The sequence below is a fragment of the Rhinoderma darwinii genome (genome assembly GCF_050947455.1).
Source record: "Rhinoderma darwinii isolate aRhiDar2 chromosome 4 unlocalized genomic scaffold, aRhiDar2.hap1 SUPER_4_unloc_3, whole genome shotgun sequence".
NCBI classification, from domain to species: Eukaryota; Metazoa; Chordata; class Amphibia; order Anura; family Rhinodermatidae; genus Rhinoderma; species Rhinoderma darwinii.
The window spans coordinates 713,708-779,590 of NW_027461758.1; the positions used below are offsets into that span (position 1 = coordinate 713,708).

At 42.7% G+C, this 65,883-nt stretch overlaps 1 protein-coding gene across 1 annotated transcript; it reads left to right on the forward strand.

Moving 5' to 3' along the window:
* The first annotated feature begins 16,743 nt into the window (after positions 1–16,743).
* LOC142684064 (uncharacterized) lies at positions 16,744–50,783 on the forward strand. Its single transcript, XM_075847453.1, is given in 7 exon segments — positions 16,744–16,847; positions 40,210–40,301; positions 40,388–40,466; positions 40,573–40,643; positions 40,788–40,896; positions 47,350–48,242; positions 48,245–50,783. Coding segments are annotated over 7 exon segments (1,416 nt in total). The 5' UTR covers positions 16,744–16,762; the 3' UTR covers positions 48,332–50,783.
* The last annotated feature ends 15,100 nt before the right edge of the window (positions 50,784–65,883 follow it).

Consider the following 65,883-nt stretch of genomic DNA (forward strand, 5'->3'; position numbering starts at 1 on the left):
GAGAACTACAACTCCCAGCATGTCCAGACTGTTATTATGTGATATCAGAGGACATTACAGGAGGAGATATAAGAGGAGAGGACTACAACTCCCAGCATGTCCAGACTGTTATTATGTGATATCAGAGGAGATTACAGGAGGAGATATAAGAGGAGAGGACTACAACTCCCAGCATGCCCAGGCTGTTATTATGTGATATTAGAGGACATTACAGGGAGGAGGTATAAGAGGAGAGAACTAAAACTCCCAGCATGTCCAGACTGTTATTATGTGATATCAGAGGACATTACAGGGGGAGGTATAAGAGGAGAGAACTACAACTCCCAGCATGTCCAGGCTGTTATTATGGGATATCAGAGGACATTACAGGAGATATAAGAGGAGAGGACTACAACTACCAGCATATCCAGACTGTTATTATGTGATATCAGAGGACATTACAGGGGGAGATATAAGAGGAGAGAACTACAACTCCCAGCATGTCCAGACTGTTATTATGTGATATCAGAGGACATTACAGGAGGAGATAAAAGAGGAGAGAACTACAACTCCCAGCATGTCCAGACTGTTATTATGTGATATCAGAGGACATTACAGGAGGAGATATAAGAGGAGAGAACTACAACTCCCAGCATGTCCAGACTGTTATTATGTGATATCAGAGGACATTACAGGAGGAGATATAAGAGGAGAGGACTACAACTCCCAGCATGCCCAGACTGTTATTATGTGATATTAGAGGACATTACAGGGAGGAGGTATAAGAGGAGAGAACTACAACTCCCAGCATGTCCAGACTGTTATTATGTGATATCAGAGGACATTACAGGAGGAGATATAAGAGGAGGACTACAACTCCCAGCATGTCCAGACTGTTATTATGTGATATCAGAGGACATTACAGGAGGAGATATAAGAGGAGAACTACAACTCCCAGCATGTCCAGACTGTTATTATGTGATATCAGAGGACATTACAGGAGGAGATATAAGAGGAGAGGACTACAACTCCCAGCATGTCCAGACTGTTATTATGTGATATCAGAGGAGATTACAGGAGGAGATATAAGAGGAGAGGACTACAACTCCCAGCATGCCCAGACTGTTATTATGTGATATTAGAGGACATTACAGGGAGGAGGTATAAGAGGAGAGAACTACAACTCCCAGCATGTCCAGACTGTTATTATGTGATATCAGAGGACATTACAGGGGGAGGTATAAGAGGAGAGAACTACAACTCCCAGCATGTCCAGGCTGTTATTATGGGATATCAGAGGACATTACAGGAGATATAAGAGGAGAGGACTACAACTACCAGCATATCCAGACTGTTATTATGTGATATCAGAGGACATTACAGGGGGAGATATAAGAGGAGAGAACTACAACTCCCAGCATGTCCAGACTGTTATTATGTGATATCAGAGGACATTACAGGAGGAGATATAAGAGGAGAGGACTACAACTCCCAGCATGTCCAGACTGTTATTATGTGATATCAGAGGAGATTACAGGAGGAGATATAAGAGGAGAGGACTACAACTCCCAGCATGCCCAGGCTGTTATTATGTGATATTAGAGGACATTACAGGGAGGAGGTATAAGAGGAGAGAACTAAAACTCCCAGCATGTCCAGACTGTTATTATGTGATATCAGAGGACATTACAGGGGGAGGTATAAGAGGAGAGAACTACAACTCCCAGCATGTCCAGGCTGTTATTATGGGATATCAGAGGACATTACAGGAGATATAAGAGGAGAGGACTACAACTACCAGCATATCCAGACTGTTATTATGTGATATCAGAGGACATTACAGGGGGAGATATAAGAGGAGAGAACTACAACTCCCAGCATGTCCAGACTGTTATTATGTGATATCAGAGGACATTACAGGAGGAGATAAAAGAGGAGAGAACTACAACTCCCAGCATGTCCAGACTGTTATTATGTGATATCAGAGGACATTACAGGAGGAGATATAAGAGGAGAGAACTACAACTCCCAGCATGTCCAGACTGTTATTATGTGATATCAGAGGACATTACAGGAGGAGATATAAGAGGAGAGGACTACAACTCCCAGCATGCCCAGACTGTTATTATGTGATATTAGAGGACATTACAGGGAGGAGGTATAAGAGGAGAGAACTACAACTCCCAGCATGTCCAGACTGTTATTATGTGATATCAGAGGACATTACAGGAGGAGATATAAGAGGAGGACTACAACTCCCAGCATGTCCAGACTGTTATTATGTGATATCAGAGGACATTACAGGAGGAGATATAAGAGGAGAACTACAACTCCCAGCATGTCCAGACTGTTATTATGTGATATCAGAGGACATTACAGGAGGAGATATAAGAGGAGAGGACTACAACTCCCAGCATGTCCAGACTGTTATTATGTGATATCAGAGGAGATTACAGGAGGAGATATAAGAGGAGAGGACTACAACTCCCAGCATGCCCAGACTGTTATTATGTGATATTAGAGGACATTACAGGGAGGAGGTATAAGAGGAGAGAACTACAACTCCCAGCATGTCCAGACTGTTATTATGTGATATCAGAGGACATTACAGGGGGAGGTATAAGAGGAGAGAACTACAACTCCCAGCATGTCCAGGCTGTTATTATGGGATATCAGAGGACATTACAGGAGATATAAGAGGAGAGGACTACAACTACCAGCATATCCAGACTGTTATTATGTGATATCAGAGGACATTACAGGGGGAGATATAAGAGGAGAGAACTACAACTCCCAGCATGTCCAGACTGTTATTATGTGATATCAGAGGACATTACAGGAGGAGATATAAGAGGAGAGGACTACAACTCCCAGCATGTCCAGACTGTTATTATGTGATATCAGAGGAGATTACAGGAGGAGATATAAGAGGAGAGGACTACAACTCCCAGCATGCCCAGGCTGTTATTATGTGATATTAGAGGACATTACAGGGGGAGGTATAAGAGGAGAGAACTACAACTCCCAGCATGTCCAGGCTGTTATTATGGGATATCAGAGGACATTACAGGAGATATAAGAGGAGAGGACTACAACTACCAGCATATCCAGACTGTTATTATGTGATATCAGAGGACATTACAGGGGGAGATATAAGAGGAGAGAACTACAACTCCCAGCATGTCCAGACTGTTATTATGTGATATCAGAGGACATTACAGGAGGAGATAAAAGAGGAGAGAACTACAACTCCCAGCATGTCCAGACTGTTATTATGTGATATCAGAGGACATTACAGGAGGAGATATAAGAGGAGAACTACAACTCCCAGCATGTCCAGACTGTTATTATGTGATATCAGAGGACATTACAGGAGGAGATATAAGAGGAGAGGACTACAACTCCCAGCATGTCCAGGCTGTTATTATGTGATATCAGAGGACATTACAGGAGGAGATATAAGAGGAGAGAACTACAACTCCCAGCATGTCCAGACTGTTATTATGTGATATCAGAGGACATTACAGGAGGAGATATAAGAGAGAGGACTACAACTCCCAGCATGTCCAGACTGTTATTATGTGATATCAGAGGACATTACAGGAGGAGATATAAGAGGAGGACTACAACTCCCAGCATGTCCAGACTGTTATTATGTGATATCAGAGGACATTACAGGAGGAGATATAAGAGGAGAACTACAACTCCCAGCATGTCCAGACTGTTATTATGTGATATCAGAGGACATTACAGGAGGAGATATAAGAGGAGAGGACTACAACTCCCAGCATGTCCAGACTGTTATTATGTGATATCAGAGGAGATTACAGGAGGAGATATAAGAGGAGAGGACTACAACTCCCAGCATGCCCAGACTGTTATTATGTGATATTAGAGGACATTACAGGGAGGAGGTATAAGAGGAGAGAACTACAACTCCCAGCATGTCCAGACTGTTATTATGTGATATCAGAGGACATTACAGGGGGAGGTATAAGAGGAGAGAACTACAACTCCCAGCATGTCCAGACTGTTATTATGTGATATCAGAGGACATTACAGGAGGAGATAAAAGAGGAGAGAACTACAACTCCCAGCATGTCCAGACTGTTATTATGTGATATCAGAGGACATTACAGGAGGAGATATAAGAGAACTACAACTCCCAGCATGTCCAGGCTGTTATTATGTGATATCAGAGGACATTACAGGAGGAGATATAAGAGGAGAGAACTACAACTCCCAGCATGTCCAGACTGTTATTATGTGATATCAGAGGACATTGCAGGAGAAGGTATAAGAAGAGAGGACTACAACTCCAAGCATGTCCAGACTGTTATTATGTGATATCAGAGGACATTACAGGAGGAGGTATAAGAGGAGAGAACTACAACTCCCAGCATGTCCAGACTGTTATTATGTGATATCAGAGGACATTACAGGAGGAGATATAAGAGGAGAGAACTACAACTCCCAGCATGTCCAGACTGTTATTATGTGATATCAGAGGACATTACAGGAGGAGATATAAGAGGAGAACTACAACTCCCAGCATGTCCAGACTGTTATTATGTGATATCAGAGGACATTACAGGAGGAGATATAAGAGGAGAGGACTACAACTCCCAGCATGTCCAGACTGTTATTATGTGATATCAGAGGAGATTACAGGAGGAGATATAAGAGGAGAGGACTACAACTCCCAGCATGCCCAGACTGTTATTATGTGATATTAGAGGACATTACAGGGAGGAGGTATAAGAGGAGAGAACTACAACTCCCAGCATGTCCAGACTGTTATTATGTGATATCAGAGGACATTACAGGAGGAGATATAAGAGGAGGACTACAACTCCCAGCATGTCCAGACTGTTATTATGTGATATCAGAGGACATTACAGGAGGAGATATAAGAGGAGAACTACAACTCCCAGCATGTCCAGACTGTTATTATGTGATATCAGAGGACATTACAGGAGGAGATATAAGAGGAGAGGACTACAACTCCCAGCATGTCCAGACTGTTATTATGTGATATCAGAGGAGATTACAGGAGGAGATATAAGAGGAGAGGACTACAACTCCCAGCATGCCCAGACTGTTATTATGTGATATTAGAGGACATTACAGGGAGGAGGTATAAGAGGAGAGAACTACAACTCCCAGCATGTCCAGACTGTTATTATGTGATATCAGAGGACATTACAGGGGGAGATATAAGAGGAGAGAACAATAACTCCCAGCATGTCCAGACTGTTATTATGTGATATCAGAGGACATTACAGGAGGAGATATAAGAGGAGAGGACTACAACTCCCAGCATGTCCAGACTGTTATTATGTGATATCAGAGGATATTACAGGAGGAGATATAAGAGGAGAGGACTACAACTCCCAGCATGCCCAGGCTGTTATTATGTGATATTAGAGGACATTACAGGGAGGAGGTATAAGAGGAGAGAACTAAAACTCCCAGCATGTCCAGACTGTTATTATGTGATATCAGAGGACATTACAGGAGATATAAGAGGAGAGGACTACAACTACCAGCATGTCCAGACTGTTATTATGTGATATCAGAGGACATTACAGGGAGGAGATATAAGAGGAGAGAACTACAACTCCCAGCATGTCCAGACTGTTATTATGTGATATCAGAGGACATTACAGGAGATATAAGAGGAGAGGACTACAACTACCAGCATATCCAGACTGTTATTATGTGATATCAGAGGACATTACAGGGAGGAGATATAAGAGGAGAGAACTACAACTCCCAGCATGTCCAGGCTGTTATTATGTGATATCAGAGGACATTACAGGAGAAGATATAAGAGGAGAGGACTACAACTCCCAGCATGTCCAGACTGTTATTATGTGATATCAGAGGACATTACAGGGGGAGATATAAGAGGAGAGAACTACAACTCCCAGCATGTCCAGACTGTTATTATGTGATATCAGAGGACATTACAGGGGGAGATATAAGAGGAGAGAACTACAACTCCCAGCATGTCCAGACTGTTATTATGTGATATCAGAGGACATTACAGGAGGAGGTATAAGAGGAGAGAACTACAACTCCCAGCATGTCCAGGCTGTTATGTGATATCAGAGGACATTACAGGAGGAGATATAAGAGGAGAGGACTACAACTCCCAGCATGTCCAGGCTGTTATGTGATATCAGAGGACATTACAGGAGGAGATATAAGAGGAGAGAACTACAACTCCCAGCATGTCCAGACTGTTATGTGATATCAGAGGACATTACAGGAGGAGATATAAGAGGAGAGAACTACAACTCCCAGCATGTCCAGACTGTTATTATGTGATATCAGAGGACATTACAGGAGGAGATATAAGAGGAGAGGACTACAACTCCCAGCATGTCCAGACTGTTATGTGATATCAGAGGACATTACAGGAGGAGATATAAGAGGAGAGAACTACAACTCCCAGCATGTCCAGACTGTTATTATGTGATATCAGAGGACATTACAGGAGGAGATAAAAGAGGAGAGAACTACAACTCCCAGCATGTCAAGACTGTTATTATGTGATATCAGAGGACATTACAGGGAGGAGGTATAAGAGGAGAGAACTACAACTCCCAGCATGTCCAGACTGTTATTATGTGATATCAGAGGACATTACAGGAGATATAAGAGGAGAGAACTACAACTCCCAGCATGTCCAGGCTGTTATTATGTGATATCAGAGGACATTACAGGAGGAGATATAAGAGGAGAGAACTACAACTCCCAGCATGTCCAGACTGTTATTATGTGATATCAGAGGACATTACAGGAGATATAAGAGGAGAGGACTACAACTACCAGCATGCACAGTCTGTTATTATGTGATATCAGAGAACATTACAGGAGATATAAGAGGAGAGAACTACAACTCCCAGCATGTCCAGACTGTTATTATGTGATATCAGAGGACATTACAGGAGGAGATATAAGAGGAGAGGACTACAACTCCCAGCATGTCCAGACTGTTATTATGTGATATCAGAGGACATTACAGGAGGAGGTATAAGAGGAGAGAACTACAACTCCCAGCATGTCCAGGCTGTTATTATGTGATATCAGAGGAGATTACAGGAGGAGATATAAGAGAGAACTACAACTCCCAGCATGTCCAGACTGTTATTATGTGATATCAGAGGACATTACAGGAGGAGGTATAAGAGGAGAGAACTACAACTCCCAGCATGTCCAGACTGTTATTATGTGATATCGGAGGACATTACAGGAGAAGATATAAGAGGAGAGGACTACAACTCCCAGCATGTCCAGACTGTTATTATGGGATATCAGAGGACATTACAGGAGAAGATATAAGAGGAGAGGACTACAACTACCAGCAGTTCGCGGGTTCTCAGTTTATAGAGAAGTTTTTCCTTTTCATTTCTTTTCTCCTCCCCCACAAGCTCCGTCCCTAAGGTTCAATGACGTAATCACAGGTCCTTCATCTACAACATCTTTTCTACGCTGTTGAACTCCGCCCCTCACGTGACTAATCACATGATATCACAGGTCCTGCAGGCTGTACTGATCATTTCCTGGTTGGGGTCTGTATATTACGTGTGTGTAGTGTAGAGGATGTATATTACGTGTGTGTAGTGTAGAGGATGTATATTACGTGTGTGTAGTGTAGAGGATGTATATTACGTGTGTGTAGTGTAGTGGATGTATATTACGTGTGTGTAGTGTAGTGGATGTATATTACGTGTGTGTAGTGTAGCGGATGTATATTACGTGTGTGTAGTGTAGCGGATGTATATTACGTGTGTGTAGTGTAGAGGATGTATATTACGTGTGTGTAGTGTAGAGGATGTATATTACGTGTGTGTAGTGTAGCGGATGTATATTACGTGTGTGTAGTGTAGAGGATGTATATTACGTGTGTGTAGTGTAGTGGATGTATATTACGTGTGTGTAGTGTAGAGGATGTATATTACGTGTGTGTAGTGTAGAGGATGTATATTACGTGTGTGTAGTGTAGAGGATGTATATTACGTGTGTGTAGTGTAGCGGATGTATATTACGTGTGTGTAGCGTAGAGGATGTATATTACGTGTGTGTAGTGTAGAGGATGTATATTACGTGTGTGTTGTGTAGAGGATGTATATTACGTGTGTGTAGTGTAGAGGATGTATATTACGTGTGTGTAGTGTAGCGGATGTATATTACGTGTGTGTAGTGTAGAGGATGTATATTACGTGTGTGTAGTGTAGAGGATGTATATTACGTGTGTGTAGTGTAGAGGATGTATATTACGTGTGTGTAGTGTAGAGGATGTATATTACGTGTGTGTAGTGTAGAGGATGTATATTACGTGTGTGTAGTGTAGAGGATGTATATTACGTGTGTGTAGCGTAGAGGATGTATATTACGTGTGTGTAGTGTAGAGGATGTATATTACGTGTGTGTAGTGTAGAGGATGTATATTACGTGTGTGTAGTGTAGAGGATGTATATTACGTGTGTGTAGTGTAGAGGATGTATATTACGTGTGTGTAGTGTAGAGGATGTATATTACGTGTGTGTAGTGTAGAGGATGTATATTACGTGTGTAGCGTAGAGGATGTATATTACGTGTGTGTAGCGTAGAGGATGTATATTACGTGTGTGTAGTGTAGAGGATGTATATTACGTGTGTGTAGTGTAGAGGATGTATATTACGTGTGTGTAGTGTAGTGGATGTATATTACGTGTGTGTAGTGTAGAGGATGTATATTACGCGTGTGTAGTGTAGAGGATGTATATTACGTGTGTGTAGTGTAGAGGATGTATATTACGTGTGTGTAGTGTAGAGGATGTATATTACGTGTGTGTAGTGTAGTGGATGTATATTACGTGTGTGTAGTGTAGAGGATGTATATTACGTGTGTGTAGTGTAGAGGATGTATATTACGTGTGTGTAGTGTAGAGGATGTATATTACGTGTGTGTAGCGTAGCGGATGTATATTACGTGTGTGTAGCGTAGAGGATGTATATTACGTGTGTGTAGTGTAGAGGATGTATATTACGTGTGTGTAGTGTAGCGGATGTATATTACATGTGTGTAGTGTAGAGGATGTATATTACGTGTGTGTAGTGTAGAGGATGTATATTACGTGTGTGTAGTGTAGTGGATGTATATTACGTGTGTGTAGCGTAGAGGATGTATATTACGTGTGTGTAGTGTAGAGGATGTATATTACGTGTGTGTAGTGTAGAGGATGTATATTACGTGTGTGTGGTGTAGTGGATGTATATTACGTGTGTGTGGTGTAGTGGATGTATATTACGTGTGTGTAGCGTAGAGGATGTATATTACGTGTGTGTAGTGTAGAGGATGTATATTACGTGTGTGTAGTGTAGAGGATGTATATTACGTGTGTGTAGTGTAGCGGATGTATATTACGTGTGTGTAGTGTAGAGGATGTATATTACGTGTGTGTAGTGTAGCGGATGTATATTACGTGTGTGTAGTGTAGCGGATGTATATTACGTGTGTGTGGTGTAGAGGATGTATATTACGTGTGTGTGGTGTAGAGGATGTATATTACGTGTGTGTAGTGTAGAGGATGTATATTACGTGTGTGTAGTGTAGTGGATGTATATTACGTGTGTGTAGTGTAGAGGATGTATATTACGTGTGTGTAGTGTAGAGGATGTATATTACGTGTGTGTAGTGTAGAGGATGTATATTACGTGTGTGTAGTGTAGAGGATGTATATTACGTGTGTGTAGTGTAGAGGATGTATATTACGTGTGTGTAGTGTAGAGGATGTATATTACGTGTGTGTGGTGTAGTGGATGTATATTACGTGTGTGTGGTGTAGTGGATGTATATTACGTGTGTGTAGTGTAGAGGATGTATATTACGTGTGTGTAGTGTAGAGGATGTATATTACGTGTGTGTAGTGTAGAGGATGTATATTACGTGTGTGTAGTGTAGAGAATGTATATTACGTGTGTGTAGTGTAGTGGATGTATATTACGTGTGTGTAGTGTAGAGGATGTATATTACGTGTGTGTAGTGTAGAGAATGTATATTACGTGTGTGTAGTGTAGTGGATGTATATTACGTGTGTGTAGTGTAGAGGATGTATATTACGTGTGTGTAGTGTAGAGGATGTATATTACGTGTGTGTAGTGTAGAGGATGTATATTACGTGTGTGTAGTGTAGAGGATGTATATTACGTGTGTGTAGTGTAGAGGATGTATATTACGTGTGTGTAGTGTAGAGGATGTATATTACGTGTGTGTAGTGTAGAGGATGTATATTACGTGTGTGTAGTGTAGAGGATGTATATTACGTGTGTGTAGTGTAGCGGATGTATATTACGTGTGTGTAGTGTAGAGGATGTATATTACGTGTGTGTAGTGTAGAGGATGTATATTACGTGTGTGTAGTGTAGTGGATGTATATTACGTGTGTGTAGTGTAGAGGATGTATATTACGTGTGTGTAGTGTAGAGGATGTATATTACGTGTGTGTAGTGTAGAGGATGTATATTACGTGTGTGTAGTGTAGAGGATGTATATTACGTGTGTGTAGTGTAGAGGATGTATATTACGTGTGTGTAGTGTAGTGGATGTATATTACGTGTGTGTGGTGTAGTGGATGTATATTACGTGTGTGTAGTGTAGAGGATGTATATTACGTGTGTGTAGTGTAGAGGATGTATATTACGTGTGTGTAGTGTAGAGGATGTATATTACGTGTGTGTAGTGTAGAGGATGTATATTACGTGTGTGTAGTGTAGAGGATGTATATTACGTGTGTGTAGTGTAGAGGATGTATATTACGTGTGTGTAGTGTAGAGGATGTATATTACGTGTGTGTAGTGTAGCGGATGTATATTACGTGTGTGTAGTGTAGAGGATGTATATTACGTGTGTGTAGTGTAGAGGATGTATATTACGTGTGTGTAGTGTAGAGGATGTATATTACGTGTGTGTAGTGTAGAGGATGTATATTACGTGTGTGTAGTGTAGAGGATGTATATTACGTGTGTGTAGTGTAGTGGATGTATATTACGTGTGTGTAGTGTAGAGGATGTATATTACGTGTGTGTAGTGTAGAGGATGTATATTACGTGTGTGTAGTGTAGAGGATGTATATTACGTGTGTGTGTGTAGTGTAGAGGATGTATATTACGTGTGTGTAGTGTAGAGGATGTATATTACGTGTGTGTAGAGGATGTATATTACGTGTGTGTAGTGTAGAGAATGTATATTACGTGTGTGTAGTGTAGAGGATGTATATTACGTGTGTGTAGTGTAGAGGATGTATATTACGTGTGTGTAGTGTAGCGGATGTATATTACGTGTGTGTAGTGTAGAGGATGTATATTACGTGTGTGTAGTGTAGAGGATGTATATTACGTGTGTGTAGTGTAGAGGATGTATATTACGTGTGTGTAGTGTAGAGGATGTATATTACGTGTGTGTAGTGTAGAGGATGTATATTACGTGTGTGTAGTGTAGAGGATGTATATTACGTGTGTGTAGTGTAGAGGATGTATATTACGTGTGTGTAGTGTAGAGGATGTATATTACGTGTGTGTAGTGTAGAGGATGTATATTACGTGTGTGTAGTGTAGAGGATGTATATTACGTGTGTGTAGTGTAGAGGATGTATATTACGTGTGTGTAGAGGATGTATATTACGTGTGTGTAGTGTAGAGGATGTATATTACGTGTGTGTAGTGTAGAGGATGTATATTACGTGTGTGTAGTGTAGCGGATGTATATTACGTGTGTGTAGTGTAGAGGATGTATATTACGTGTGTGTTGTGTAGAGGATGTATATTACGTGTGTGTAGTGTAGAGGATGTATATTACGTGTGTGTAGTGTAGAGGATGTATATTACGTGTGTGTAGTGTAGAGGATGTATATTACGTGTGTGTAGTGTAGAGGATGTATATTACGTGTGTGTAGTGTAGTGGATGTATATTACGTGTGTGTAGTGTAGAGGATGTATATTACGTGTGTGTAGTGTAGCGGATGTATATTACGTGTGTGTAGTGTAGAGGATGTATATTACGTGTGTGTTGTGTAGAGGATGTATATTACGTGTGTGTAGTGTAGAGGATGTATATTACGTGTGTGTAGTGTAGAGGATGTATATTACGTGTGTGTAGTGTAGAGGATGTATATTACGTGTGTGTAGTGTAGTGGATGTATATTACGTGTGTGTAGTGTAGAGGATGTATATTACGTGTGTGTAGTGTAGAGGATGTATATTACGTGTGTGTAGTGTAGCGGATGTATATTACGTGTGTGTAGTGTAGAGGATGTATATTACGTGTGTGTTGTGTAGAGGATGTATATTACGTGTGTGTAGTGTAGAGGATGTATATTACGTGTGTGTAGTGTAGAGGATGTATATTACGTGTGTGTATAGTGTAGAGGATGTATATTACGTGTGTGTAGTGTAGTGGATGTATATTACGTGTGTGTATAGTGTAGAGGATGTATATTACGTGTGTGTAGTGTAGTGGATGTATATTACGTGTGTGTAGTGTAGAGGATGTATATTACGTGTGTGTAGTGTAGAGGATGTATATTACGTGTGTGTAGTGTAGAGGATGTATATTACGTGTGTGTAGTGTAGAGGATGTATATTACGTGTGTGTAGTGTAGAGGATGTATATTACGTGTGTGTAGTGTAGAGGATGTATATTACGTGTGTGTAGTGTAGAGGATGTATATTACGTGTGTGTAGTGTAGAGGATGTATATTACGTGTGTGTAGTGTAGAGGATGTATATTACGTGTGTGTAGTGTAGAGGATGTATATTACGTGTGTGTAGTGTAGTGGATGTATATTACGTGTGTGTAGTGTAGAGGATGTATATTACGTGTGTGTAGTGTAGAGGATGTATATTACGTGTGTGTAGTGTAGTGGATGTATATTACGTGTGTGTAGTGTAGAGGATGTATATTACGTGTGTGTAGTGTAGTGGATGTATATTACGTGTGTGTAGTGTAGAGGATGTATATTACGTGTGTGTAGTGTAGTGGATGTATATTACGTGTGTGTAGTGTAGTGGATGTATATTACGTGTGTGTAGTGTAGAGGATGTATATTACGTGTGTGTAGTGTAGTGGATGTATATTACGTGTGTGTAGTGTAGAGGATGTATATTACGTGTGTGTAGTGTAGTGGATGTATATTACGTGTGTGTAGTGTAGAGGATGTATATTACGTGTGTGTAGTGTAGTGGATGTATATTACGTGTGTGTAGTGTAGTGGATGTATATTACGTGTGTGTAGTGTAGAGGATGTATATTACGTGTGTGTAGTGTAGAGGATGTATATTACGTGTGTGTAGTGTAGAGGATGTATATTACGTGTGTGTAGTGTAGAGGATGTATATTACGTGTGTGTAGTGTAGAGGATGTATATTACGTGTGTGTAGTGTAGAGGATGTATATTACGTGTGTGTAGTGTAGAGGATGTATATTACGTGTGTGTAGTGTAGAGGATGTATATTACGTGTGTGTAGTGTAGCGGATGTATATTACGTGTGTGTAGTGTAGAGGATGTATATTACGCGTGTGTAGTGTAGAGGATGTATATTACGTGTGTGTAGCGTAGCGGATGTATATTACGTGTGTGTAGCGATGGGCGGGGGCATTTACGGGTATAGCTGTAATATACAGTGCAGGAAATAAGTATTTGATCCCTTGCTGATTTTGTAAGTTTGCCCGCTGTCAAAGTCATGAACAGTCTAGAATTTTTAGGCTAGGTTAATATTACCAGTGAGAGATAGATTATATAAAAAAAATAACAGAAAATCACATTGTCAGAATGATCTCTATTTATTTGCATTGTGCACAGAGAAATAAGTATGTGACCCCCCTACCAACCATTAAGAGTTCAGCCTCCTCCAGACCAGTTACTGCTCCAAATCACCTTGGTGCCTGCATTATAGACAGCTCTTACATGGTCACCTGTATAACAGACTCCTGTCCACAGACTCAATGATCAGTCTGACTCTAACCTCTACAACATGGGCAAGTTGTTAATGATCTTAGGCAGCATTTCTCTTCCTCCAAACACGGCGAGTTGAGTTAATGCCAAAGAGCTCAATTTTAGTCTCATCTGACCACAGCACCTTCTCCCAATCACTCTCACAATCATCCAGATGTTCATTTGCAAACTTCAGACGGGCCTGTACATGTGCCTTCTTGAGCAGGGGGACCTTGCGGGCACTGCAGGATTGTAATGTGTTACCAATGGTTTTCTTTGTGACTGTGGTCCCAGCTGCCTTGAGATCATTAACAAGTTCCCCCCGTGTAGTTTTCGGCTGAGCTCTCACCTTCCTCAGGATCAAGGATACCCCACGAGGTGAGATTTTGCATGGAGCCCCAGATCGATGTCGATTGACAGTCATTTTGTATGTCTTCCATTTTCTTACTATTGCACCAACAGTTGTCTCCTTCTCACCCAGCGTCTTACTTATGGTTTTGTAGCCCATTCCAGCCTTGTGCAGGTCTATGATCTTGTCCCTGACATCCTTAGAAAGCTCTTTGGTCTTGCCCATGTTGTAGAGGTTAGAGTCAGACTGATCATTGAGTCTGTGGACAGGAGTCTCTTATACAGGTGACATGTAAGAGCTGTCTATAATGCAGGCACCAAGTGGATTTGGAGCAGTAACTGGTCTGGAGGAGGCTGAACTCTTAATGGTTGGTCGGGGGTCACATACTTATTTCTCTGTGCACAATGCAAATAAATAGAGATCATTTTGACAATGTGATTTTCTTTTTTTTTTTTTATATATATAATCTATCTCTCACTGGTAAAATTAACCTCGCCTAAAAATTCTAGACTGTTCATGACTTTGACAGCGGGCAAACTTACAAAATCAGCAAGGGATCAAATACTTATTTCCTGCACTGTATACATGCAGCGTGGCCAGGTGGGGGGATCTCCGGAGATATATTATTATTCCACTGTAGTTGCCCGTTTTCTTCTTATGACTTTGTCGCTTGTCGCATTTTCCCTCCAGTGGATCCAGTTTTCTCATGTTCTTCTCCAGAGCGCTCCTTCTCCTGAATGACCCGCCAGGGATGGACCAGGACAGCAATGAGGTGACCAGAAGGATATTAGACTCCACCCTGGAGATCCTCTTCCTGCTGAGCGGAGAGGTGAGGGATTCAGGGAATGATGCGGTGACCAGGCAGGAAATCGCAAGCCTTCATCCACATCACGTCTACAAATAACCGGCACATCTTTATTATTCTGCATCATCCTGTATATCCTAGAAACAACCCCCCCAAAAACATATGGGGCCCTTCACCCCCACACTCCACTCCTGTGCCAATCATAATCCATACCGTGTGTGTGTTCTGTCCATGAAGAAGGTGCACTCCCGACCTCTAATGAACATTCGCCATCATGTCTGGTTACTGGATGATAGCGGATCCGCGACCTTGACGCGTGTTCTGTCATTGGTCTCTTTAGGGGACAACGAGGACGACCCCATGTTAAAATACCGACTGGAGCCAATCAATCCTCAATGTTACTGGAACTCTTCACGTGTGCGTACTATGTGGCAGATGGAGCTGGTGAAAGGCCGGGAATGATTTCCTGGTCACGGCCCGCCCACGAGCAATCATGGAATCTCATTGTGTCACCCTCCATGCATCACTCCACCCTCACGCTGCCCCCATCTTGACCACCAAATGTGTTCTCCCGCCCATTCATCACTCCACCCACACACTGCCCCCATAGCGACCACCAAATGTGTTCTCCCGCCCATGCAGCTCACAATATCTCTAGTACCGTATTGTATTTTATAATCAACATTCCCAAATATGTTTCTATAAATGATGTAAGCGACGCTCAGGGCTCCCCCTCACTGGTGAGGCTCAATCACCTGATCATCTCTTTCTCACTGGTGAGGCTCAATCACCTGATCATCTCTTTCTCACTGGTGAGGCTCAATCACCTGATCATCTTTCTCACTGGTGAGGCTCAATCACCTGATCATCTCTTTCTCACTGGTGGTGTCGTAATCTCTACTTATCAGCCCAATACTTGGCCACTTCATAGTCTGGTCAGTACGTCTGTTAAGGCCCTCACATCTGAGCTTGCTATCGGTACAGCTCCCTCCTCTTATGACGGCTGAAGGGCTCCTATTCGAGTCCGTGACCAGTGTTGGGAGGGGGGGATCGGCTGCCACATTCTTTGCAGTCCGTTTTTAGGGCATTGTTGGACCACATACGTCTCTCAGGCAAGTAGTTTGGATTCTGACAGCTTTTTCATTGGTTGAATAGATTTCAGATGCAAATTTTCCCGATGGGCGTAACGTAATGCACCGGCACAGCGCACAAGACGTCGCCCTTAACTCTATTATTAAAATCGGAACACTACTGGCGAGGTCGGGGATTCTGGCAATACCGTCACCCTTGTCCCAATGAGGTCTTATTCTAGTGCATATAGTGATGTTTATCAAGGTCTCTCTCCATACACAGGATTACACAATAGTGAAGAAGACATCGGGGGACTGTGTGGCCCCCAGCAGTCATGAGTCGGGAGGACGGAGCCGGACCCCCATCACAGAGCCCCCTCCTCGCTCCCGGATACATGAGAGGAACAATAAGCAGAAGATCCTAGAACTTCTCCACAAGATGACTGAGCTGCTGACTGGAGAGGTGGGAATGCTGGGAAATTATACAGTATCGGCACTGGAGGAGTCTGGGTAATGACTGTATCATTGTGTGTGTCAGGTTCCTGTAAGGTGTCAGGACGTCACTATCTATTTCTCCATGGAGGAGTGGGAGTATCTAGAAGGACACAAGGATCTGTACAAGGAGGTCATGATGGAGGACCACCGGCCGCACACATCACAAGGTAAGAAGAGACGTGGTTATAATGGTTATTTTGGCGCGGGTCAGACATTATGACTGACTGTATTGCACCGTGGTCAGCCACGTCTCCTCACCACAACGCCGTGTCCTAGGGCTGGAGTCCTTTTAGCACGTGGCCTTCTGTCTGGACAGTGGTTACCCGGTGTTTGTCTTACTGTACTGGCGGGGACTTTTGGGGTGTTTATCGCCACTTGGACTTATTGGTGGTCGTTCTGGTGATGCCCTCGTGTCCGGGATTTCATCCGGGTCTTTTGGGGTTTATTCCTCTATATGTGGGTGATCCCCCTTTATTTTTGCCCTTTTTTAGTCTGATGGTTTGTGGACAGTGGCTCTGCTGGCATGATGTTCGTCTCCTTGGTTACCCTGCTTTGTTTGACACGGTGCAGGTCGCCATGGAGACTGCCTCCGCTCGCACCTCCACTTGCACGTTGAATGACGGCCAGCGATTTATATACCTATATCTATTGCTTTTACTGTTTGTTATAAGAGATCGGTATAATCGGTGAACGCTTTTATATACTTGAATTGTCATGTTACTGGTGGAAGCTCCCAGTTGGGGCAGTAATGGCTCAGGGGCTCTGACCCGGATGGTCGGCGCCGTGTCGTTCATGGTCCTAGCCTCCGTCATTATGGCTATCTGGCTGGGGCTCTGAAGGATAGTCGGCGCCGTGTCGTTCATGGTCCTAGCCTCTGTCATTATGGCTATCCGGCTGGGGCTCTGAAGGATAGTCGGATGGTGTGAATGCCGTCGTGGTGGAAACCCATGGGCGAAGGTCTGTCTTTCTTCTTTTTTTTATTTTTTATAAAATGTATTTTGCAATGTGGCTACAGATACCGTCATAAATAAAGGCAAGTAAATTGTACCTTGCAGGTTCCCCCTGTGTTTGGATACGCTGGGATACTATGTCTTATTGCCGTATAATGACCGGGGCTCGTGGAGCTGTAGGATAAGCAACGTTTGATTTTTGTTAATGTTTAACCTCCCAAATGAAGTCCTGTATTTTTTGGACTATAAGACGCAGTTTTTATCTATGAATCTGTGCTGTAATCTTCTGCTGCGTCTTATCTCCTGAAGGCGCTACTGTGTGAAGAAGCTGGAGACTGAGCTCCGAGCTGCGGAGGTCCTTGCAGTATAATGGTGTTATCTGCTCACTGAACAGTCACGTCTTACACACAGCGCAGTAAATCTATGCAGGTAATGATCTTCAAGGACCTTCTAGCCACGCCTCCTCCTATGTAGCGCCAATTCAACACCATTAACCCCTGCCACTCCACATCTCTGTCTGGTGAGTTCAGGGGAGGGTGAGAGCTATATAGCTGCCTATATCTTGTATTTCTGTGGCTGGCCTTGTCTTGGGGCACCGTGGCTGGCCTTGTCTTGGGGCACCGTGGCTGGCCTTGTCTTGGGGCACCGTGGCTGGCCTTGTCTTGGGGCACCGTGGCTGGCCTTGTCTTGGGGCACCGTGGCTGGCCTTGTCTTGGGGCACCGTGGCTGGCCTTGTCTTGGGGCACCGTGGCTGGCCTTGTCTTGGGGCACCGTGGCTGGCCTTGTCTTGGGGCACCGTGGCTGGCCTTGTCTTGGGGCACCGTGGCTGGCCTTGTCTTGGGGCACCGTGGCTGGCCTTGTCTTGGGGCACCGTGGCTGGCCTTGTCTTGGGGCACCGTGGCTGGCCTTGTCTTGGGGCACCGTGGCTGGCCTTGTCTTGGGGCACCGTGGCTGGCCTTGTCTTGGGGCACCGTGGCTGGCCTTGTTATAGGATACTGTGGCTGGCATGGGGCACTGAGGCTGGCATTGTATTGTGGGTACTACACTACACAATACAATGCCAGCCACATTGTCTCAATATTACCCAGAAAATGTACAGTTAAAGGCAAAATCTCTTCCTCTTCCTCGCCACAATGTCCGCTGTGAAAAACTGCACATCAAAAAAACAAACCAGCGCATACTTACCCTCTGACGTCCTGCGACCGGCCTCCAGGGATGGCGTTTCATCCCACGTGACCGCTGCAGCTGCCTGTGATTGGAGACGTCACCCCAGGAGGCCGGCCTGGACGAAGAGGCACAGAGTTCAGGGTAAGTAATTATTTATTTTTTTTTCCGGGTGGTTTTTTTTCGTTTTGAATCTCCGCTTTTTCACCACAAAAAACGCAACATCTGCAACTTGAATGTGGAAAAAAGGTAACAAAAAAACGGTGAATACACAAATACAAAAAACTGCACCGCAGCTCAATGTCTGACCGTCTTTTTTCGCTCATTGTTTACGCAGCGTGTGGATCAGATCTGGAGCTGCCAAAACAGAGGCAAGAGGGAAACTTTACTTTTCAACCCAAGCAAAACCTCCTCTCCTTCTAATCTATGACACCAGGGAAGCGGGAGGAAGACGCTCTCCTTATCAGAGACACCAGGGAAGCGGGAGGAAGACGCTCTCCTTATCAGAGACACCAGGGAAGCGGGAGGAAGACGCTCTCCTTATCAGAGACACCAGGGAAGCGGGAGGAAGACGCTCTCCTAATCAGAGACACCAGGGAAGCGGGAGGAAGACGCTCTCCTAATCAGAGACACCAGGGAAGCGGGAGGAAGACGCTCTCCTAATCAGAGACACCAGGGAAGCGGGAGGAAGACGCTCTCCTAATCAGAGACACCAGGGAAGCGGGAGGAAGACGCTCTCCTAATCAGAGACACCAGGGAAGCGGGAGGAAGCCGCTCTCCTTATCAGGGTCACCAGGGAAGAGGGAGGAAGACGCTCTCCTTATCAGTGTCACCAGGGAAGCGGGAGGAAGACGCTCTCCTAATCGGAGACGCCAGGGAAGCGGGAGGAAGACGCTCTCCTTATCAGAGACGCCAGTGAAGCGGGAGGAAGACACTCTCCTTATCGGAGACACCAGGGAAGCGGGAGGAAGACTCTCTCTCCTTATCGGAGACACCAGGGAAGCGGGAGGAAGACTCCTTATCGGAGACACCAGGGAAGCGGGAGGAAGACTCTCTCCTTATCAGAGAGACACCAGGGAAGCGGGAGGAAGACGCTCTCCTTATCAGGGTCACCAGGGAAGCGGGAGGAAGACGCTCTCCTTATCAAAGACACCAGGGAAGCGGGAGGCAGACTCTATCCTTATCAGAGAGACACCAGGGAAGCGGGAGAAAGCCGCTCTCCTTATCAGGGTCACCAGGGAAGCGGGAGGAAGCCGCTCTCCTTATCAGAGACGCCAGTGAAGCGGGAGCAAGACGCTCTCCTTATCAGAGACGCCAGGGAAGCGGGAGCAAGACGCTCTCCTTATCAGAGACGCCAGGGAAGCGGGAGCAAGACGCTCTCCTTATCAGAGACGCCAGGGAAGTGGGAGCAAGACGCTCTCTTTATCAGAGGGACACCAGATTTCTGCGACTCGCTCGAGATCCTTCACGACGGTTACAAAATCAAGTTTTCCTCTTCACCAAAAATATTTACACTGACCCATCTTCTGACTAAACTCAAGGGGTGCAGGATCCCCTTGCCCTTCACGATGTCCACCCAGTCCCAGAAGAAGAATGGGGCACAGGCCAGAAATCAAGACTTTTTCTCTTTATTTAGTTTTTTGTGTGGGGGGGGGGGGGGAATAGCACGAAATTTCGGACTATTAGACATTTTAAAATCCTTCCTGCATAGTAAATTCAAGGTGATTTTCATTAAGTCGGCGGTTTCATCTAGCGATTAATTAGTTGCATGGTAGATATCGGAGGTTAACGATCCAGTCATGTTCCTTCCCTCTGGGACATCTGCCGCCCCACTGTTATTTCTGGAGGTGATGGCAGAAGACTGAACTCCGAAATGATGGCGGTCTACTCCTGATTAAGAACAGAAGAGTCTAGACTACAAATGTCGTTCACCAACTCCCCCCACCATCTGGGATGGATATTGACCTGGGAGCTGTTCAGCATAGTAACATCGGGGCAGAGGAGGTCCTCGTCCTGGTTTCAGCGTTCACATAGTGGGACGTGAGGCGTAGCGACTTTGCACCAGTGCTCAGTCCTGCACCCAGGATCTGTACCGCAGCTATCTTACCTGCTATCCCTCCCTCTGCCCCGTTACCCAGGATCTGTACCGCAGCTAGCTTACCCGCTATACTTCTCTGAACGGTAGATGGGTGTACCTGGGTCCCACTGGCTTCTGCCAGTTCTCAGCTGATGGCATTGCTGGACATCTTCCCATTTGGAAGGGGTAGTAAGGGGTCTTTCATTTGCTGAACGGTTTCCTTGGCCGACCACTGCGTCTACGGTCCTCAACATTGTCCGTTTCATTTTGCGTAATCAAAAGAGCTTGACCAGCGCGTTCAGAGCTTGAACAATCTTTGCCTGGGGGAGATTTTTCTGATGCAGCATAACTACCTTGTGTCTTGTTGCTGTGCTCAGTCTTGCCATGGTGGACCTGTGACATGAAACGGTCTTCCACAACCTCATATTTGTAGCAGAGTTTGGCTGTTCCTCACCCAGTTTTAAGCCTCCTACACAGCCGTTTCTGTTAGTTAATGACTGTTTCAATCTACATATGAAAATTATCGTTATTACCAGGTTGGTATAATTGGTTAATCCTACAAAATGCAGGACTTTGCTTTCCAAACAGCATAAATCCTTCTAGGTACACTTGCACAAAGGGTGGTCACACCAAATATTGATTTGATTTAGATTTCTCTTTTGTTCACACACACACACACACACACACACACACACACACACACACACACACACACACACACACACACACACATATCCCTCCCTAAACGATGATTGAATATATCCATCACAAGCAGGTACTGGTCCATGCATAGCGACGGATATATCAGGCACTCTGATCTGGCGGGTACTGCCACTGTACCTGCGATATCAGAGGCAGGAGCACGGCTATTCTACACAGCCTGGCTCCTGTCCCAACTCCTGGAATCAAAGCACTCTCCGATTCCGGCAGTTTAACCCATTAGATGCTGTCAATAGCGACAGCGACATCTAATGTGTTTGACAGGGGGAGCTCCCTCCGTTACCCCATCGGCAGCCCCGATATTGGGGTGTCGTGATTGGTTTCTATGGCAGTCGGGCCTAACAAAGGCCCCTAGGCTTGTCTTCAGCAACAGTCTATTTGGCTTCAGTCTATTAGGCAATACCAGAGACGTGGCCTAATAGATTGCCTGTCTGTTTTACACTGACCGGCAATAATGCTTTGGTATACTAAGTACATCAAATCATCATATAAGTGATCAGATCGCAAAGTGAAGTCCCCTAGTGGGAAAAAATAAAAGTAAAATAAAAATATTTTTTAATAAAAAATCACAGTAAAAATAAAATCCACTTTTTTCCCAAAAAATATTATTTATTTTAGTAAAAGTGTAAACAAAAAACACACGGTATTGCCGCGATGAAAACTACTCAAAGAAGAAATAAAGTTAACACATTCAACCGCCGGGTGAACGGCGTCCAAAAAAAACCGCAAAATACAACGGCACAAGTCCTTTTCTTCTATTCCCCCCCCATAAAATAAAAGTTAACCAATAAGTCCCATGTACCCCAAAATGCAACCAATGAAATCTCCACCTTGTCCCATAAAAAACAAACGGAAAAATAAAAAAAGTTACGGCTCCTGGAATGCGGCGATGCAAAGACAAGTCGTTATTTTGGAAAAAAATGTAAAAGTGTTTTTATTTTGCAAACGTAGGAAAACCTATAAACCCTTTACATATTTGGTATCCCCGTAATCGTGCCGACGCAGAGCATAAAGGTAACGTGTTATTTATGGCGCATAGCGAACGGCGTAAATTTATAATGCGAAAATCAATGCTGGAATAGCTGCTTATTTTCAATTCTTGACTAAAATGAAGTTAATAAAAGTTAATTGATATTATTTGCACCCAAAAAAGGTGCAATTACAAAATACAACTCGTCCCGCAAAAAACAAGCCCTTATACAGCGATGTCGACGGAATAAAAAAAACAAAACGACTCTTGGAAGGCAACAATGAAAAAAAAATATATTCCTCTGTCATTAATGTGCAAAAAGGCCCGGCCATTAAAGGGTTAAACTCAAACAATGAAATCATACGTAGACGTAGGTGGAGTTCACATTGAGGCGAAAAATCTTGAGCCCGGCAGAGGACCAGGTGTCTGTTCTCACCACGCGATAGAGAAAGTCTGAGAATATTCTAGTAGTTACGGACTGATCTCCGGTAACGGTGAACGTCTTGATATTTTATGTTTTGAAGGGGTGTAATGATCCGGCTCGGCCCAATGTAGAAGGTTATAGCTTTGGAAACTGTCAAACCCAATATAGGATGAAAATGGATCCCCACAACCGGATGGATGAGGCCGTGTCCTCTATTCAGAAGAAGGGGAGCGGGAGTGAGTGTGGAGACGTATTGGGTGGGCTTGTCTATTGGTTCTTCACAAAAAAATTTAATATGAAATTCTGGTGAAGTCGATCAATACTGAACAGATCCGACCTGATTGAGGGATCGCCTGTGGGTAAATAAAAATGTAGAATGTAAATGCTCCCAATGGAGATGATAGATAATTTTTAGATGAATCACAATCCACCGTAATACAGGAGATTATTTCCCAGGTATTAACGGCTGGAAATCTGAATGCCGTCCGTAGTGATCGGGGCCAGGAAATGTGGATTCCCAAAGAAGAGCCCAAGATTTGCCCCTAATCTGCTCTACTTTACATCACTTGTCACGCATTGATATGTTTTTTCTTTGTGCAGCCGGGCGAATCGGATACAAGAGATTGAAAGCAAAGCATTGGTGATTTCTGCTGACATTCCGGTTACGATTAACCTGTAAGAACGGCGCTGATTTTTCCTGGCCGTTCCTGGCTTATATTTTTACAAAATGGAAAATTGGGGAAACTATTCCAAGATTGCTGAAAAAAATACGCACTACAAAGAATCCGAACCGGGATTATACCACAAACTGTAATCATTCAAGATAACGGGGGATAACATTGTATCCAAAAATGTATTTCCCTAAACTAAATACTGAACATGTGGACGCCGCACCTCAATCACCCCCAGCCCAGGGGGCCGCTCCACAGATTGTGATAACATTTTACCAGATGAGGTAAGTCCCATATTACTGAGGGATATCAAAACGGTAAAAATGCGGCATAAATGAAGATACTCTAGAAACGGTAGGAAAGACTCCTCCCGGCCCAGCTCCCGGCATCCAACATAAGGGAAGAGCTTCATATTAGTCTAGGATATTGGCCAAGTGGCTATTTGTAGATCTTCCCATTATTATAGGGCATCACCAGAGACGTTCGATCAGTGGGCGGACAGCGATGTCTAATGATCAGGGGGGACTCCGCTCTGTGATCGAGTCACCGGAAACCCAGGGCGGTCTGGTCAGTTTGCGGTTAGGGCAGCGCGTTTCCTAGTGACACCGTGTAATGTATTAGTGGACAGGAGTATGAAGCCACGAGTAAGGACGGAGGAACCACCGGACGCCTCGGCTCTACACCCGCCCCCTGATGTCGCCGTTTAATCGATAAGAAATGAAGATTGGACGTTTTACTCTGGAGCGCGGGATTCAACTTCTATTTTTCTGTGAATATGCGTCTGCCAGGGTGTAAATCCGAGCGCTATACAGGAGACCCGTGGCAGTAGTGGTAGAGCTGGAAAAACCTCTTTCTTTTTCATATACAGGAGTGTGCGAAATCAAGTCCTTCATGGGATTAAGAAAAAACGAAATCAACGTCTGACACTAAAAAGTGATTATTTTGTATAAAATTTTATTGCCCATAAAAAAAAAACATTAATTCTACACGTATGAGGCGTCTACACGACCGAAACACCCGGAAGAACTCATTTACCAGGTTATTTAGCATCAAACATGAACGAGTTAAAAAATAATCCAAAAAATTCACACCGCAAAAATAAATGCTAGAACTTGCACAGTACACTTCTTTCTGCCCCCTCTCCCCCCCCGGAAATACAACTTCTCCTGCATATAACGAGGCCTCGTACAGCCTTGTAAAATGGAAAAAATAATGGCTGCTGGACGGGAAATTGTATCTGGTCATTAAGGCCTTTTCAGCCCTGGTCTTGAAGGGGTTAAGACATGAGAGAAATGGACGTCGTTTGCTGAACTTCGGAGATCTCTCAGGATTTAAAATAAACGCTCCAAAAAGCCAAGTATTTTATTTCTTAGAATAGGGGATAAAAAAAGAAATTCGTAAACTGGCAGAGAGATTCCAATCCAAACTGTTCCTATGCGTGTGAGACCTTAATATCCGTTATTAACTTGTGGTATTAACTCCGTCTTCTAGCCCAAAGATGAGAGACGAGAGAGAAGCCTCTTACCAAATGATGTCATTATTGGGCAGAGGGGACGAGGGTTCATGTAAAATCACGTAGAATTATTTCTTTCTTTCACGTGTGAATTTAGATTCTGGCCGACTCGATTTTCTTTATATTTTTGGTGTTACTTAATGTGACTTAAAAAAAAAAAAGAGAGAGAGAGTGCGCACGAGAGGAAGCGAGTCTCTGAGCTTCTCCCCTGCTTATCACCCACGAGGGTGACCTAGGCCTTTGAGCAATATCTCTGGCAGAATTTGCCTATAATAATTGGTGTTTTGCATCCACCGATGCGACTCCCTTCTTCTGTATTTTCGGCTTTCGTCCCTAAGCAGCCTCCTTTAGAGGTAATTAAAACCACAGAAAAGGCCATACTCACAGATTAGGTGGTGGGTAAAATACCCGTTCCAAACAGGACGCAACCAGGTCAGAGAATGCTGTTGATGGGAAGTGCCCAGGTGTGTTAAATAATGATAGCCCCTCCCACTTACCTTGAGGGGAGGGGTGTGTTGGGCATGGAAGTAAATGTGTAATAATAATAAATAAATAATAAAGTACTGTGTACAGTGCACATGTGAGGTATAGGGGACATGACTAAGTGTAGTGTGTAGAGATCAGGGCTGTGAGTGAAACAAAACGTGAGTGTGGTGTGTAAAACATGGAGGCATAGTGTTTGGATAGTGAGGCACAGCATATATCGCCAAAACAACAACTAATACCCCATGTTTTCTCATGGTTACTTACATTGTACATACTTTTTTTCAGGACGCGCCCGGGTCTTATGATGCTGGGATAGCCTGGTGTGCGGATGTTTGGCACTGCATGCAGGGCAGCACGCTCTCTTACAATATGGGCGTTATAAATAGGCTGCTATTCGGCGATATATGCTGTGCCTCACTATCCAAACACTATGCCTCCATGTTTTACACACTACACTCACGTTTTTGTTTCACTCACAGCCCTGATCTCTACACACTACACTTAGTCATGTCCCCTATACCTCACATGTGCACTATACACAGTACTTTATTATTTATTTATTATTATTACACATTTACTTCCATGCCCAACACACCCCTCCCCTCAAGGTTAGTGGGAGTGGCTATCATTATTTAAACACACCTGGGCACTTCCCATCAACAGCATTCTCTGACCTGGTTGCGTCCTGTTTGGAACGGGTATTTTACCCACCACCTAATCTGTGAGTATGGCCTTTTCTGTGGTTTTAATTACATTCTATGTCCCATTTTTTTGTACTCCTTTAGAGGTAGCATGGGTTCTAAAGTTCCGTTGGTCAGACAGAGGGTCAGGATGCTGAAGTCAGTTTGAAATATGGTCCAAAGGGCTTGAAGTACAGATGTCCTTCGTGCCAAGTGCAAGTCTGGTCTTCACCGCAGGCCACATAAGATTACGGTTGTCCACCAAGAACGTCCGTTTGAGGCCACCATGTGGCACGCTGGGCCTCCGCTTTATCGGCCTGTTTAAGATACTAAGACCGCTTAATCCATTTTCTTTTTTGTAAGACTTTTCCTATAGCAAGAAGACATCCCAGAACCTTTCACTGCTCCCTTCTTAAACCTGTGCCTTTCTTCAGAAAGTCTATTCCTAGACCCACACCTGTCCTGGTCCATGGTCAGCGAGGGGATAGAGTTGAGACCATCCTTGACTCTAAATGGCATTGCAGACCCATCCATTATTTTGTAGAATGTCAGGGTTCAGGTCTAGAGGAGAGGTCCTGGGTATTCGCTAGGTACGGCTATGCTGACAAATTGATCAGAGCCTTTCATGTTGCTAATCCTAGTAAACCCAGTGGTAAGGGCACCTTAGCCCTTCCTGAAGGGGGGATATTTTTACGAGCAGCAGGTCTTTTCCGGCACGCTCGTCATCTCCCAGCTGTTGAGCAGAAGCTGGGGCAGTTGCTAAGGCAACTGCTGCCTACTTGAATCATCAGTGTCGATCAAATGACCACACTGAGCTGAGTCACTGGTTAGAGAGAGGAAACCTGATTTGGTTTGCCTCTCCTTGAAAGGAAATGGTCAGCAGAAAATGATCTATTGTTTAAATCCTGTTTTGTTTGTTCGTTAGAAAATTAACCAACAAAAATTCTTAATTATGTTATATAAAAATAATAATCCTAATATCTTGCAGTTTTCATGCAGGCCACTGAGACTCACAATAGACTGATGATAATGACTGCTTAGAAGTGATCTCTACAGAACGGGTAGTGTCAGACAGGATTACACTGATAGGTAACACACACACACACATATATATATAGCGATAACACTGGATCCGTCATCCATAATAGACTGACCCTTCCTGTTCTGTAGAGATCATTTCTTATCTCATTCCATCACAGGCAGGATTACACTGATAGGTAACACCTATATATATATATATATATATATATACACACACACACACACACACACACACACACACACACACACACACACACACACACACACACACACACACACACACACACACACACACACACACACACACACACACACACACACACACACACACACACACACACACACACACACACACACACACAGGACCTACCATTGATAATAGGTGATGTCCCTTCCTGCACAATGACCTCTGCTGCCCACAGATCATGCCTAGAAAACTTTCCCATAGAAGTCAATGGGTCAGCTCAAATCTATTGTTTCGTGTGGCCCATGTGGCTGATGTGAAGCAGATCTCCTAAATGCTGTTAATAGCAGCTCAGACAAGATACAGAGGTAGCACTCCTTATCCTGACTCTGATAACTTGCTGTAATGTGATAACTTAAGCCATTGAGAAGTATTTATCGTATTACAAGTCAAGGTAAAGGTCGCTAAATCTGTAGCTGCCCCATAATCGTGTGTGTGTGTGTGTGTGTGTGTGTGTGTGTGTGTGTGTGTGTGTGTGTGTGTATATTATATAGAGAGAGAAGAACCGTAGAACGCAGTAACGGCGCTGGGACTTCAAGGTAGATGAAAGCCGGGAGGATTTATTCACCTCAAGACAGTGACGTTTCTGTTTAACAGGAACCTTTCTCGAGCCATCACAATCTGAGCATCGTGCCAGGTATAAATAGGAGGGACATACATTAGTTGGCAATAAAACTATTAAATGTACAATTCCCATTAAATACAGATAAACATATATTTCACAACATATTTCAAAAGTTGATTGTAAAGTGCACATATTTTTATATAAAACCATACGTAGGCGATAAGTGAAGTGTATACACATGATAAATAGTGAATGTAAGAGCAATGGGAATGATTAGGAGAGAAGCCGAGGCCAATTAGATCTTTATAGATAGAAATAGACTTACGGTTAGCGATCTGTCTGTAATGTCAGACATACCAGCGCGTAATCTACTGCACATGCTCAAAGATGGCGTCAAAACCGGATATTCAATCCGGTGGAACGCATCGAGCAAAGGAATCGCTACTGCGCATGCGCGAAGACGGAACTTACGTTCCAATCCTATTGCGCATGCGTCCGTATCGGCATAGATTAAATAAAGCATATATATAATAGAAAATGTGATCGCTGTAAGTGGACAAAGTCCGGAAAGTTAAATGGATACTATAGCGCAATACAATATCCATCATGGATAAAGAAGAGGAGTGAGAAGACTGACGGCCGTAATCGAACAACCCCAGAACCACTCCATTTCAGACCAGTCACGTCCTAATCAAATCTAATGTGACTATAGTCACCAATGGAACAGATAGAGCTGCCATAATGAGTAGGAATATTATCATCCCGAGCAGGGATATCCAATATATCCACCACCACCTGTCAAGGGGAAACGCGCACTCCAAATATATTAGACATGCCTTTATTATTAAAAAGGAACTCACTTTTTTGAAAAAAACATGGTTGAGAATATGGAGGAGAAACTCCACTGTAGACTTCATTTCAGCGATACAATCCGGACTAGAAAAGCCTAGAATACCCTACATGGCTGCGTTCCGAGCTAGGTCTATTGTTATAGATGCGCTGATGTCCATTTCAATGCGGGACGTTATGATCCCAGTGAATAGGCCTCGGCTGCTTTCCCACATCCCTCGCATTGCTTGATATAAAGTTGTGTCTGAAAAGTGTAAGAAAAAGACCAACAAATGTTAATCTCCAATAATTGTAAATACAAACACAGTAAAATTAGACATAAAAACGTATATGTAAAGAAGAAATCAAGATAGGAAGCAAACTATATATACATACAGGACGCAAACTATACATACATACAGGACGCAAACTATATATACATACAGGACGCAAACTATATATACATACAGGACGCAAACTATACATACACACAGTACGCAAACTATACATACATAGGACGCAAACTATACATACATACAGGACGCAAACTATACATACATACAGGACGCAAACTATACATACATACAGGACGCAAACTATACATACATACAGGACGCAAACTATATATACATACAGGACGCAAACTATATATACATACAGGACGCAAACTATATATACATACAGGACGCAAACTATATATACATACAGGACGCAAACTATATATACATACAGGACGCAAACTATATATACATACAGGACGCAAACTATATATACATACAGGACGCAAACTATACATACATACAGGACGCAAACTATATATACATACAGGACGCAAACTATATATACATACAGGACGCAAACTATATATACATAGGACGCAAACTATATATACATACAGGACGCAAACTATATATACATAGGACGCAAACTATACATACATACAGGACGCAAACTATACATACATACAGGACGCAAACTATATATACATACGTAGGACGCAAACTATATACACACACACAGGACGCAAACTATACATACATAGGACGCAAACTATATATACATACAGGACGCAAACTATATATACATACGTAGGACGCAAACTATATACACACACACAGGACGCAAACTATATATACATACAGGACGCAAACTATATATACATACAGGACGCAAACTATATATACACACAGGACGCAAACTATATATACATACAGGACGCAAACTATATATACACACAGGACGCAAACTATATATACATACAGGACGCAAACTATACATACATACAGGACGCAAACTATACATACACACAGGACGCAAACTATACATACACACAGGACGCAAACTATATATACATACAGGACGCAAACTATACATACATACAGGACGCAAACTATACATACACACAGGACGCAAACTATACATACACACAGGACGCAAACTATACATACACACAGGACGCAAACTATAAATACATACATAGGACGCAAACTATATATACACACAGGACGCAAACTATACATACACACAGGACGCAAACTATATATACACACAGGACGCAAACTATATATACATACAGGACGCAAACTATATATACACACAGGACGCAAACTATACATACATACAGGAAGCAAACTATATATACATACAGGACGCAAACTATACATACATACAGGACGCAAACTATATATACATACAGGACGCAAACTATACATACATACAGGACGCAAACTATACATACACACAGGACGCAAACTATACATACATACAGGACGCAAACTATACATACACACAGGACGCAAACTATAAATACATACATAGGACGCAAACTATACATACATACAGGACGCAAACTATATATACACACAGGACGCAAACTATATATACATACAGGACGCAAACTATATATACACACAGGACGCAAACTATACATACATACAGGAAGCAAACTATATATACATAGGACGCAAACTATACATACATACAGGACGCAAACTATACATACATAGGACGCAAACTATATATACATACAGGACGCAAACTATACATACATAGGACGCAAACTATACATAGGACGCAAACTATACATACATACAGGACGCAAACTATATATACATACAGGACGCAAACTATATATACATACAGGACGCAAACTATACATACATACATAGGACGCAAACTATACATACAGGACGCAAACTATACATACATACAGGACGCAAACTATACATATACAGGACGCAAACTATACATACATAGGACGCAAACTATACATAGGACGCAAACTATACATACATAGGACGCAAACTATACATACATAGGACGCAAACTATATATACATACAGGACGCAAACTATACATACATACAGGACGCAAACTATACATACATACAGGACGCAAACTATACATACATACAGGACGCAAACTATACATACATACAGGACGCAAACTATACATACATACAGGACGCAAACTATACATACATAGGACGCAAACTATACATACATACAGGACGCAAACTATACATACATACAGGACGCAAACTATACATACACACAGGACGCAAACTATACATACATACATAGGACGCAAACTATACATACATACAGGACGCAAACTATACATACATACAGGACGCAAACTATACATACATACAGGACGCAAACTATACATACATACAGGACGCAAACTATACATACATAGGACGCAAACTATACATACATACAGGACGCAAACTATACATACATACAGGACGCAAACTATACATACATACAGGACGCAAACTATACATACATACAGGACGCAAACTATACATACATAGGACGCAAACTATACATACATACAGGACGCAAACTATACATACATACAGGACGCAAACTATACATACATACAGGACGCAAACTATACATACATAGGACGCAAACTATACATACATACAGGACGCAAACTATACATACATACAGGACGCAAACTATATATACATAGGACGCAAACTATACATACATACAGGAAGCAAACTATAAATACATACAGGACGCAAACTATATATACATACAGGACGCAAACTATACATACATACATACAGGAAGCAAACTATACATACAGGACGCAAACTATATATACATAGGACGCAAACTATATATACATACAGGACGCAAACTATATATACATAGGACGCAAACTATATATACAGGACGCAAACTATACATACACACAGGACGCAAACTATATATACACACACAGGACGCAAACTATACATACATACAGGACGCAAACTATATATACATACAGGACGCAAACTATATATACATAGGACGCAAACTATATATACATACAGGACGCAAACTATATATACATACAGGACGCAAACTATATATACATACAGGACGCAAACTATATATACATACAGGACGCAAACTATACATACATACAGGACGCAAACTATATATACATAGGACGCAAACTATACATAGGACGCAAACTATATATACATACAGGACGCAAACTATATATACACACACACAGGACGCAAACTATATATACATACAGGACGCAAACTATACATACATAGGACGCAAACTATATATACACACATAGGACGCAAACTATATATACATACATAGGACGCAAACTATACATACATACAGGACGCAAACTATACATACATACAGGACGCAAACTATATATACATACAGGACGCAAACTATATATACATACAGGACGCAAACTATATATACATAGGACGCAAACTATATATACACACACACAGGACGCAAACTATATATACATACAGGACGCAAACTATACATACACACACAGGACGCAAACTATACATACACACACAGGACGCAAACTATACATACACACATAGGACGCAAACTATATATACACACATAGGACGCAAACTATACCATCGAGAGCCCAGGCCGATAGTGTCCCCCAGGTATCAGGGCAAGTTACCCCCCACTGCAATAGATATGTGGGCCACAGGGATATTCTACGTTTAACCCCTTTGGAGACCTAGTTTCCAGCCTATATATCCACTCCAGCTCTTTTCTTTTAAGAGCCAGACCTCTATCCCCACCGCGTCTCAGCTGAGGCAGCGAATCAATGAATCTGAATCTGAATTGTGACAGACTAGGCTTTTTGTCAATGAAATGTCTTGACACTGGTAGATCCCGTCTCTTTGTGTTGATGTTGGATTTGGGATTTCTCATCCTGAGGCACTTCTGTTGTAGAATAAGATGGGGTAAGCTGTGACTTTTAGTTGCATTTGCTGCTTTTCTACGCCAGAAATCCGGCACGGAGGAGTTAATAGAATGTCAGTTACACGATCTTTTGGAACACACTTCCTTCTAGAGGATCTGAGGTTAGAAACTATATGTATATCTATGCGGGCAGTGGTATATAGGATGGGATTTATATATGCAGTTGTCTGGTCTTTTACAAGACACGATCCGTATACACCTTCCCATGTAAACACCGTACAATCTGACAAGGAAAGAGTCAGATGAAAGAGTGAAGTTCAGTCTCTCGAAGGAAGTTCGTGTTTTTACGAATAGAACAAGTCTGAACTCCATAGCGAGGAGCCGATGATGAGGACGATACGGCCATGTTCTCAGATATGGAGATATAGGTGACCAGAAAGTACCTGCCAATGACACTAAAGCCGTGCGGATACATAGAGGGGAAGCTCACCACCCTCCGACACAGCTGATCCTAACCAATAGTGAACTCTGTGTGATGTGCTGACTGCTCATTGGACACTAGTGATCTCCGTGTGATGTGCTGACTGCTCATTGGACACTAGTGATCTCCGTGTGATGTGCTGACTGCTCATTGGACACTAGTGATCTCCGTGTGATGTGCTGACTGCTCATTGGACACTAGTGATCTCCGTGTGATGTGCTGACTGCTCATTGGACAATAGTGATCTCCGTGTGATGTGCTGACTGCTCATTGGACACTAGTGATCTCCGTGTGATGTGCTGACTGCTCATTGGACAATAGTGATCTCCGTGTGATGTGCTGACTGTTCATTGGACAATAGTGATCTCCATGTGATGTGCTGACTCATTGGCTGCTCATTGGCCAATAGTGGGGGTGGGAGAAAGAGAGGGGGGAGTTACCCTTATAAGAACCACAGCTTTTCCAAGTAAAGGTGTTTGACTGTTCTCAATGCCGACATTACCACAACACTTCATGTCTCCGGCACTTTACCGCCTAACTGACCTCTGAAGATTAGGGCAGATAAAACGCGTTAAAGGGTCAACACAATAATCCTGAAGTGGCTGGGAGGCAGTGAGAGCGCAGAGGAGCAGAACGGCGATTAGGGGGCCCCGGTCTGGAGATAGGTGCGGGTCCCATCTATCTGACATTTGACATGTCCTGTGGATATGTCCTAAATATCCATCATGGGAAAACCCCTTTAATGTGGAGTAAAGGCCCTTTTTACATTCGCCAATTATCAGGCAAACGAGCGATCAAAGAATGATCGTTCCCGATCACTGTCCTGTGTAAACAAGGCAATGATCAGCCGATGAACTATCAAGCACAGCTAATCGTATCGTTTTAAAAGTGCAAAATATTCTGGTTGTCGGCAGCGTATCTTGGTGTGTAAACAGGGAGACGCGCTGCCGACATGATAATGTACGGGGACGAGCGATCAGAGTAGCGAGCCGTACATAGATCCGTGTGAAAGGAGCAAATGAGCGCCAAGCAACCAGCTGTCTCATTGGTCGGCGCTCGCTGCATTGGCCTGAATTGGCTGGTGTAAAAGTAACCGAGCCGAGACGGAATCTGCAGTCGCCAGGATCACAATCCGGTTGTTGGGCTATTTCTCGATCCTGCCGCAAGTTCACACCAAGGCCCCTCCCTTCTGAACTATCCCATTAGTGATGAAGGGTTAATTACTGGGTTTTTAAAGCAGATGAATTAGAAGTTTTAATGTACCTGATTATTTCTGAAGTTCCCCAGTTATTCAGTGATTTGTTGCTTTCTTATAAACTCGGGATTTCTTATTTATCCAGATAGAATTAATAAACTTTTTGGGACAAGGGACCTTGTAATTAGTTATTATCACTGTCCAAGACCAGATCATTCACGTAAGCGATTAGTCTGTTTTATCAACCTCCATAGCTGACTCCATGTGAGATCTGGAAAGTACCGGGTGATTCCACCATCGCTCTGTCATTATTGTCATTGTGTTACCCGGCTCTGTGCTGTTTTGATGCTGTTGGTGGGATAACCTCGTAAAGGACTACAGTTCCCATGATTCCTCTCCCAGACACTGCCTCTATCTACAGCCGCCTGCATGCCCTTCTATTACAAGGTGTAAGGTAATTCCTCTCTGACTTCACACACAACACAGGCTCTGCTACTGACACTGCCTCTATCTACAGCCGCCTGCATGCTCTTCTATTACAAGGTGTATGGTAATTCCTCACTGTCTTCACATACAACACAGGCTCTGCTACTGACACTGCCTCTATCTACAGCTGCCCGCATGCCCTTCTATTACAAGGTGTAAGGTAATTCCTCACTGACTTCACACAACACAGGCTCTGCTACTGACACTGCCTCTATCTACAGCCGCCTGCATGCCCTTCTATTACAAGGTGTAAGGTAATTCCTCCCTGACTTCACATACAACACAGGCTCTGCTACTGACACTGCCTCTATCTACAGCCGCCTGCATGCCCTTCTATTACAAGGTGTAAGGTAATTCCTCACTGACTTCACACACAACACAGGCTCTGCTACAGACGCTGCCTCTATCTACAGCCGCCCGCATGCCCTTCTATTACAAGGTGTAAGGTAATTCCTCACTGACTTCACACACAACACAGGCTCTGCTACAGACGCTGCCTCTATCTACAGCCGCCTGCATGCCCTTCTATTACAAGGTGTAAGGTAATTCCTCACTGACTTCACACACACGACACAGGCTCCGCTACTGACACTGCCTCTAACTACAGCCGCCTGCATGCCCTTCTATTACAAGGTGTAAGGTAATTCCTCACTGACTTCACAGACAACACAGGCTCCGCTACTGACACTGCCTCTATCTACAGCCGCCCGCATGCTCTTCTATTACAAGGTGTAAGGTAATTCCTCACTGACTTCACACACAACACAGGCTCTGCTACTGACACTGCCTCTATCTACAGCCGCCCGCATGCCCTTCTATTACAAGGTGTATGGTAATTCCTCACTGTCTTCACACACAACACAGGCTCTGCTACAGACGCTGCCTCTATCTACAGCCGCCTGCATGCCCTTCTATTACAAGGTGTAAGGTAATTCCTCTCTGACTTCACATACAGCACAGGCTCTGCTACTGACACTGCCTCTATCTACAGCCGCCTGCATGCCCTTCTATTACAAGGTGTAAGGTAATTCCTCACTGACTTCACAGACAACACAGGCTCCGCTACTGACACTGCCTCTATCTACAGCCGCCTGCATGCCCTTCTATTACAAGGTGTAAGGTAATTCCTCACTGACTTCACACACACGACACAGGCTCCGCTACTGACACTGCCTCTAACTACAGCCGCCTGCATGCCCTTCTATTACAAGGTGTAAGGTAATTCCTCACTGACTTCACAGACAACACAGGCTCCGCTACTGACACTGCCTCTATCTACAGCCGCCTGCATGCCCTTCTATTACAAGGTGTAAGGTAATTCCTCACTGACTTCACATACAACACAGGCTCTGCTACAGACGCTGCCTCTATCTACAGCCGCCCGCATGCCCTTCTATTACAAGGTGTATGGTAATTCCTCACTGTCTTCACACACAACACAGGCTCTGCTACAGACGCTGCCTCTATCTACAGCCGCCTGCATGCCCTTCTATTACAAGGTGTAAGGTAATTCCTCACTGACTTCACACACAACACAGGCTCTGCTACTGACACTGCCTCTATCTACAGCCGCCCGCATGCCCTTCTATTACAAGGTGTATGGTAATTCCTCACTGTCTTCACATACAACACAGGCTCCGCTACTGACACTGCCTCTATCTACAGCCGCCCGCATGCCCTTCTATTACAAGGTGTAAGGTAATTCCTCTCTGACTTCACACACAACACAGGCTCTGCTACTGACACTGCCTCTATCTACAGCCGCCCGCATGCCCTTCTATTACAAGGTGTAAGGTAATTCCTCACTGACTTCACACACAACACAGGCTCTGCTACTGACACTGCCTCTATCTACAGCCGCCTGCATGCTCTTCTATTACAAGGTGTATGGTAATTCCTCACTGTCTTCACATACAACACAGGCTCCGCTACTGACACTGCCTCTATCTACAGCCGCCCGCATGCTCTTCTATTACAAGGTGTAAGGTAATTCCTCATTGTCTTCACACACAACACAGGCTCTGCTACTGACACTGCCTCTAACTACAGCCGCATGCATGCCCTTCTATTACAAGGTGTAAGGTAATTCCTCACTGTCTTCACATACAACACAAGCTCTGCTACTGACACTGCCTCTATCTACAGCCGCCTGCATGCCCTTCTATTACAAGGTGTAAGGTAATTCCTCACTGACTTCACATACAACACAGGCTCTGCTACTGACATTGCACGATCTGCTGCCCAGCCTGTGAAATACAACATGGAGGGAGCAGAGGAGATAAGAACCAGGAGTCTGATCATGTGACTGCATGTAAGTCGCTTACAGAGGCATCTCAGCTACAGACAGTACATTAGTAAATGACCGATCCTGCAGATAAACCATTTGCACATCATTTTTTTAACTGGATAACCCCGTTAAGTTTAGACGTTCTATTAATTCCCAAATATACAAATCCCTTTTTTGAAGTCATATTTTCTCCCAATTTTTGCTTTGACGTTTAATCGGAGGGTAAGAGACAGTAGCTGTGATTCAGTAATATTAATTTATAGAATGACGATACCGAATGTGTGTCCAAAACGTTCATGGGATTTCTCAATTAATGAAACAGAAATTCACAGGTAATTATAGCCCAATTATTTACGCCTTGTCCTGTAGTTTAATACCTGATATTTGATGGTTGCACCGTACAGTTTCTGGCCTGGGCTCCATGCCCAGATAAAAAATTAATGGAAAGAGGGGGCAACTTTGCCTCGTTCCCTTTGTTATATTGGTGGGCCTGGATTGGATCCCATCTAAAGTTATTATAGCTGATGAGTTGGAATAAAGTGTTAGTATTGCATTTAGAATTGTACCCGTAAAACCAAAATGTCATAAACTCCCCGGCGAAATGCTCCCCGTGTCCCCGGCGAAATGCTCCCCGACGAAATGCTCCCCGAGTCCCCGGCGAATCTTATCAAACGCTTGTTCATCTACTAATGCTAGAAAAACACTGGGGATTTTATTCATCTTTGTGAGGTATTGCAAGTTATAAAGGAGCGGAGCTGCATCTCCGGCCGCTTTATAAACCCATCCTGATCCCGATTGATCAGCCTCGGCAGTACAGACTCCACCCTTATGGCTGAAATCTTCTACACATTTTTTTTTAAGTCTATCAATAATTAAATCAGGCGATAATTGGTAACTGGGTTTTTTGTGTGATTTGGGGGTCGTAATTCTATTCATTTAGATAGTTCCCCCGTTACATCCTTGTAAAACATTTGTAGTAAAAATGGGACCACAAACTCATTAAACTGTTTATAATATTCGATGCCAGACCTGCCCGGGCCTGGAGCGCTCCCATCTTCAGCAATACTTGATTACTGTTATTCACTTATTTAACAGCTGTAATGCAGAATTATCTAAGCTCCGGAGCTGAACTCTACCCAGGAAAGCCTTGATTTCATCTATGTTGGCCTGAAAAATATTACTATCCTTTCTTCAAGGGGTTTTCCAGTTCTATTCATTTGCTGGCCTATACTCTGAATATCTGGTGGGGTCTGACCCTGGGCACACCTGTTTTTGAGGGCGGGGGGCACGATGCTCATGTGAGATTTGCTCTCCCTTCATTCCTTACCTGCCCGTACTGCGGACCGTTGACACATTGTATCGGCAGTTCACAGTATTACAGCCCTCTCCCATTCAAGTGAACATGAGAAGGCTGTAATTGTGTCAATGGCTGATACAAGTCTGCGCTGCGGCCCCTTCACCACCGCTTAGTGCAGTCGGAACTCCACCGATCAGATATTGACGGTCTGCCCGGAGTATAGGCCATCAATTCCATATAACTGGAGAATAGGTTGTGTAACCTCTGCTGGGAAGATGCAATGTATTGGGCTATGTAGTATGGATCTGATTACAGGGATCCTCTGGGAGCTGCGCGGTTTTGGAATTCTATTTGCAAGGACTATTCCGGCCTTGTCCCCGTCAAGTAGAGATTCAGATTTAAATTTCAGATTTTTTGCGGGACGCCCTTAACGAGAGCCCATCCAACACCTTTGGTAAGAACTGGAACTCCGATTATGAGCCAGACCCCCTCCCCCAATATCCGTGTCTGACCTCACAAATGCTTTTCTGGATGAAGAGGCAAAAATTCCCACAGACCCCCCAAAATCTTGTAGAAAACCCAGAGAAGAGTGGAAGATATTTCACTGCAAAGGGGGAACCAACGTCATTAATGTCTATAGATTTATAGTGGGGCGTCATAAAAGCTCCTGGAGGTGGAATGTGGAGGGGGGCACATACTTCTCTCCATATAGTGATGACGACCGTGTTTGGAATTATGTGGTGTAACTGTCCATCCAACACATCCATGATTCTTTATTATATCGGAGGAGGGGCTGCTCCCTCTAAGAATGAAGTCCTGTTTCTGGTCCAGAATGTCTCGTGGCGATGTCATGTGATCACAGAAAACCAATTACTGGGGAATGTCTTCATATCGTTGTTCTTTTTTCCCCCATTCCGCATAACCGCACCTGTGGAGAGAGAAAATGTCTTCCCAGGAAAGGGAAACTTGGGGTATATGAATGTAGATAATAAGGTATAAAAAAAATATCTCCTCCACCTGCTGAAAATGTATTTCCCTGAGGAAGGAGTGAAATGCGAGTCCCTGTATAGAGCAGCCGCTCCCTCCCGGTATTTCACTGCGGGGCTGACATATTCGCTCGGTGTTTTATCAGGAAGTTGGAGAGGACACATCATTGTTATGTAAGTCCTGATTGATGAGAGAAGAGTATGATCTATAGACAGATATACAGCAGTAATGTATTCTGTCCCCGTGTGTCTCCTACAGATGGATCCAATATGAGGAATCCGCCAGAGAGATGTCCTCTGTATTCCCAGGACTGTCCAGAGGAAAATCACAATGTTCCCGAGAATCATCAGGTAGGTGGCGCTAAAGTCTCCCCAAAATATGACCATAAAGTAATTGTCCCAAAGACCATTTTATATTTATTTTGTTGTCGGTTTAGGATGAAAATCTGATTATTATTAAGGTTGAAGTTAAAGATGAATCAGAAGAGGAGACGGATATAAGGGCTGATCAGCAGTGTAAGGAGGGGGAGATTCTCACTGGTTTGTGGGTCACCTAGATACTACACCCATCATCTGATCTTCACATGGAAATATTTATTCCACCTCTGTGTGTTTCCTACAGATGGATCCAGTAGGAGGAATCCAGCAGAGAGATGTCCTCTGTATTCCCAGGACTGTCCAGAGGATCATCAGGTAGATGGTGCGGCGCCGTATACCAGATCTATATAGGGGGGGGGGGGCTTTCTGGTCCTGCAGTCGTAGATCTCATAGATTTCTGGTGGTTTCTTGATCAGATTTTTCAGACTTTCTGCTGAATTGTTACATCTGACCAATCAGGGTGAAGATCTGACTGATAATAAAGCGGAGGATGAAGAAGAGCGGAGGAGGGGCGATCCACCGTGTATGAGTGATGTGAAGGAGGAAACTCCAGGAGATGTCACCACAGGTCAGTAATAATGAATGTAGGAAGCTGAGTCAGAGGTTTCTTGAGGTGGGGGTCCCCCTTCAGGTAAAAGTGATGGGCTGTGTTATATATAGTGCAGGAACGGAGGGAGTTGTGAATACACATAGAACTTCTCTCCAGGGGGCGCTATGATCCGGTCCTGCACTGGGCTTTACATTCGGTTTTTGGGCACACTGGCTGTGATGAATTGCTGCACAGAGCGCCGGGATCAGAGAAGAATCTGTGTAACCACTTAAGCCCCGCGATTACTACTGGTAGGGGTCTCCCGGTCTTCACACTGTATATGCCAGGCTGATGGCTTTATACTGAGCGTTCATGGTCTAACGAGGGCCCCAAGTCTGAGGAGAGGGGAGAGGAACAGATGCAATAAATATTGGTGGAAAAGGGGATGAGAGGGAAAATAAGAAAACCTAGAACATCATAAAAACAATCGCCCTTAAAGAATTGGTCTTGGGTGACTGGGCAAGAAATAGAGCAGGACCCCAGACAATACATTACTTTTTTAAACCTATAAATGTTTGTTATTGTCACAAATAAAAATGAAACTTAAAAAATTGGATTTAAAAAAAATAACTACGTAAAAAAACAACATACAAGGGGCGGAGCCACGCACGGAGAAGCCGGCTAACCTCTGAACTCCTCCCTAACCACCGACCCATCAGCCCACATTGGACGGCTACAACAGCAAAAATGGTGAAACCCTGGAGAGGTAAGTATAGGGGATCACTGGGGACCCCGAAATCCAGGAACAACTGCAACAGATCTTGGCCGCTGCAGCATGTAGTTTCAAAATGGAGCCCACAACAAGATGGTCCCGCAGCCACGTGGCAGCCTTAGATACTGAAAGCAAGACCGGTCCGTCCACGTCAGGAGTGGAGATTTACAGAGGCTTCCTCCATCAGCTCCTATCTCAACCAATTGCCCCAGTCCTCGGGGAGCTCTGTGACATTATAGCTGACGTCCAGGGAATCGCAGGCAGAGAAGAGCTAAGTCAGGCACATCGAAAAGCCCTACAACAAAGCTGCCAGTCTAAGAGCCCTTATTAACCCTGCTATAAACGATCAAGAGAATAGGAGCCGAAGGGAAAACATCATGAGGAAAGAAAGTTTTACATCAGAAGGTCCTAAAGTTGCAGCCGAGATCTCCTTCTTTTAGGCCACACAAGGCAGAATCTATTAAAAATGAGAATATACATCAAGTCCTTTACCCTAAAACATTAGCCTTCTCTCCTATACTGATACTACCACATTACTACAGACTACCAGAGAGAGGATAGAGCTGACCTATGTCCATCATATGTAGCCTGCCCTCCTATACTGATACTACCACAATACTGCAGACTACCAGAGAGAGGATAGAGCTGACCTATGTCCATCATATGTAGCCTGCTCTCCTATACTGATACTACCACAATACTACAGACTACCAGAGAGGATAGAGCTGACCTATGTCCATCATATGTAGCCTGCTCTCCTATACTGATACTACCACAATACTACAGACTACCAGAGAGAGGATAGAGCTGACCTATGTCCATCATATGTAGCCTGCTCACCTATACTGATACTACTGCAATACTACAGACTACCAGAGAGAGGATAGATCTGACATATGTCCATCATATGTAGCCTGCTCTCCTATACTGATACTACCACAATACTAGAGAAGATAGAGCTGACCTATGTCCATCAATTGTATGAAATCTTTCAGGACCTCTCTTCATCCACATAATGGCACCTGCTATAACCTCTGCCTGGTGCTCTTACGTTCGATGGCTCTTTCAAGCAGCCTGGAAATCTCCAAAGGGGGTGACAAATCATTATACGCACACCAGAGGACCTAGACCGTGCCTGGGAAAGATTGAACTTCACACCACTAAAAATCCACTCATGTCTCCGGCTTCCTTAACCTGAAAAGTTTCCTCCACTACCAGCTATAAATCCTTAGCCATCCCGCATCAAACCCAAATCTAAGAGGCAGAAGAAAGATAACACAATATGTAGATAATATATATGTGTCACATGTTTGATCGTATTCTGCTCTTGGGTCCTTCCACTACTCTACTATCTCAATGTCTTCTATTCTCACTGGCCATATCTCACACCTATATATCAATGTCAAGACGTCATGGCCAATGTGAGCTTTACCATGCTCCATGGTAAAGAGAGGGAGATATTAGTCCCTTCTTCTCACAATGGTATCACTCAGTTCAAAGAGTCAGTATTGCAATAAGGAAACGCATCGAATTCACCAAAATTGCAATGCAAGCAGATCCAGAATACTTTTATTTCTAAAAGTCAGAATAGCAGATTAACTCATTTTATTTTGCCAATTTTTACGCCTTAAATATAAATCCCATGGCTCTGTAACACTTTTGGCACTTTCCATACGTTTGCAGAAGACATTTCCATAATTTGAGGAGATTCTAATTGACCTATCAACCCCTTCTAAATTTCTCCAGTTACTTTTCTCAGATTTCATTTGTAAACTTAAAAAAAAATCGCTCTTGATTCTTCAATTAATAGACACCTGGATAACGCTAAATCCATCACCTAAAGACTTCACCACCTCCTCAATACCTCCTAAATCTCATCACAGACTAGACCGCTCAGAGATAGATATGTAACATTACGACGTCTGGAACTGAAAACCTCCCTCTACCCAACCGTTCCCCTGTTTCCACCTCCATACGGATCTTCTACCTCCACAACAAAACTTGGATGTGGACACTAAACCAAACCCTGATCCAAGATCCTGCATCAATCAATCAATCACGATAATGAGAAACTAAAATAATTCTTTAGGAACAATGTTACACAAGATTTGTCAATGGCATATGTTTGGAAATCGCACAACGTGTTTGTTAGAGGAGAATTCATTGGAATAGAATCAGCCCAAAAAAAAAAACAAAAAATGCTGTAAGATCCTCAATTTCCTTTTAACACAAATTTCACTTTTCGAGATTCCGCATAAACAAACTAAAGCTGAACAAACCCTCAACCACTGAACTGGACTGTGAAATGAATCAAAAACCACCTGAACATCCAATCCACTGAAGTCTACCAACTCTCTGAACAATGCGGCCGATACTTGTGTTAAGGTTGCTACTAGTAACACTTTTCGACATTTTTGTCAGTCGGCTTCTTCTAGGGAAGCCGACTGACCTCAGCGACACGTGCGTCGGGACGAATCCGGTCTTAGACCAGGGAATATTCGTTTGAAGGGACAGAGAACCTTAGCGCAATACCCGCTGGTGAGCGATCACCAGGCAGGAAAATCCATCGTTGTCGTGGCGCTGCCGGACGCCGTTTATGCCGATGCTTGCATGCACGCACATGAGTGGCATAAACTCACAGCTGAATATTAGCGCTGGAATAACACGCGAGCGGCGGATCAAGCAGCGGACCTGCTGTGTTGGTTCTTCGGTGCCAAGCCTGCTGCTGGGCAACGTGTTTTCCGCAACCATTGGAGAGAGGTCCGGTGTTCTTCAAGCTGCTCTCATTTGCTGTTAATGTTACGAGATTTTCAAAACGAGTAATAAATGTGTTACTAGCAGCAAGTTTACCACAAGTATCGGCCGTATTGCCTTGTATCTTACGCTGCCGGACGGCTGGGATAAATCCGACTGCTGGCAAGAAAATGAAATCAAATAAACAGACTGCACCTATTAATATCTAACCCTAACCCTAACCATTCATCCGTCTGCTGTCCATATATAGAACTCCCGTTATTACACGGCGTGTGCAGTTTGCAGAATAACATCTAGTGAGACGCACTTAATGAAGGAAAAAGGACAAATTCATGAAGTTTGATACAGAATTATATAAGAACAAAATTCAATTTCGGAATAACATAGTGTGGTGCTCCAGGGAGACAAACATTAGGACACCGTTTGCCCCTTTATGGACCCCACTTTTGATATTTGATTTATGTACCTTTCCATCTTTATTCCCATTCAACTATTTTAAGTAATAATGCTGAACGGGATCTGTTAATTTAATGGGGTGTTCTCAAATAAGGGAGCGCTCACCCCATCCCTGTTTGGTATACTATACCTCTCTAAGCTCTTTGTTTTATTTATTTATTTTTTCCTAATTCAAGAGATCCTTTGATCCGTGTGCTTCTTGCCCTTCTCTTCCTCTTCCTTTTTAATTTGTTTAAATTTAGTTTGGTGGTGTACACAAGGGCAAAATTAGAAGCAATAGGAGTCCTTAAGAGGCATTTCTATTACCATAATTTTACAATGATGATTACTCCCCTGCCGGACACTATTAGGACACCAGTGATGACGGGGCTTGGAAATGTTAACATGTGTAAATCTCATTTGTCCGTCACTCATTCTCCATGCCGCATCATTTCTAACTGGCGGTTTCATTTTCTTAGTTGTGTGCACTGATATTCCTGTAAGAAGAAGTAACTGGCATGCAGCGGACGCAATGTCTGGGAGATAGCAGCCACTCGATGCTGCAATGTAGAAAATATGTAGTAACAGGAAACATGAAGCACAATACTATACAAAGTAAGAGTAAGGAACCCTATAAACACCGGTGAAATATAAGTAATAGTGAGGAACCCTATAAACACCGGTGAAATATAAGTAATAGTAAGGAACCCTATAAACACCGGTGAAATATAAGGAAGAGTAAGGAACCCTATAAACACCGGTGAAATATAAGGAAGAGTAAGGAACCCTATAAACACCGGTGAAATATAAGTAATAGTGAGGAACCCTATAAACACCGGTGAAATATAAGGAAGAGTAAGGAACCCTATAAACACCGGTGAAATATAAGGAAGAGTAAGGAACCCTATAAACACCGGTGAAATATAAGGAAGAGTAAGGAACCCTATAAACACCGGTGAAATATAAGTAATAGTGAGGAACCCTATAAACACCGGTGAAATATAAGTAATAGTAAGGAACCCTATAAACACCGGTGAAATATAAGGAAGAGTAAGGAACCCTATAAACACCGGTGAAATATAAGGAAGAGTAAGGAACCCTATAAACACCGGTGAAATATAAGTAATAGTGAGGAACCCTATAAACACCGGTGAAATATAAGTAATAGTAAGGAACCCTATAAACACCGGTGAAATATAAGGAAGAGTAAGGAACCCTATAAACACCGTTGAAATATAAGGAAGAGTAAGGAACCCTATAAACACCGGTGAAAAATAAAAAAACTTTCAGCACCCAGAGTGTTACCTCAAAATGATGTTTTTTGTGGGAGGGGCTTTTTTACACAAGGCCTTTATATCGCTCTGTAGTGTTACATGGGTCGAGATAAAGCCCCCGATCCATCAAGCTTAACCTCTCGATCAAATACACGTCATTCATTGCTAACGTCATTCTAACCCTCAATGCCATTAGTCCGTAAACAGAAACGCAAACATCTCCCCTTTTTTAAATGCGGACATAGTATCTGCCATCAATACCTCTTGGGGTCGGACATTCCGTAGTTTTTCTTCTCTAACAGTAAAGAACCCCTTCCTATATTAATGTCTTAAAAGCCTTCCACATGCAATGAATGTCCCCTGATCTTTTTGTAGGGTCATTTAAGAGAACTAATTATATGTTAGTTCTTCGTATGGACCACACATATATTTAAACATGTTGATAACATTACCTTTAAGACGTCTTTTTTAAAGTCTTTCATTGTAAGAAACGCCTCCCATCACATTTAATGATCTAGTCGTCTGCCTTTGAAGCATCTCTAGGTCTTCTTAATCTTTTACAATGTGGAGCCCAAAATTCAATCCCATATTCAAAATGTGGCCATACAAGGGGTTTATATATATATTGGTGATATTACATTATAGAGGAGGTGATATTACATTATAGAGGGGGTGAAATTACATTATAGAGGAGGTGATGTTACATTATAGAGGAGTTTATGTTACATTTATAGATGGGGTAATATTACTAACCGTATTCAATACATAGTAAACATAGGAGATGTCTTCCTTCTTCTCCTCCTGCTTTTCCTATGCTCAATTGATATTAAAGGGCCAAATGTGTTTGCAGAGGGCAGGCATGATTGGCAGAGAAGGCTGTGCTTTTGAGTTTGAGCAAATTGAGGTTTATGTAATAAAAGTGGTCACGAAGTGTAGACCAAAATTCTGGACTTTGTCATTAATAGATTTTAAGTTATTATGGAAAGTTTTATATGACTGGGATCACAAATGTTGTTTTTGGTGCTATTTTTTATGCAGTTTTTTTTTTTTTAGGTAAAGCCAGAAGTGGATTTGAAAGGAATGTAAATGATAAAGAAAGGTCTTATACTTCTCCCCTACTGCTGGATCCACTACTGGCTTTGGCTCAAAAACATGCATCAAAAACTGTCCCAACAAATGCCTGTGTGTGTTTCCAACGTTATAGGAATGTTATTAATTTGTTTTCTCTCTCATGAAATCCATAATTAATCCTAACAGAAAATTCCAGTGAGAACACCGAGGGAAACTTAATGTCATCGCTAAATTATAAAGTAGAAGATGAAGATATCACGCAGCAGTCTTCAGGAGAAAACCTCATGCCCCTTAATGTACTTCCTGGACTTCACAGCTCATATACATCATGTAATCCCCCTAATCATGAGGAACCTTCTGACCATAAAGGGGGTAAATGTTTTAAATGTGATGAATGTGGTAAAAAGTTTACAAAAAGCTCAAGTGTTGTTACACATCAAAGAATTCACACAGGGGAGAAGCCATATTCATGCTCAGAATGTGGGAAATGTTTTATGCTGAAATCTGATCTTGTCAAACATCATAGAAGTCACACAGGGGAGAAGCCATATTCATGTTCAGAATGCGGAAAATGTTTTACTTTGAAATCAAGTCTTGTTACACATGAGAGATGTCACACAGGGGAGAAGCCGTTTCCATGTTCAGAATGTGGAAAATGTTTTACTTTGAAATCAAGCCTTGTCACACATGAGAGAAGCCACACAGGAGAGAAGCCATTTTCATGTTCAGAATGTGGAAAATGTTTTAAACGTAAATCACATCTTGTTATACATGAGAGAAGTCACACAGGGGAGAAACCATTTCCATGTTCAGAATGCGGGAAATGTTTTACAGATAAATCAAATCTAGTTATACATGAGAGAATTCACACAGGGGAGAAGCCATATCCATGTTCTGAATGTGGGAAATGTTTTACACATAAATCACATCTTGTTGTACATGAGAGAAGTCACACAGGAGAGAAGCCATATCCATGTTCACTATGTGGGAAATGTTTTATTACTAAAAGCAAAGTAAGGAGCCATCAGAGAAGTCACACAGGGGAGAAGCCGTATTGATGTTCTATATGTGAAAAATGTTTTACAATGAAATAAGTTTTTTTAAAACATATTGGAGAATTCACGTCGAGAAGAAACCAAATTCTTTTTATAAATGTGGGAAAAGATAATAGAGCAAAAAATAAATAAGATTTGGAACCCATCGAGTTACTCACAGACATTAAACAGCCAATAAAAGGGTTTATTTTTTGGGTAGAATTAGCCTGGATCTGCCAAACACCCAAATTCTATTTACCTGACGTCATCTGTGACCGGGATCCATGGAGGAAAAGTCTTGTGATTATTAGGAAGAAGATTCTGGTTTACCTCCTAATCAGCGATGCTGAATTGTCGCCATAAACTTTGCTTCTTATCACTGTATTCATACATTCACCCACGCTGCAGGAGGATCCAGAGTGACGTGGTGAAATAAGGACACCCCATGTAAACTTTATTTTCTTTAATATATGTGGACCTGTCAATATTTGGTCTCTGTTCATACAGTATATAAAGATAAAAGTGATGGAATTGAGCAAAAAACAATAGAGAATAGAATTCACAATAATGTGTTAAACAAAATAATTACAGATAATGAGAACCCTTTAATATTTTATTTTTCTTGTTTTGATCCCCGGCCGCTCCTTAGTTCGTTACTGGTATGTTTAGGTCTTTGCCCCATGTTGCAGGGTCTACTTTGAGCTGAGCTTTGATCTTTCGGACAGAAAGTCCCACATCATCCTCACGCAGCCGAAGAACGAAGAATTCACAGTGGATTCTCTGATAAATTGCCCAGGCCCCGATACAGTAACGCAGCCCCCACCATGACATTTCCACCCCCACCACGCTCTCAGGTCAGTATCCAGAAGTCCTATTAATTATCAGGGTGTTCATGGGAAGACTGAGTTGTTTTTACTGGATAGTTTTTCTCCTGGTGCACCCCTAATGTAGCATTCATTTTGCAGCGGTTTTGTAACGGTCGACATCAGTGGTGGTGGAAGCTTCCGGCAGGTCTCATGAAGAAATGTTGGGGTTCTTAGAGACTTCTCTCAGCATCTGGCATTCTGCGCTCAGGCTGATCTTATGGAGACTCTGACCTGGGACAATTGGCATTTGTTTAAAATCTGCACTTTTAGAGGGTTTTCTGGACAGTGGAGTGATAGACGGGGTGACGCCACACATTTCCACAACAGAAAGCAAGCCAAATGTCTAAGGTCTAAATAAAACACATTCATCCGACTCTTTTTTCCACGTAGCATAAACGCTGCAGAATTTCCACAGCATTTACAGTAGCAGCAAAGTGGAGGAGAGTTTGAAAAATGCAGAAATAACGTAATAGATCTGAGGTCCGGAATTTAGAGCCGCAGCGTGTCAAGTTATGCTGCATTTTAGTTGCTTTTCTGTTGAGTGTTTTCTCCGTTGAATTCAATGGGGAGGCAAAACACTCAATAGAGAGCCAATTGTTGCGACTTTTGCAGCAAAATCACAGCGATTCCGTTGCAATAATTCCAACACAAAACTCCCTGCTTCTTCCTCTAGTCCAGCCTCCTGGGATGATGTTTTATCCCATGTGACTGCTATATCCAATCACAGGGCAACCAATCACAGGATGCAGCAGTCACATGGGCTGCAGCGTCATCCAAGGAGGCGGGACCAGATGTCAAAGGAGGGAAACATCACCATGACAACAGCCACGGTAAGTATAAATGTGGCACGGTTTTTCGGATGGAACGTACTGCAGGTTCCAGGTCGGATATGCTGTGTAGTTTTTACCCAGCGTATCCGACCCGTGGGTGCCCGGCCTAAGGGTAGTTTCACTCATAAAGTTTTCTGGCATTTTTTATGTTATTTTTGTTAGCAGATTTAGTGGGTTCGCCCAAAAAACACTGCAGCCCAATGTTGGCATAAAGTCCAGAGTTAAAAAATAGATATGACGTTTCGTTGTGGCATTTTTCAATATGCAGCATTCTCTAGTATTTATTTATTTCCCATAGGCTTTTCTATAGAACATAAAAAATGTGCGAATATTCCCTACGCTACGGACGTTTGCACCAAATAACGAGAACCTTGTTCTAATCTTCAGTCTGTAAATGGTTGGCGACACAGGATGCGCTTGCTACAGAGCGGCCGGATGATGCTGCATTGGGACGAGTAAGCGTGCCCATGTGATCCGGAGCGGGGCGACGGCTGTAATACAGAATCGCAGCCCAGATCTAGAGGCAAAGATCAGAGAAACCTCCTCTAACCCTCTGATTGCTGCATTCAAAGGGAGAGGGTGGGAGTAGACCCCCTGTTAATCACATATAATGCAACTAGGGCCCCTGCCTCGTATGGTCAGACAGCCCAGGGGCCATGGAAGGAAGGCAGCGCGGTCTGACCATGTCTCCTTAGGGATGTCCTAACAACTGCCTGATATAGATATACGCCAGCACCTTGTAGGTGGTAATAAAGATAAATATGTCAGATCCCCCTATGGAATTATAAAAAGTGCTCATTATCTACAATAAATGTATTATATATGTCTGAAAACATGATGTAATATAAGAAACTGCGCAACAAATGTACCGCAACATTTATCATCGGTTTATGCTGTAAAAATAAATAAAAACGGCAATGGACTCAAAGGACTCCTTCTTTTCTGCATTTTTACTTAAATGAAAATGTAATAAAAAATTGTAATGTAAATGTACCAAAAAACGACACCTACATAAAGTACAACTCGTTCTGCAAACAACAGCCCCATAGAGCTACGGCAAACAAGATAGGAAAGGTGTGAACGCTGTGACGCAAAGAGCAAGAAAATAGTCCCGGTCCTCAAAGCCTAAATCGGCCGATCCTTCTGTGGAGAAAAGATTAGTAGAGAATGATGGATTGCACTCCTGGCTAAAACGTTAGGTGCTCTGGGGGTTCAAGTTTGGACACCCCAGATAATGGCCTCCGGACTGCCAAGTACGGAAGCCTATGAGGACCAGCCGGAGGCTTCCTGTCAGAGTGACTGTCCCGTCACAATACATTGTATTCCAGCAGCGATCAGAGCTGCAAGTCTTTTACCCTGATGTACTCCTCACATATTACATATATCCTGATGTACTCCTCACATATTACATATACCCTGATGTACTCCTCACATATTACATATACCCTGATGTACTCCTCACATATTACATATACCCTGATGTACTCCTCACATATTACATATACCCTGATGTACTCCTCACATATTACATATACCCTGATGTACTCCTCACATAATACATATATACCCTGATGTACTCCTCACATATTACATATATCCTGATGTTCTCCTCACATATTGTAAAGGATCTGCCAGGCACAGCGGGGTTAACTCCCAGAACTAATCAGTCAGCACCTGAGAATACATCCCTGAGACTGACTCCTGCTTCCACCATTCAGGCTGGCAGGCTTAGGAGTGGGAGAGCCTATCGTAACCTGGCCAGACTCAGCTAGCTCCCGCCCTCGGTCTATTTAAGCCTGCACTTCCTGTCCCTCGGTGCTTGTTATTGCTTGTGTTTCCCTCCTTGTGGTTTCCTGGCCCAGCTACAGCTCCTGCTATTTTTGATCCTGCTCCATACAGACCCTGGCTTACCGACTACTCTTCTGCTTTTCGTTTTGTAGCTCGCACACTCCTGGCTTGACTCGGCTCGTTCACCACTCTGGTTGCTCACGGTGTTGCCGTGGGCAACGGCCCCTTTTCCTTGCTTGTGTTCCTTGTATGTTTGTCGTGTTTGTCGTGCACTTACTGAGCGCAGGGAACGCCGCCCAGTTGTACCCCGTCGCCTAGGGCGGGTCGTTGCAAGTAGGCAGGGACAGAGTGGCGGGTAGATTAGGGCTCACTTGTCCGTCTCCCTACCCCCTGCCATTACACATATTACATATAACCTGATGTACTCCACATATTACATATATCCTGATGTACTCCTCACATATTACATATATCCTGATGTACTCCTCACATATTACATATACCCTGATGTACTCCTCACATATTACATATACCCTGATGTACTCCTCACATATTACATATATCCTGATGTACTCCTCACATATTACATATATCCTGATGTACTCCTCACATATTACATATACCCTGATGTACTCCTCACATATTACATATACCCTGATGTACTCCTCACATATTACATATACCCTGATGTACTCCTCACATATTACATATATCCTGATGTACTCCTCACATATTACATATACCCTGATGTACTCCTCACATATTACATATATCCTGATGTACTCCTCACATATTACATATACCCTGATGTACTCCTCACATATTACATATACCCTGATGTACTCCTCACATATTACATATACCCTGATGTCCTCCTCACATATTACACATACCCTGATGTACTCCTCACATATTACATATACCCTGATGTACTCCTCACATATTACATATAACCTGATGTACTCCACATATTACATATACCCTGATGTACTCCTCACATATTACATATACCCTGATGTACTCCTCACATATTACATATATCCTGATGTACTCCTCACATATTACATATATCCTGATGTACTCCTCACATATTACATATATCCTGATGTACTCCTCACATATTACATATACCCTGATGTACTCCTCACATATTACATATACCCTGATGTACTCCTCACATATTACATATATCCTGATGTACTCCTCACATATTACATATATCCTGATGTACTCCTCACATATTACATATACCCTGATGTACTCCTCACATATTACATATACCCTGATGTACTCCTCACATATTACATATACCCTGATGTACTCCTCACATATTACATATATCCTGATGTACTCCTCACATATTACATATACCCTGATGTACTCCTCACATATTACATATATCCTGATGTACTCCTCACATATTACATATACCCTGATGTACTCCTCACATATTACATATACCCTGATGTACTCCTCACATATTACATGTATCCTGATGTACTCCTCACATATTACATATACCCTGATGTACTCCTCACATATTACATATACCCTGATGTACTCCTCACATATTACATATACCCTGATGTACTCCTCACATATTACATATATCCTGATGTACTACTCACATATTACATATACCCTGATGTACTCCTCACATATTACATATATCCTGATGTACTCCTCACATATTACATATATCCTGATGTACTCCTCACATATTACATATATCCTGATGTACTCCACATATTACATATATCCTGATGTACTCCTCACATATTACATATATCCTGATGTACTCCTCACATATTACATATATCCTGATGTACTCCACATATTACATATATCCTGATGTACTCCTCACATATTACATATACCCTGATGTACTCCTCACATAATACATATATACCCTGATGTACTCCTCACATATTACATATACACTGATGTACTCCTCACATATTACATATATCCTGATGTACTCCTCACATATTACATATACCCTGATGTACTCCTCACATATTACATATATCCTGATGTACTCCTCACATATTACATATATCCTGATGTACTCCTCACATATTACATATATCCTGATGTACTCCTCACACATTACATATACCCTGATGTACTCCTCACATATTACATATACCCTGATGTACTCCTCACATATTACATATACCCTGATGTACTCCTCACATATTACATATATCCTGATGTACTCCTCACATATTACATATACCCTGATGTACTCCTCACATATTACATATATCCTGATGTACTCCTCACATATTACATATACACTGATGTACTCCTCACATATCACATATATCCTGATGTACTCCTCACATATTACATATACCCTGATGTACTTCTCACATATTACATATACCCTGATGTACTCCTCACATATTACATATATCCTGATGTACTCCTCACATATTACATATATCCTGATGTACTCCACACATATTACATATACCCTGATGTACTCCTCACATATTACATATATCCTGATGTGCTCCTCACATATTACATATACCCTGATGTACTCCTCACATATTACATATACCCTGATGTACTCCTCACATATCACATATACCCTGATGTACTCCTCACATATTACATATACCCTGATGTACTCCTCACATATTACATATACCCTGATGTACTCCTCACATATTACATATACCCTGATGTACTCCTCACATATTACATATATCCTGATGTGCTCCTCACATATTACATATACCCTGATGTACTCCTCACATATTACATATACCCTGATGTACTCCTCACATATCACATATACCCTGATGTACTCCTCACATATTACATATACCCTGATGTACTCCTCACATATTACATATACCCTGATGTACTCCTCACATATTACATATATCCTGATGTACTCCTCACGTATTACATATATCCTGATGTACTCCTCACATATTACATATACCCTGATGTACTCCTCACATATTACATATACCCTGATGTAAATAATATTTTTATACTTCAGATCATTACAGATGCGGCGATACCGATTATATGCAGTTTTTTTTTCATTTTTTTTTTCTAATAATAAAAGGACTTGATAATGGAATAAGGGCAATTTGTAATTTTATAACTTGAAACTTTAAAAAAATTTTGTACTTTTTTTTTGTCCCATCTGAGACCTGAAGGTCCACCTGTCGGATCACTGTTATATTACATTGCAGTTTATTATACCTGTCAGTTTCCTACTGACAGGCAGCCTATATCAGTGCTGCCTCTGGCATCCGTAGGTGGCAGACCCGGAGGGATTTGTTAGGCCTCTGGTTGCCATAGCAACCATCGGCACTCTGCAATCGCGTTGCGGGGTCGCCAATGGTGTTGTAACCCTTTAGATGCGGCTATCGCTATCTACCTCGCATTTAAGGGGTTAATCCGCGGGGACCACTGCGATCGGTCCCTGTGGAATAAGTTTTCAGAAAGTGGACAACCCCTTTTAATTAAAAACAAATGGAAAGGGAAGGGGAAGAAGTTGGGAAAAGAAAGGCAAGAAGTATGGAGATCAACAGATCTCTTGTTAAATTATTGAAAAATGAGTAATAAAATGACCAGCTTAGAGAGGTATGATATACGTCCGTAACGAACCCATTTATAAAACGATTACATTATTTAACCCGCACGGTGAACGCTGTAAAAAATATAATAGAAAACAACACCAGAATTGCTGTTTTCTGTTCATCCTGCCTTCAAAGGAATTTGATAAAAAGTGATCAAACCGTCGCATCTACTCCAAAATGGCACCAATAAAAACTACAAGTCGTCCCGCAAAACAAAAAGCCCTCGTACAGCTGCATCGGTCAAAAAAAAAAAAGTTACGGCTCTTAAAATACGGCGACACAAAAGCAAATAATTTTGAAAAAAATGTGTAAAAGTAGGAAAACATGAAAAAACATGAAAAAAACCATATACATTTGGTATCGCCGCAATCGTCATGACCCGCTGAATAAAGTTATTATGTTATTTATACCACACGGTAAACGGCGTAAAATTAAGACGCAAAACAAATGGCAAAATTTCAGGTTTTTTTCCAGTACCCCACTAAAAAAAGTTCTTAAAAAGTTAATCAATAAATTATATGTACCCCAAAATGGTGCTATTATAAAATACAACTTGTCCCGTAAAAAAAAAGTCCTTATACAGCTATGTCGACGCAAAAATAAAAAAGTTATAGCTCTTTGAATGCGACGATGGAAAAACTTTAAAAATTCCTCGGTCATTAAGGTCTAAAATACCTTCGGTATTAATTAAAGCGGCCAGAGATATGAAGGAAGTTACTGTGGATGGACATCGTGTAGCATTTTTTCCGGACTTCTCTGCAGATATCCAAAAGAAACGTCTCCTATTCCAGGAGGTAAAGAGGAGATTGCGTGCTCTTAAAATCCCATATGCGATGTCGTGTGGTCGCCTTGGGGGAAACGCACTTTTTTGAAAATTCTAAGGATGCTGTGAGGTGGCTGGATCGCAGTGAGTGCCGTATTCCTGATGCGGATCGATAGATGGTGGAACGGGCTTCGATCTATTTGCAGGGTTGTTTTTTCCAGGGAGCCGGTTGCTCCGAAACACACATGCTCCTTCGATGTTGATTTAATGGACTTTCCCTTGAATCCAGGAGTGGTTACAGGACGCTGACGGTTCCGTTGTCTGAAACATGTTGTCCAGGTTCAAGGAGGACCGGTGCCCTAACTTGCTTTGGCTGCAGCAAGTCTTTTGGCATGTGTGGGTATGGGGGGTGGGGGTGATTTTTTTGGGGTCGTTTCAGAGTATGCGTCTTTGTTCTGATTACACTATGGGTATATACTGTAATTGTGTGACAATCCTGTTTTCCTCCTGTTTTATTACTATGTGTAAATCGTATGGCTTTTAATATTAAGATTGTGTCCTGGAATGTGCGGGGTCTTGGAGACCCTAAGCGTACAGCTATATTTGACTATGTTAAGCCTCGTTTTCCTGCTATATTATGTCTGCAACAAACGCATGTCTCCAGGGATAGAATTGTAACCGTAGACCGTGCATGGATGAGCCATGAATATCATTGTGTTCACACCAGCTATTGGAGGGGTGTCAGCCTGATGATACATCGTCTGATCCCTTTCTCGTGTCTTCAGGTTGATATTGATGATGAGGGGAGATATGTCTGTCTTCATTGCACTATATATTCTATACAATATATCCTTGTTGGAGTTTATATTCCACCTCCCTTTAATTATGATGTGCTTAGAAAGATTCTGAATTGACCTGGCGCTAGGCCGGGTGTACCATTTGTCTTGCTGGGAGATTTGACTAACTATGTACATCCTTATTGGGATAAATTTATCAATGATGGCGCCAGTGTGGATGGTCCTGTAACAGCTTTGGGGGTCTTTTCTTCAGGAGGTACAGCTGCTGGATCTATGGAGATTGAAACATACGCATGGCAGGCAGTATTCCAGTCTTTCTAGCTCCCATAACAGCTTGTCCCGTATAGATCTTGGCTTAGGCCCTGACACTGTAGCCGGAGCGGTTGTGACTATTGACTATTTACCTGGGGCACATTCTGACCCCTCTCCCCTGTTACTGGTTATCGCAATATCTCCAGGTCCTACAACTAGTAGAACGCAGTGGAGGTTGAATGCATTTTGGTTAACTATTATAGATGTTTTGGTTGTATCTAAGGTGTTGGAGGATTATTTTTCGGACAATGTGGGTACAGCGGGCATAGGTATAGAATGGAACGCTATAAAAGCTACGCTAAGAGGGTGTTTGATTCATTTAATAAGTCGGGTTAAGTCGGGCTAAATTGAACACTAGAACGTTGGGTGATGCTCTTTGGAGTAGGGTGCAGCAGACTGAGTTGACCCATGTTTTGAATAATACCATCCAGTCTCTGGCTGATTGGCGTGAGGCTCAGGAATTACTGCGGAAACATCTACTAGAGATGGCGGCAAATAAGAGGATGTTTCAGAAACAGCGCTCTTATGCAGAAGGGGAGAAGGTGGGACGTATGCTCGCCATGGTGGCGAGAGCACAGTATGGTCAAACGTATACTGCAACGATACAGAATGCTGATGGGGTCCTGGTATATGGTAATGCGGAGATAGCGGAGGTATTTACATCTTATTACACTTTTTTATACAGTTCACATGTTCATGTGTCTGAGACACAATTAGATACATATTTATCGGGTATATCATTGCCATGTTTAGCTTCCAGTGATAGAGAATTTTTGGAAACTCCTTTAACCTTGGAAGAGTTGCAGGAGGCGGTGGAATCTTTGGCAAATGGCAAGGCTCCGGGATCGGATGGCCTGCCGGCAGAAATTTTAAAAAACTTGGGTGACATACTCCTGCCGCATCTTCTGGATGTCTTTACATCAGCTGTTCGAGGCTAGGGTCTACCTGACACTTTGAGAGAGGCGGGACAGTGGTTCTTTTGAAACCTGGTAAAGATCCCTTGTCGGCAGACTCTTTATAGACCGATATCGTTATTGCCTGTGGACATTAAAATTATTGCTAAGGCCATAGCTGTCCGTCTGTCCAGGATTATCACGTCACTAATACACCCTGATCAAACTGGCTTTATGACCAATAAATCTACAGCTATTAACCTTAGACGGTTATATTTGAACTTGCAACTCATAGCTGATAACTCAGGGAGGAGGACACTTTGCTCTCTGGACGCAGCGAAGGCCTTCGATAGTGTGGAATGGGCATACATATGGGCAGTGATTCAGAAAATGGGTTTTGGGGACTCGATTATTTCCTGGATTCTGATGCTATACGATAGACCTGTGGCTAGACTTAGAGTAAATAACTTTATGACCGCTACATTTCCGTTGGGTAGAGGTACACGTCAGGGTTGCCTGCTCTCTCTGCTACTTTTAGCTATAGCCATAGAGCCATTAGCAGTATTGATTAGGGATTCCGTCATGGAGAGCAGGAGGATGAACTGGCGTTATACGCTGATGACATGCTACTATTTCTGGTGGATGATGCTGCCTCCTTGAATGCACTATGTCTGCTATTGGGGAGTTTGGCCGGTTTCACCGGCTTGACCATTAACTTGTCCAAGTCTGTCCTGATGAGGATGGATGATACTCACACACGGGTGCCATGTGCTGATCTCCCAATGAAATGTGTCACCTCCTTTAAATACTTAGGAGTGGAAATATCTATTAAACCGGAGGAATTTGAACGCTTGAATTGAACCCCCTTACTGGCCCGATTTAAACTTAAGCTCGATGTTTGGCGTAAATTATATCTCTTATATGGATGCTTCAACTGCTGTATCTGTTACACAATGCACCTATATAGTTACCTCAGCGGTTCTTCTACAAGGTTAATAGGCTATTTAGGTCTATTATATGGAATACGGGGCACGCGCGCATAAAATTGGAGACTTTACAGAGGGATAAGACAGATGGAGGTCTTGCGGTTCCTAACCCAGGATTGTATTATCAGCTGCAGCATCTCAGAGGGTGGGATGTGGATGACTCAGTGGATTCCATTAGGCAGCTCTTACAACATTTCCTATGTTCAGACTCTTTATACGAGGCACTAGAGGCCCATAAATTTAAACAGCGCACTAAAAATTATCCAACATTATATTTGATGCACAAAATATGGTGGAGTGTTAGAAATGCTCAAGGTATCACGGGTTGGACGCAATATACAAAAAATATATTACGGATGGGACAGAAAAAGGAGAATAGGGGATTGGGAAATGGACAGAGATTACCACTGGCAAATAGGCACTCGGCTCAGCATGTATGTAAAAATTATATATGAAATTTTATTGAACAATTAATTAAAATATGACAAAGATAGCACTAAGTGCAACACTGTGTCAAAAATGACAAACACAACACAAATACTAAAATAAACAGGCAGAGAAGATGTCACAAACCCGGCCGGGTAGCTAGTAATTAACTCATATAAGTAATATCGAACATCCATATATGGTTACGTATATAGTATGGAAGGAATGTAGCATGAAATTTACATTCTCTAAAAATGTGAACATATATGAGTGTGAGTCAAAAAGTGAACCCGTTCAGATACTGACTTTAGAGCAAGGGGTGTAAATGTTATGGTTGGGGGCTGGGTTACTGTAGCGGGGGCCGGGTTACTGTATCGGGGGCCGGGTTACTGTATCGGGGGCTGAGCAGTTTATCAGAGAATCCTCTGTGAATCTTCATTGTCCGAGAGGCTGCTTGACGATAACGTGGGACAATCTGTCTGTAAGATTAAAGAGACACTCCAGCGAATTCATTTATTATTTCTCAGAAATATCCCAGCCGCAATGTGGTCACGTGACCAGCCGATTCATACTGCGTCTGCTGTGTGGACAGGAGGTCTCTGTTACTATACATTTCTATAAGACTCATGTTGAGTGTCTCATGGGAATGTATAGTAACAGAGACTTCCGGTCCACACAAAAAACACTGTATGAATCGGCTGCTCACGTGACCACATTGCGGCTGGGGTATTTCTGAGACAAAGCACCCGGTAAGAGGATGACCTGCCCAACCTTCTACCAGGTGTACCGTACAACGGCAGAAATAATAAAATAATTTCCTGCAGTGACTTTTTAAAGCTCAGCTCAGAGTAGACCCTTCAATATTGCAATGACCTGAAACATAACCAGTACCCACCAAAGAATGGCTGGGGAAAAAAACCCAATCAAAATGGAGTATTCATGAATGGCCAAGTCAAAGCCTTGTCCAAGAGTTGGAAATCAAAATAGACAGTTAGGGTATGTTCACACAGAAAAATCAGTAGCAGAACGCCTCCAAACATCTGCCCATTGATTTCATGAATCTGCTCCGACGGAGCGTTTTTTACGCGGCCGTTTTTAAAAGCTGCTGCTTAAAAAAACGGCCGCGAAAAAAAAGTGCATATCGCTTCTTCAGCCATTTTTGGAGCCGTTTTTCATAGACTCTATAGAAAAACAGCTCCAAAAACGGCCGTTAAAAACGCAGTGAAAATCACGAGTTTGATTATGAAACGTCTGAAAATCAGGAGCGGTTTTGCACATACCCTAAGGCCTCATTCACATCTGTGGATTTTGGTCAGTATCTTGCATCAGTATTTTTTTTTCTTTATCAAGAATTATTATTAGAATATAAAACATCTCACGAAATTTCAAAAGTTTGCACGCAGTGCAATATATTCAAACTGTAGAAAATGTCTATTATTAAACCCATCAGGTCGTGGACTTTTGCCCAAGGGAGAGTCCCCAATTGCACACTCCACTTCCAAAAAATCCTCCTCAAGTCCCAAAGCCACCCCATCCCCCAAAGACGGCAAAGCAGTGTCCTGTACATAATGGTCAATTTTGTCCCGTAACGCATCAGCCTGCATATCATGAAATAGTCCTTTGTGATTATAGAAGGTAGAATAATATTGTCTGAAACAGTCAGTGATGCCGACCGGATCATGAACCTCACCGCCAGTGGGAAATGTAATTTTAGGAATGTAGGACGCATGTGTACGGGGATGTAAAATCCTTGTCAAGGACCTACCACATTTGTCTGCAAATTCGTAAGAATGCTTTCGCATCCGATCCCTGAACCTAGCATGCGACTGGTCTAGCAGAGAACGCAACGATTCTCTCGCTGTAGTAAGTTCAGAAAAAACCTGTGAGGAAGGAACGCATTTATGACAGGATTCTAAATCCCGTATCTGAGAAAGGAGCCGCGCAATAGCTACCCCTTTTTCCCGCTTTAATCGTGCCCCCTGCTGTATTAGGACACCTCTAACCACACACTTTAAGACCTCCCACTGGAGTGGTAGAGTCACGCGCGTGTACATAAAAAAAAACTTTAAGCGTTTCCTTAAGAGCTGACACACATACCGCATCGCGCAAGAGATTGTCATTAATTTTCCAAGACTGGAAATTGGGCACCGAATTAGGAAAGGTAAGTGACAAAAAGACTGGAGCATGATCCGACCAAAACATGAGGACCCACCTCAGAAGTAGGGTGCCAGGTAAGCAAGTGGTGGCTAACGAGAAAGGCATCTAATCGACTGTACATATTGTTTAATGGGGAGAAATAAGTTATACTCTCGTACCTGAGGATGGAGAATCCGCCACACGTTAACCAATTGCATGGAGTGCACCGTAGTCTTTAAGGCCGCAAATTGTGACTTAGGAACAGCAGACCTGCCCGAGGAGGTGTCAAGCCTGGAATCAAGCGTCAAATTGAAATCACCTCCCACAATTAAAACACCCTCCGAAAACGCCTCTAATTTTCTCAGAAACAATCGGCACACCCGAGCCGGATCCTGATTGTGAAGGTAGAAATTAGCCAGAGTGAAGATCTTATTCCTAATGGACAACTTAAGAAATACATCCCGACCACCCGGGTCAACAAGGACATTCATGGTCTTATGAGAAAGCGATTTGTGGATACATATACTAGCACACTTGGATTCCGGGTTGGCACTGTGGAACCAAACTGGATAATAGCGATTAGTAAACTGTGGTGTATGGCCCACCTGACAATGAGTCTCCTGTAAGAACAAGACCTGCACCCGCTCTTTGTGTATGTTATACAGAACCTGTGAGCATTTTTCAGGCACATTAAGCCCTCTAACATTAAAGGTACAGACTTTCCACTGTGCCATCTCCACCGCACTCAGGATAATCAAGCCAATAATATGCACTAAAGCAGCAAAGAAAAAGACAGGAAGGGAAACTACGACAACAAAGACAAGACAAACAAGGAAGGGAGACCACGACAACAAAGACAAGACAAACAAGGAAGGGAAACCACGATAACAAAGACAAGACAAACAAGGAAGGGAAACCACGACAACAAAGACAAGACAAACAAGGAAGGGAGACCACGACAACAAAGACAAGACAAACAAGGAAAGGAAACCACGACAACAAAGACAAGACAAACAAGGAAAGGAAACCACGACAACAAAGACAAGACAAACAAGGAAGGGAGACCACGACAACAAAGACAAGACAAACAAGGAAGGGAAACCACGACAACAAAGAAAAGACAAACAAGAAAGGGAGACCACGAATACAAAGACAAGACTAACCAGGAAGGGAAACCACGACAACAAAGACAAGACAAACAAGGAAGGGAAACCACGACAACAAAGACAAGACAAACAAGGAAGGGAAACCACAACAACAAAGACAAGACAAACAAGGAAGGGAAACCACGACAACAAAGACAAGACAAACAAGGAAGGGAGACCACGACAACAAAGACAAGACAAACAAGGAAGGGAAACCACGACAACAAAGAAAAGACAAACAAGGAAGGGAAACCACGAATACAAAGACAAGACAAACAAGGAAGGGAAACCACGACAACAAAGACAAGACAAACAAGGAAGGGAAACCACGAATACAAAGACAAGACAAACAAGGAAGGGAAACCACGACAACAAAGACAAGACAAACAAGGAAGGGAAACCACGACAACAAAGACAAGACAAACAAGGAAGGGAGACCACGACAACAAAGACAAGACAAACAAGGAAGGGAGACCACGACAACAAAGACAAGACAAACAAGGAAGGGAAACCACGACAACAAAGACAAGACAAACAAGGAAGGGAAACCACGACAACAAAGACAAGACAAACAAGGAAGGGAGACCACGACAACAAAGACAAGACAAACAAGGAAGGGAAACCACGACAACAAAGACAAGACAAACAAGGAAGGGAAACCACGAGAACAAAGAGAAGACAAACAAGGAAGGGAAACCAGGACAACAAAGACAAGACAAAAAAGGAAGGGAAACCACGACAACAAAGAAAAGACAAACAAGGAAGGGAAACCACGAATACAAAGACAAGACAAACAAGGAAGGGAAACCACGACAACAAAGACAAGACAAACAAGGAAGGGAAACCACGACAACAAAGACAAGACAAACAAGGAAGGGAGACCACGACAACAAAGACAAGACAAACAAGGAAGGGAGACCACGACAACAAAGACAAGACAAACAAGGAAGGGAAACCACGACGACAAAGAAAAGACAAACAAGGAAGGGAAACCACGAATACAAAGACAAGACAAACAAGGAAGGGAAACCACGACAACAAAGACAAGACAAACAAGGAAGGGAAACCACGACAACAAAGACAAGACAAACAAGGAAGGGAGACCACGACAACAAAGACAAGACAAACAAGGAAGGGAAACCACGACAACAAAGACAAGACAAACAAGGAAGGGAGACCACGACAACAAAGACAAGACAAACAAGGAAGGGAAACCACGAATACAAAGACAAGACAAACAAGGAAGGGAAACCACGACAACAAAGACAAGACCAACAAGGAAGGGAGACCACGACAACAAAGACAAGACAAACAAGGAAGGGAGACCACGACAACAAAGACAAGACAAACAAGGAAGGGAAACCACGACAACAAAGACAAGACAAACAAGGAAGGGAAACCACGAGAACAAAGAGAAGACAAACAAGGAAGGGAAACCAGGACAACAAAGACAAGACAAAAAAGGAAGGGAGACTTGCATCAGTATTTTTAAGCAAAAGCTGAAAGTGAAACATAAAGTATAATAGAAAGATTTGTGCGTCTTCCGTGTTTTGAACCTACTCTTAGTTTTAGGTTACAAATACTGATGTAAAACATGGACCAAAATACGCAAGTGTGAATGAGGTCTTTAAAAAAAACACCTGCTGGACGTTGTTTGAGCTAAAGGGGCAGTACCAGGTTTTCGAGCCACAGGAGGAAATATCTGAATTTTTTTGTGTAACAAATTATTATGAAATCAATTTATAGTTTGGTTTTTTTTCAATTCCAACATCTTTATCTTTATGTACTGTATGAATTAAGATCAAATACTGATCGTTCCACATATGTAAAAGAGAAACGTTTTTCAAGAGTGAAAGGTGAAAAAACAAAGAGCACCCGGCGCACATCGTGCATCATCTCTTGTATGTGATTCCACGGGGATGGGGGTAAGCAGTTCTGTTTACCTGTGGTGGTGTACTAGGAGCACAACACCCTGGTGGGCCTGTAGGATGAATAAAGGACTGTGGCTGGTAAATCCGTGTGGGGGCCGTCAAGACTCCCTCAGTAATGTAGAATAGGGTGAAGAAAAAAGGATTGTATCTCCAGCGCTGTCCAGTGTCATTGCATTCAGGAAAATGATCCAAGGCAGGAGGTATGGAATAAGATATAGGTTTTATTGTTTTCCGGGCAGTTGCTATACCTGTTCCTGTCACCTTTTTACAAAAGTTGCAACGTTTACTTACCAATTTTATTTGGGCTGGCAGAAAGCCTAGGTTTCGCGCCTCCACCATGGTTCGACCTGGTTCTTGTGGGGGGTTGGGGGTCCCAGATGTGAGGAAATACTATGTCGCTTCCATTCTCTCCCATTTTTTACATTCGTGGAATAATAACTCAGATCTAAGGTGGGTTGCCATTGAAAGAGATTTAGCCAGGGTACCTCTCATCTCATTGTTACGCTCCAGTGATCAGAATCCAATGAGTTTCTCGACCCGCTTCTCTACATTAGCTGCTTCTGTAGCAGCTTGGAAATTTCTGCACAAATGTACACCTACCGAGGTATACAAATTGTTGACATTTTTACCGCTCAAATACATTTCCATTAAGATTCCGGACATATACTTCCAAGGATGGGAAAAAGCCGGCATCTCCCAGATAAATCTTCTCCTGGAATCCACAGGTCTCGTTTCTTTCCAACATCTCAGGAATATGTATGGCATCACGAATCGGGACTTTTATAAATTCCTCCAGATCCGACATCTTTTACAGTGCTGGTCACCTGACTCTCCGACTATTCCCAAAGCAGCCTTCGATTACTATAACAGCTCATCCCATCAACTAAAAGGTATTTCCTTTTTTTATACTGCTCTCCATAGACCTCAACTCTCTTTGAAACCTGGTCATTTTTTGGTGTGGGAAGAGGAGCTCAACACTACTGTCTCAATGGATGACTGGATGCAGGCCATCAGAGGCTCAAAACAAGCCTCTCATAGTTCATCACATTGGGAAACTGCTTTAAAAATTATGATGAAATGGTATAAAACGCCTGCACAAATCTCCAGGTTTAATCCATCCTACTCTCCACTATGTTGGCGTAACTGTGGTGAGAGGGGTGATTTCCTTCATGCTTGGTGGAAATGCCCGCGGGTATTTGAATTTT